Raw genomic sequence first — 72,089 nt, 5'->3', positions numbered from 1 at the left:
TGACTTCGTGTGCAGTTAAAGGGTGATGATGGCATCAACACCCAACATCATCCATCGGTGTGTGCAGTCCAAGGGCGATGATAGCGTGCGGCATACGACGTCGTCCAACTGTATGTGCTGCCTAGGTGCTATGATGGCATGTCACACACGATGTTGCTCGACTGCGTATTCTGTCAATAGGCAATGATAACATGCGATGCCCGACGTCGTCCGATCGTGTGTGCTATCCAAGGGCGATGATGGCATGCCACGCCTAATGTAGTCCAACTCTGTGTACTGCCTAAGGGAGATGATGGCATGTTATGCCCAACGTCGTCCGACTCTGTGTGCTGCCCAAGGGTTACGATGGCAAGCAACAACTGACATCGTCCACTGTGTGTGCTGCCCAAGGGCCACATGGACATGAAACACCTGATGTCGTTTGTCCGTGTGTCCTGCCAAAGAGAGATGATAACATGCCATGCTCGTCGTCATGTGACCATGTATGCTTTCAAAGGGCGATGATGGCATGTCAAGCCCAACGTCGTCCGACCATGTTTTCTGCCCAAGTGCAGTGATGGCATGCTTTTACCAACAATGTTCGATCGTATGTGCTGTCCAAGGGCGATGATGGCATGCCATGCTTGACGTCATCCGACTGTTTGTTCTACTGAAGGAACATGCAGGCATTCAACGCTCGACGTTATTCGACCATTTGTGCTGTCCAAGAGAGATAATTTCATGCCATGTTTGATGTCATTCGTTCATTTGTATTTTCCAAAAGTGATGATGGCATGCATTGCCCGACCTCCTTCGACCATGTGTGCTGTCCAAGGGTGAGATGGAATGCTACGCCTGACATAGTTTGACCGTGGGTGCTACCCAAGGGAAATGATGGCATATAACTCTCAATGTCGTCCGACCGTGTGTGCTTCACAAAGGCTATAATGGCATGACATTCTCGAAATTGTCCGAGCGTGTGTGCTACCTAAGGGAGATCATGGCATTCCACTCCAAACTAGTCCTCCGTGTGCGCATTCCAAGGGCAATGTGGGAATGACACACACGATGTCGTCCGACCATGTATGTTGTCCATGAAAGATGATAACATGCCATGCCCATGTCGTCTCACCATATATACTTTACTAGGGCGATGATTTTATGTCATGACCGAAGTCGTCTGACTGTCTGTGCTATCAAAAGGCAATGATGACATGTTCAGCACCGACGTTGTCTAACTGTGTGTGCTTCCCAATAGCGATCATTGCATTCCACGCCCGACTTCATCCGATCCTATGTGCTACCCAAGGTCCATGTGGTCATGCCACACCCGACATGGTCTGATCGTATGTGCTTTCTAAGGGCAATGATAATATGCCATGGTCGATGTCGTCCGACCGTGTATGTTTTCAAATGGCGATGATGGCATGCAGTGCCCAAAATTGTCCAATTGTGTATGCGGTCCAAGGGCGATGATGTTATGTTACGCTAGACGTTGTTCGACCGTGTGTGCTGCCTAAGGGTGATGATCGCATGCAACGTCTGACGTTGTTTGACTGTGTTTGTTACTCAAGGGCCATGCGGTCATTCCACGCCCTACGTCATCCAACCGTGTGTGTTGTCCAATGTCTTTGATATCATGTCACACTTAAAATCTTCTGACCGTGTGTGCTTTCCAAGTGCAATGCGAGCATACCACTCCCTAAGTCGCCAAACCGTGTTTCTCGTCCAAGTGAAATAATAACATGCCATGCCTGACGTTGTCCGATTGTGTATGTTATCAATGGGAGATAATGGCATGCCATGCCCGAAATCATCCGACCGTGTGTGCTGTCCAAGAGTAATGATTGCACGCCATGCCTAACGTAGTACCACTTTGTGTGCTGTCCAAGGGTGATGATGGCATGTCATGTCAATCATTGTCAGACCATCTGCGCTGCCCAAGGGCGATGATGGGATGCCACACCTGATGTCGTCCACCGTGTGTGCTGCAAAGGTCCATTCAATCAGCAATGCCCAATGACGTCCGGCCGTGTGTGATGTCCAAGTGCGATGATAACATGCCACACCCCACGTTTCCTAACCGTTTCTACTCTCCAAGGGCGATGATGGCATGCCACGCTCGACATCATCTAACTGAGTGTATTGTCAAAGGTTGATGATGGCATGCCTCGCCTGACATAGTCAGAGCATGTATGTTGTCCAAGGACAATAATAAAATGCCACGCCCGATGTCATCCGACCGTGTATTCTTTAAAAGAGCGATAATGCAAGCCACGCCCAGAGTCGTCCAATGGAGATGATGGCATATCATGCTGGACATCTTCCGATTGTGTGTACTGCTCAAGAGCGATGATGGCATGCCAAACCCTACATCATCCGACCTGTGGGATGTCCAAGGTCTATGATATCATGTCACGCCCAAAATATTCTGACCGTCTGTGCTACATAACGGAAATGCGGGCATGCCACGCCCGACAGTGTGTTCCATCCAAGGGTAGTGATAACATGCCATGCCAAACAACTTCCAATCGTATATGGTATCAAAGGGCGGTGATTGCATGCCAAGATTGACATCTTCCGACCGTGTGTGCTATCAAAGAGCGATGATGGAACGTCATGCCTGACGTAGTCCTAATCTGTGTGCTACCCAAGGGCGATGATGGCGTGTCATGTTCAACGTCGTCGGACCATGTGTTTTGCTGCCCAAGGGCGATGATGGCATGTCATGTTCAACGTCGTCGGACCATAACCCACATCGTCCACCGTGTGTGCTTCTCAAGGGCCATATGAGCAGCAAAGACTGGCAGCGTCTGACCGTGTGTGAAGTCAAAGGGCAAAAATAACATGCCCATCCCCACGTTGCCTGACCATGTCTACTGTCCAAGTGCGATAATGTCATGCTACCCCCGACGTATTCTGACTGTGTGTGCTTTGGAAGGGCGATGATGCCATGCCACGCCCTATTCAAAGGAGATGATGGCATGCGACACCCAACGTCGTCTGACTGTGTGTGAAGTCCAAGGGTAATGATGGCATGCCACGCCCGACGTCGTCCATCGGTGTGTGCTGCCTAGGTGCTATGATGGCATGCCACACACGATGTCGCTCGACCATGTGTTTTGTCAATAGGAAATGATAACATGCCTTGTCCGACGTTGTTCGATCGTGTGTGCTGTCCAAGGGCGATGATGGCATACCTCGCCTGACCTAGTCCAACTCTGCGTACTGCCTAAGGGCGATGATGGAATGTTATGCCCAACGTCGTCCAACTCTATGCGCTGCCCAAGGTAATGATGGCATGCGACAGCTTACATCATCCACTGTGTGTGCTGACTAAGGGCCACACGGGTATGAAACACCTGATGTCGTTCGACCGTGTGTGCCGCCCAAGAGCGATGATAACATGCCACGCTTGACGTCATGTGACCATGTATGCTTTCATAGGGCGATGATGGCATGCCAAGCCCAACGTCGTCTGACCATGTGTTCTGCCCTAGTGCGATGATGGCATGCTTTGACCAACATAGTTTGATCGTATGTGCTGTCCAAGGGAGATGATGCCATGCCACCCACGACGTCATCCGACCATGTGTTCTACCCAAGGAACATGATGGCATACATCGCTCGACGTTATTCGACCATGTGTGCTGTCTAAGAGAGATGATGTCATGCCACGTCTGATGTCGTTCGTTCATTTGTGTTGTCCAAAAGAGATGATGGTATTGAAAACGCCCGACGTCATCCGACCGTGTGTGTTGTCCAAGTAAGAGATGGCATGCGAAGCCTGACGTAGTTTGACCGTGTTTGCTGCCCAAGGGAAATGATAGCATCTAACGCTCGACATCGTCCGACCGTGTATGCTTCACAAGGGCAATTATGGAATGCAATTCTCGACGTTGTCCGAGCGTGTGTGCTACCTAAGGGCGATCATGGCATTCCACTCCCGATGTAGTCCATCGTGTGTGCATTCCAAGGGCAATGTGGGCATGCCACACACCACGTTGTCCGACTGTGTATGTTGTCCAAGAAAGATGATAACATGCCAAGCCCATGTCGTCTAACCATCTATAGTTTACTAGGGAGATGATTGTATGTCATGCTCGAAGTCGTCTAACTGTGTGTGCTCTCAAAGGGCGACGATGACATGCCATACTTGACGTCGTCAATCTTAGTGTTTTGTCCAAGGGCGTTGATTGTATGCCACGCCCGACGTAGTTCGTCCATATGTGCTATCCAAAGGCATTGATAGTATGCCACGCCCAACCTCATCTGACCGTGTGTGCTAGCTACCCAAGGGAAATGTGGCATGCTATGCCTGACGTAGTCTGATCCTATATGCTTTCCAAGAACGATGATGTGATGCCATACCCGAAGTCGTCTAACTCTTTGTGCTGCCCAAGGACGATCACAGAATTTCACGCCCGACGTCGTTTGATCGTGTGTGTCATCCAAGGTCAATGAGTGCATGCCACGCCCGACGTCGTGCGACCGTTTGTGTTGCGGAAGGGCCATGTGGGAATGTCACGCTTGACATCGTTTAACTATTTGTACTTACCAAGTGCGATGATAATGTGAACGCGAAACGGCGTCCAACCATGTATGCTTTCAAAGGGCAATAATGTCATGCCACGGTAAACGTCGTCTGACCATGTGTGTTTCCCATGGACAATGCTGGCATACAACGCCCGACGCCGTCTAACTGTGTGTGTTGTATAAGGGCGATGATGACATTCCACACCGACGTTGTTCGAATGTATGTGTTTCTCAAAAACCAAGCGGGCATGCCACGACCGTGTGTGAATTGCAAGGCGATGATGGCATTCCACAATGAAGTCGTCCGACCGGGTATGCTGTCCAAGGGAGATGATGGCATGCCATGCCTAAAGTTTTCCGACCGTGTGTACTGCCCAATGGCGATGATGGCACGCCATGCTCGACGTCATCCGACTGTGTGTTGTCCAAGAGAAGGGCGGGCATGACACGCCTGACATGGTCCGATTGTGTGTGCTGTCGAAGGGCGATGATAACATGGCACACTTGACGTCGTGTGACCATGATTTCTTTAAAAGGGCGATGATGGAATTCCAAGTCGTTCGACCATTTGTTCTGCCCAAGTGCAATGATGGCATGCTTTGCCTAACGTAATTCGAACATGTGTTCAGTCCAAGGGAGATGATGGCATGCCACGCTCGATCTCGTCTGACCGTGTGTTCTACCCAAGGACTATGCTGGCATACAACGCTCGACATTGTTCTACCATGTGTGCTTTCTAAGATAGATGATGTCATGCCACATCCGATGTCGTTTGTTCATGTGTGTTGTCAAAAGGAGATGATGGCATGCAACGCCCGACGTCATCTGACTATATGTGTTGTCCAAGGGAGAGATGGCATGCCACACCTGACGTAGTCTGACCGTGTGTGCTTCCCAAGGGAAATGATGGCATGCAATGCCCTATGTCGTCCGACTGTGTGTGCTGCACTAGGGAGATGATGGCATGCCACGCCCGACATCGTCCGACCATGTGTTTATTCCACGGGCGATGATTATATGCCACACCTAACGTCATCCGACCGTGTATGTTTTCCAAGTACAATGATTTCACGCCATGCCCTATGTCATCCGACTGTATGTTCTTTCTAAGAGACATGCAAGCATGCCACACTGACGTCGTCCGACTATGTGTTATGACCAGGGGCGACGATGACATACCACGCCCGACATCATTCAAACGTGTGTGCTGTATAAGGGAGATGATGGCATGTCATGCTCGACGTTGTCCGACCGTGTTAACTGCCTAAGAGCGATGATGGCATGCCACGCCCAACGTAGTCTGATAGTGTGTTTTGTTTGATGTGAGGCCAAAATACACATTTTTATCATTATTTACCTCACATTTATTATATATATGTCTATTTTGAGAAAATATTTTATGGATTGTGCTAAATTGTGTATTTTATTTATCGGATTAAATTGGTGGAAAAATTAAGAAACTTGAAGCTAAAACAAATTAAAAATGGCTGGTTGAAGAAGGAAATCAAGCAGACAACTTAATGGATTAAAGTGAATAAAATAATATATTTATACATAAGTGCATATTGCTTATGCAAATTGCAAAACAATTTGAAAATGTTGTAGCCTGCCACATGGCATTCCCTCTATGCACTGGCAAATCCATTCACGCGGCACTACACGCGGAAAAAAAGGAAAAAAACTCCCAAATTCTTTTTGGTTTTTGATTCCCAATTTGATTGAACTCAATTATTTTATTTAGGATTTTCTACATCTACAAATAAAGCATGAAAAATTATTATTTAGGAAGCCATGAAAAAAGATACAAGACATAATATAAATTTTTTCTAGCTTTGGTTATTTGTATGAGCCATCATGGAGGCCAGAGAGTTGTGATTTATTATTTCTTCTCCTTTATTATTTATTTGTATTCGTGATTAATAAAAATATAATTTAGCTATTTTTCTTAACTTTTTATGATTAACTCAATTGGTGTGAAGTGGTAATTTTTTTATAGATTGAAAATGATGCTTAATATGAGGTAAAGGTAAGGTTTTGTAAATTATACACATGTAGCCGAAAAAAATGCAAGGTGAAATTCTCTAGATGTCGCACCAAGGATATAGAGATACATAACTTATAATTTTGCTTGCATAAGACTAGAGAAGAATTGCTATTACTAGGATTACCCCGTTATGATCTTATAGGGAACACATTGCTCGTTATTTTTATTAACTTGGATATTAATAAATACTTTGTAAAAAGCAATTTTTTTCTATTTAAAATTGCCCATTTTTATTTAACGACTATCAAATTAAATATTTGCTATAGATAAAATTCTTCCATATTATCCGTGGGATCGACCTCGACTCGTAGTTTGGTAAATGTATTCCATATGATCATTAATGTCAAAAATTATATTTGAACATTATCATTGTCCAAGTAAGATGATAGCATGCGACACTCGACGTCATCCGACCGTGTGTGTTGCCCAAGGGCTTTAATGGCATATGATGCCCAATGTTGTCCGACCATGTGTACTATCAAAGGGCGATGATGGCATGCCACAACCTATGTCATCCGACCGTGTGTGCTGCCCAAGGGACATGCAAGAATGCCAGGCCCGATGTTTTCCGATTCTGTGTGCTACCCACGGGAAATGAAAACATGTCATGCCCGATGTCGTTCGACTGTGTATGCTTTCAAGGGAAATGATGGCATGCGACGCTTGATGTCATCCGACCGTGAGTGCTGCCCGAGGAATATGCGCGTATGCCACACATGAAGTATTTTGACCATGTATGTTGCCCTAGGGCTATGATGTCATTTCATGCCCGACGTCATCCTATACTGTGTGCTGCCCAAGTGCGATGATTACATGTCGCGCCCGACTTTGTTCGACCATGTGTGTTTTTGCAAGGGTAATGCGAGCATGCAATACCCGACTTCTTCCAACCGTGTGTGCTGTCCAAGGGCGATGATATCATGTCACATTCGACGTTGTCTGACCGTGTGTCCTACCAAAGGGTTATGCAAGCATGCTACGCCCGACGTCATCTAATTATCTGTTCTCATCAATGGAGATGATAACATGCCACTCCCGACGTAGTACGACTGTCTATGATGTCCTAGAGCGATGATGGCAGACCACTCCCAACGTCGTTCGACCATGTGTGTTGTCCAAGGGAGATTATGACATGACACGCCTAATGTAGTCCGCCTTGTGTTCTGTCCAAGGGCCATGCTGGCATGCCACACTCGACGTAGTCCGACTCTATACACTGCCCAAGGGCGATGATTGAATGCCACGCCTTAAATCATTCGACTATGCGTGCAGCCCAACGTCAATGTGGGAATGCCACGCCCGATGTAGTCTGATCGTTGTGCTACACAAGGGAAATAATGGCATGTCATGCCTAACTTCATCCAATCTTGTGTGTTGCCCAAGCGCTATAATGACATGCTACGCCCGACATCGTGCGACCGTGTGCATTGCTCAAAGGACAGGGCGATGACAACATGGCACACCCGACGTAGTCTGAACGTGTATGTTGTCCAAGGGTGATGTTGTCATTCCATATTAGACATCATCTGACCGTGTGTGCTGCCTAAGCGAGATGATGGCTTGCCACGAAGGCGTCGTCAGATCGTTAAGGCTACCCAAGGGCCACGCAGGCATGCCACTCCCGACATCATCCGACCATCTATTCTTTCAAACAACGGTGATATTGTGCAACGCCACACGCCTTGTGACCATGTTTTTGTCAAAGTGAGATGATGACATGCCACGCCCGATGTCATCCGACCGTGTGTGCTTTCAAAGGGCGATGATGGCTTGCCACGCCCGATGTCGTCTGACTGCCAGTGCCACCCAAGGGCGATGGTGGAATGCGATGCTCGGTGTCGTCTGACCGTGTGTATAGCCCAAGGACCACGAGGACATGCAAAGCCCGATGTCATCCGACTATGTGTTCTGCCCAAGAGAGATTATGGCATATAACGCCAAATGTCCTCCAACTGTTTTTGCTGCCCATGCCTATGCGGGCATGCCACACCTGACATCGTCCGACAATGTGTGCAGTCCAAGGTCAATAATGGCATGCCATGGCCGATGTTGTCCTACTGTTTGTGCTACCGTAAGGCGATGATGGCATTCCATGACAGACGTAGTCCAATCGTGTCCGTTTTCCAAGGGATATGATGGCATTCGACGATCGACGTCGTCTGACGTTGATTACTTCCCCAGGACCATGAGGTCATGGCACGCTGGACATCATCATACCATATGTGAAGTTTAAGGGCGTTGATGACATGTCATGCCTAATATTATTTGTATTTCTATGCTGTCTAAGGGTGATGATATCCCATGACCGATGTCATCCAAACCTGTGTGACTTCAAAGGGAGATAATGGCTTAGCACGCTCTACGTCAATCAACCGTGTTCGCTACCCAAGGGACATGGTGACATGACACATCCCACAAAGTCCAATTGTGTGTGTTGTCAAAGGGCGATGATGGCATGCAATGCACTTCGTCGTCAAACCATGTGTGCGGCCTAAGGGCGATGATGGAATGCTACGCTCGACAATCTCCATGTGTGTGTGCTGTCCAAAGGCAATGATGGCAGTCCATGCCAAACGTCATTTGACCGTTTGTTTTGCTCAAGGGCCATGGGGGCATGCCACACATGAATTATTCTGATAGCGTGTGTTCCACGCGCAATGTCATCCGACCATGTGTGCTGTCCAAGGTAGATGATTGCATGCCATGCCGATGTCGTTCGATCTTGTGTGATGCCCAAGGGCCATGCGTACATGCCACACCCGACATCGTCTGATCATTTGTTCTGTCTAAGGGAGATGATAACATACCACACCTGATGTCGTCTAACCGTGTATGATGTCCAATGAAGATGATGGTATGACACGCCCAACATTGTCCGACCTGTGTTTGCTGCAAAGGACGATGATGACATGTTATGACCGACGTAGTCTAACCGTGTGTGCTTCCCAATGGCGGTGATTGCATTCCACGTCCGACTCCATCGGAACGTATGTTCTTTCCAAGAGCCATGCGGGCATGCCACACCCGACATGGTCTGATCGTATGTGTTGTCTAAGGTCAATGATAACACGCAATGCCCGATGTCGTTCAACCGTGTATGTTTTTAAATGGCGATGATGCCATGCCACGCCCAAAGTCATCCAATCGTGTATGCTATCCTAGGGAGATGATGTTATGTTAAGCTAGACGTCGTTCGACTGTGTGTGCTGCCTTAGGGCGATGATTGCATGAAACGCCCGATGTTGTCCGAATATGTGTGTTACTCAAGGACCATACGGTCATGCCAGGCCTTATGTCATCAGACCGTGTGTGCAGTCTAAGGGCTATGATATCATGTAACGCCCGAAATATTCCGACAGTGTGTGCTGCTCAAGGGCAATGTGGGCATGCCACTCCCTACATCGCCTGACCTTGTGTTCTGTCCAAGGGAAATGATGACATGCCCAAAATTATCAGATCGTGTGTGTCGTCCGAGAGTGATGATGGCACGCCATGCCTAACGTTATACCACTTTGTGTGTTGTCCAACGGTGATGATGGCATGTCATGTCAAACATTACCGGACTGTGTGCGCTGGCCAAGGGCGAGGATGGCAAGCCACACCTGATGTGGTCCACCGTGTGTGCTGCCCAAGGCCCATACGATCAACAATGCCCGATGTCATCCTATCATGTGTGCTGTCCAGGGGCGATGATAAAATCCCACGCCTCGCCTGACCATTTCTACTCTCCAAGGGCGATGATGGCATGCCACGCCCGACATCATCTAACTAAGTGTACTGTTAAAGGTTGAGGATGGAATGCCTCGCCCGACATTGTCCGACCGTGTATGTTTTCAAAGGCCAATGATAAAATGCCACACCCGATTTCATCCGACCGTGTATGCTCTAAAAGGGAGATGATGCATGCCACACCTAAAGTCGTCAAATCGTGTATGGTGTCCAATGGCGATGATGGCATGTCATGATGTACTTCGTCTGACTGTGTGTGATTCCCAAGGGCGATGATGGCATGCCAAGCCCTACATCAACAGACCGTGAAGGATGTCCAAGGTCTATGATATCATGTCACGCCCGAAATCATTTGACCGTGTTTGCTACCTAAGGGAAATGCGGGCATGACATGTCCGACGTCGCCCGACTGTGTGTTCTATCCAATGGGAGATGAAGGCATGCCATGCCCGACATCTTTCGACCGTGTGTGTTGTCCAAGAGAGATGATGGCATGCCATGGCTGACATAGTCCCAATTTGTGTGCTTCTCAAGGGCAATGATGGCATGTCATGTCCAAAGTTGTTCGACCATGTATGCTCTCCATGGGCGATGATGGCATGCCACAACCGACATCATCCACCGAGTGTGCTTCCCAAGGCCCATACAAGCAGCAATGCCCGACGTCGTCTGACCATGTGTGAGGTCCAAGGGCAAAAATAACATGCTAGACCCCACGTTGCCTAACCATGTCTACTGTCACAGTGCGATAATGGCATGCTACCTCTTACGTAGTCCGGCTGTGAGTGTGCTTCTGAAGGGTGATTATGGCATACCACACCCTATCCAAAGGAGATAATTTCATGCGATTCCAAACATCTTCTGAGTGTGTGAGTAGTACAAGGGTAATGATGGCATGCCACACCCGACGTAGTCCGCTCGTGTGTGTTTTCCAAAGGCGATGATGGCATGCGACATACGTCGTCGTCCAACTGTATGTGCTGCCCAGGTGCTATGATGGCATGCCACACACGACGTCGCTCAACCATCTATGCATTCCAAGGGTGATGATGTCATGCAACGACCAATGTCTTCCCATCGTGTGTGCTGTCCAAGGGAGATGATGGAATTCCAGGCATGACATTGTCCGACCGTGTGTGCTGCCTAAGGGAAATGATGACATGCCACGCTCGACGTCCATCGGCCATGTGTTCTACAAAAGGGGGATGATGACATGTCATGGCCGACGTTGTCTGACCGTGTATGTTGTCCTTCGGAGATTATGGCATGCCACGCTCGATGAGTACGCCCTGTGTGTTAATTAAGGTCTATGGGAGCATGGCACGCCTGACGTAGTCTGGCTGTGTCTGCTGCCCAAGGGTGATGAAGGCATGTCATGCCCGATGTCGTCCAACAGTGTGTGCTGCCCAGGGGTGATGAAGGCATGTCACGCCCGACGTTGTTTGATCGTGTATGCTGCCCAAAGGCTATGACGGTATGTCGCGCCAGACGTAGTGCGACCGTGTGTGTTGCCTAAGGCCCATGCAAGCATGACACGCCTAATGTTTCCCGACTCTGTGTTATATGCATGGGCGATGATAATATGCCATGCTCGACGTCGTCTGACCGTGTATGGTGTCAAAGGGAGATGATGGCATTCCACGCTCGATGTCGTCGGATCGTGTATGCTGTGAAAAGGAGATAAAGGCATTCCATGCCGATGTTGTTCGATTGTTTGTGTTTCCCAAGGTCTATGAGCGCATGCCACACCCAAAATCATCTGATCGTGTGTTTTTTCTAATGGCGATGATAACATACCACATCGAATGTCATTCGACCATGAATGTTGTCCAACGGAGATGACGTCATGCCACGCCCAATGTTGTCTGAGTGTGTTTGCTTCCCAAGGGTGAAGATGACATGTTAGGACTGACGTTGTCCGACCGTGTGTGCTTCCCTATGGCATTGATTGCATTCGACACCCGCCTTCATATTTTCGTATGTGCTACCCAAGGGCCATGCGGGCATGCCTCACCAAACGTGGTCAAATCGTATGTTCTATACAAGGGAAATTATAAGATGCCACACATGACCTTCTTCGACCGTGTATGCTTTCAAAGGGCATAGATAACGCCCAAAGTCATCCGGTCGTGTGTTCTGTCCAAGGGAGATGATGGCATGTCACACTCGGCATCGTCCCACCGTCTATGTTGCCCAAGATCTATGGTTGCATATAAATCCCGACAATGTTCATATGTGTGTGTTACCTAAGGGCCATAGACCATGTGTTCTAAGGGCAATGATAATATGCCATGCCCGAAATCATTCGACCGTGTATGGTTGCAAAGGGAGATAATGGCATTCCATGCCTGACATCGTTCGACCGTGTGTTCTGTCCAAGATCAATGATGGAATGCCACGCCTGACGTAGTCTCAATCTGTGTGCTGCCCAAGGGAGATGATGGCATGTCATGTCCGACATCGTCCAACCATATGTGCTGCCCAGGGGCAATGATGGCATGCCACACCCGACATCGTCCACCGAGTGTTCTTCCCAAGGTCCGTACGAGAAGTAATGCCCGACGTTGTCTAACCGTGTGTGATGTCCTAGGGTGAAAATAACATCCCAAGCCCCACATCGCCTGACCATGTCTACTGTCCTAATGCGATAATGGCATGCTAACCTCGACGTAATCCAATTGTGTGTGCTTCCGAAGGGTGATAAAAGCATTCCACACCCTATACAAAGGCGCTGATTGAATTCTACGCCCAACGTCGTCCGACCGTGTGTGCAGTCCAAGGGTGATGATGGCATCCCACGCCCTACGTCGTCCGTCGGTGTATGCTGTCCAAGGGCGATGATGGCATGCGACATACGACGTTGTCCAATTGTATGTGCTGCCCAGGTGCTATAATGGCATGCCACACAGGACGTCGCTCGAGTGCGTGTTTTGTCAACTGGCAGTGATAACATGCCATGCCCGATATCGTCTGATCATGTGTGCTGTCCAAGGGCGATGATATCATGTGACACCTAGCATGGTTTGAATGTGTGTTCTTCCCAATAACCATTCGGGCATGCCACACCCAACGTCATCCTACCGTGTGTTCTGCTCAAAGGAGATGATAACATCCCATGCGTGACATCGTCTGACCATGTATGGTATCCAAGGGCGATGATGGAATGCCATGTCTGACGTCGTCTGACCGTGTATAGTGTCTTGGGGAGATTATGCCATGCCATGCCCGATGTAATTCGCCCTGTGTTCTGTCCAATGGCCTTGCGGGCATAATACGCCTGACGTAGTCCGGTCGTGTGTGCTTTTCAATGGTAATTACGACATGTCATGCCCAACGTTGTCTGACCTTGTGTGCTACCCAAGGGCGATGATTGCATGCCACGTCCGATGTCATCTGACTGTGTGTTCTACCCAAGGTCCATGTGTGAATCCAAATTCCGATGTATTCCGATCGTGTGTGCGGCCCATGGGCAGTGATTACACGTCACGCCCGACGTTGTTTGATCATGTATTGTTTCCAATGGCTGTGATGGAATGTCGCGCCCAATGTAGTGCGACCGTGTGTGTTGCCTAAGGCCCATGCAGGCATGCCACGCTTGATGTTGTCCGACCGTGTATGGTGTAAAAGGGTGATGATGGAATTCCACACTCGATGTCATCCGATTGTGTGTGCTTTCCAAGGGCGATGATGGCATGCCACGCCGATGTCGTTCGACCTTCTGTGATGGCCAATGTCCATGGGGACATGTCACGCTCAACATCGTCCGACCGTTCGTTCTATATAAGGGCGATGATAACATACCACTCCGGATGTCATCTGACCGTGTATGCTGTCCAATGTAGATAATATAATGGTATACCACGCCAAACATTATCGGACTGTGTTTGCTGCCCAAGGGCGATGATGAAATGTGATGCTCGACATTATCTAACCGTGTGTGCTTCCCGATGGCGATGATTGCATTCCATGCCCGACTTCATCCGAACGTATGGGCTGCCCAAGGGCCATGTGGGCATTCCACACCCAACATGGTCTGATCGTATATGCTGTCTAAGGTCAATGATAACATGCCATGCCCGATGTTGTTCGACCGTATATGTTTTCAAATGGAGATGATAGCATGCCACACCCAAAGTCGTCCAATCGTGTATGTTGCCCAAGGGCGATAATGTTATGTTACGCTAGACGTCGTTCGACCGTGTGTGCTATCTAAGGGCGATGATGGAATGCAACGCCCTACGTTGTCCGACTGTGTGTGTTACTCAAGGGCCATGCGGTCATGCCACGGTCTACGTCATCCGACCGTGTGTGCTGTCAAAGGTCTATGATATCATGTCACGCCTGAAATCTTCCGACCGCGTGTGCTGCCCAAGGGCAATGCAGGAATGCCACTGCCTACGTCGCCTAACCGTGTGTTCTATCAAAGGGCAATGATAACATTCCACTCTTGACATAGTCGGATCGTGTATGGTGTTAAAGGGCGATGATGGCATGCCATCCCCGAAATGATGGCATGCAATGCCCTACGTTGTCCAACTGTGTGTGTTACTCAAGGGCCATGCGGTCATGCCACGGTCTACGTCATCCGACTGTGTGTGCTGTCCAAGGGCTATGATATCATGTCACCCTCGAAATCTTCGACCGCCTGTGCTGCCCAAGGGCAATGCTGGAATGCCACTGCCTACGTCGCCTAACCGTGTGTTCTGTCAAAGGGCAATGATAACATTCCACTCTTGACATAGTCGGATCGTGTATGGTGTTAAAGGGCGATGATGGCATGCCATCCCCGAAATCTTCCGACCGTATGGGCTATCCAATAGTAATGATGGCACACCACACCTAACGTAATACCATTTTGTGTGCTTTCCAAGGGTAATGATGGCATGTTATGTCAAACGTTGTTGGACCGTTTGCGCTACTCAAGGGTGATGATGGCATGCCACACCTGATGTCGTCCACCATGTGTGCTGCCCAAGGGCCATACAATTATCAATGCCCGATGTCGTCTGACCGTGTAGGATGTCCAAGGGCGATGATAAAATTCCATGCCCCACATCACCAGACCGTTTCTACTCTCCAAGGGCGATGATGGCCCGACATTATCTAACCAAGTGTACTGTCAAAGGTTGATGATGGCATGCCTCGCCCGACATAGTCCGACCGTGTATGTTTTCCAAGGACAATAATAAAATGCCACATCCGATGTCGTCAAACCTTGAATGCTTTCGAAGGGCGATAATGCATGCCCCACTCAAATTCCTCCAATCATTTATGGTGTCCAATGGCGATGATGGCATGTCATGCTGGACTTCGTCCGACTGTGTGTGCTTCTCAAGTGCGATGATTGCATGCCACGCCCACATCATCCGACCGTGTGGGATGTCCAAGTTCTATGATATCATGTCATGCCCGAAATCTTTTTATCGTGTGTGCTACCTAAGGGAAATACGGGCATGCCACGCCCGATGTAGCCCAACCGTCTATTCTATCCAATGGCAGTGATAACATGCCACGCTAAACAACTTTCAACCGTGTAGGTATCAAAGTCGATGATGGCATGCCATGCCCAACGTTCTCCAACTATATGTGCTGCCCAGGTGCAATGATGGTGTGCCACACACAACGTTGCTCAACCGCGTGTTGTGTCTATGGGCAATAATAATATGCCATGCCGGACATCGATCGATTGTGTGTGCTGCCTAAGGGCAATAATATCATGTCACGCCCGACATCATTTGAATATGTGTGCTTTCCAAGGGCCACTCGGTCATGCCACCCCGAACGTCGTGCTACCTTGTGTTGTGCTCAAGGGCGATGATGGCATGCCACGCCTGACGTAGTCCAAATCTGTGTGCTGCCCAAGGGCGATGATGGCATGTCATGCCCAACGTCGTCCAAGTTTGTGCACTGCCCAAGGGTGATGATGACATGCCACATCCAACATCGTCCACTGTGTGTGCTGCCCAAGAGCCACAAGGATATTAAACACCTGACGTCGTCCGACTGTGTGTGCTGCCCAAGGGCGATGATAACATGGCATGCCCGACGTCATGTTACCATGTATACTTTCACAAGGCGATGATGGCATGCCAAGCCCAACATCGTCCGACCATGTATTCTGCCCCATTGCGATGATGGCAAGCTTTGCCCAAAGTAGTTCGATCGTGTGTGCTGTCCAATGGCGATGATGGCATGACATACTCGATGTCATCCGACCGTGTCTTCTACCCAAGGAACATGCTGGCAAGCAACGCTCGACGTTGTTCGACCATGACTGTTGTCCAAGAGCGATGAGGTCATGCCACGTTCGATGTCATTCCTTCGTGTGTGTTGTCCAAAGGCAATGATGGCATGCAACGCCCGACGTCGTCAGACCGTGTGTGCTGTCTAAGGGAGAGATGTCATGCCCCCCCTCTAACGTAGTTTGACCGTGTGTTCTGCAGAAGAGAAATGATGGCATCTAATGCCCGATGGTTTTCGACCGTGTGTGCTGCAAAAGGAAGCTGATGGCATACCATTAACCACGTTGTTCGAGTATGTGTGTTACTTAAGGGCGATGATGGCATTCCACGCCTGACGTCGTCCACCTTGTGTGCTTTCCAAGAGCAATGCGGGCATGCCACAGACAATGTCATCCGATCGTGTATGCTATCCAAGGTAGATGATGACATTCCATGCCCATGTCGTGTGACCGTCTATACTGTATCAGGGCGATGATTGTATGTAATGCCCGAAGTCGTCTAACTGTGTGTGCTCTCAAAGGGCGATGATGACATGCCATACTTGACGTTGTCATTCTTTGTGTTTTGTCCATGGGCGATGATTGTATCCCACACCCAACGTAGTTCGTCCATATGTGCTGTCCAAAGGCATTGATAGTATGACACGCCCAACATCATCTGACCGTGTGTGCTGCCCAAGGGCCATGTGGCATGCTATGCCCGACATTGTCTGACCGTATGTGCTGCCCAAAAACGATGATGACATGTCATAAACGACGTCGTCTGACTCTGTGTGCTGCCCAAGGACGATCACGGAATGTCAGCCCGACGTCGTCTGATCGTGTGTGTCGTCCAAGGGCTATGATGGCATGTCACGCGCGACGTCGTGCGACCGTTTGTGTTGCCCAAGGGCCATGAGTGAATGTCACGCTTGATGTCATCCGACCATGTGTACTGACCAAGGGCAATGATAATGTGGCACGCCCCACGGCATCCGACCATATATGCTTTCCAAGGGCAATAATGTCATGCCACGAGCAACGTCGTCTTACCATGAATGTTTCCCAAGGACGATGTTAACATGCAACGCCCGACGTCATCTAACTGTGTGTGCCGTACAAGGGAGATAATGGCATTCCACACCGAAGTCGTCCGACCTCGTATGCTGTCCAAGGGACATGATAGCGTGCCATGCCCAAAGTTGTTCGACCGTATATGTTGTCCAATTGCGATGATGGCATGCCACACCCGATGTCAACCGACTGTGTGTGCTATCCAAGAGACAAGCGGGCATGACACGCCCGACATGGTCTGATTGTGTGTGCTATCCAACCATGTGTTCTGCCCAAGTGCAATGATGGCATGCTTTGCCCAACGTAGTTTTATTGTGTGTGCTGTCCAAGGGCAATGATGTCATGCCACGCTCGACGTCGTCTGACCGTGTGTTCTACCCAAGGACTATGCTAGCATGCAACGCTCGACATTGTTCTATCATGTGTGCTTTCCAAGAGAATTGATTTCATGCCACATCCGTTGTTGTTCGTTCGTGTGTGTTGTCCAAAGACAATGTTGGCATGCAACGCCCGACATCGTTCGATTGTGTGTGTTGTCCAAGGGAGTTATTTCATGCCACACCCGTCGTAGTCTGACCGTTCGTGATGCCCAAGGAAAATGATGGCATCTAATGCCCTATGTCATCTGACCGTGTGTGTTGCACAAGGGCGATAATATCAAGCCACTTCCGACATCGACCGACCATGTGTTTATTCCTAGGGCGATGATAACATGCCACACCTAAAATCATCCGACCGTGAAATGCTTTCCACGTACAATGATTGCATGCCACGCCCTATGTCATCCGACCGTATGTGCTGCCTAAGGGACATGTAGGCATGCCACACTGACGTCGTCCGACTATTTGTTTTGACCAAGGGCAACGATGGAATACCACACCCGACATCATTCGACCGTGTGTGCTGTCCAAGGGAGATGAGGGCATGCCATGCTCGACGTTGTCCGAATGTGTTTGCTGCCCAATGGTGATGATGGTATGTCGCGCCCGACGTAGTCTGGTCGTGTATATTGTTGATGTAAGGCCAAAATACACATTTTTTATGATTATTTACCACACATTTATTATTTATATATGTCTATTTTGAGCATAAATTTTATGGATTGTGATAAATTTTGTATTTTATTTGTAGAATAAAATTGGTGGGAAAATGAAGAAACTTGAAGCTAAAACAAATTAAAAATGGATGGTTGAAGAAGCAAATTAAGCAGACAACTTAATGGATTAAAGTGAATAAAATAATATATTAATATATAAGTGCATATTGCTGATGCAAATTGCAAAAAAATTTGAAAATTTTGTAGCCTGCCACGTGGCATTCATTCAATGCACTGTCCAATCCATTAACGCAGCACGACACGCAGAAAAAAAGGAAAAAAGGCTCTGAAATACTTTTTGGTTTTGGATTTCCAATTTGTTTGGACTCATTATTTTATTTAGGATTTTCTACGTCTATAAATAACCCCAATCCCCAAAAAAATTAATTTTGTTTTTTAAAAATACTATCAAATTCAAATTTTTATTTTTTCACTCCTATCCCCTCCCCTACCCCTCCCCCCGCCCCCACCCCACCCCCCATCATCACCCAACAAAATAATAATTTTGATTTTGAAAAATATTTTCAATGTCATAAATTATTTTTTACTCTAGTAAAAATAAAAAATGTCTCTCAAAAACATTTTTCATTCATAAATCAAAAACTAAAAATCATTTCTAGAAAATATTTCCTACTCACCAACCAAACATAAGAAAATAAGTCCAAAATCTATTTGTTTTCCAAGAAAACATTTTCTAGGAAAGCATTTTCCTCCATACCAAACACACCCTTCATCTTCTCTTTTTTTCAATTGATTCATGACCATGGTTCTTATTTCTTCGATCATTTTGATGATTGGTTTGCCTCTAGCTTCTACAATCCATTTGTTCACCGATTCTGTGAAATTGTTCATCACATCATAGTTCTTGCACACAGTGTCAAAATAGGCTCTACACCAAGCATTGAGAGGATATTTAAGTAAATCAGCAGCTGCTGTTTTATCTAAAGAACCATTCATATTGAGTATGTCTCTAAAATCTTCCTCATATGTGGTCCATGAACACCCCCAAAATACTTTCTTGCGGTTCCTCTAACTTTTATGATTTACACCAATTTCCTTCAACATGTTTCGCGCAAAATCTGTGATGTGATTCAGGCAGCATGTCCTCCATTTCTTTAAGTAATCCCTACATGATGAAAATTAACAAAAAGAATAAAAACCTTCCTAGTGCTTTCATTTTACTTGCGACTAGAATTGTATATAAGAACTGCATAATTCTTCAATTTCAAGTTTTGTACAAAAGCAAAATTAAAAAATTGCACAATGATTGAAGCTTCAAAAATTAACTAAAAATTTTAATATAAAAAAGAATTAACTGGAAAAAAAGAAATAAATATGTTACCTTCTGCATGTCTGAAGTAAATGTTATTCCTTCGCCCGCCTCCTTGAGATCCAATGACCTTTTAAGATGGCCTAAGAACCAATTTCATGTTCTTTTTGTTTCTTTGTCAACAACTGCCCAAGATATAAGGTAACTATGGCACTGACAATGTTGACCAATAACAGTGAACAATTGACCCTTGGCTTTCCCTTTAAAAAGGTCCCATCCAAGCCAATAAAGGGTTAACCCATTATTAAAACCCATTTTAAGTGCATGAAAGCAAATGAACATCCTCAAAAATCTTGTTTGCCATTGGAGAGTGCATCCTTTGATAGATTTATAATCACATCACTTCATGGATTACTATATCTTAGCTCATATGCATAAGCCTCAAGTCTATTGTAATCATCTATAAAGTTCCCTTCAAGTTTTTCTTAAATCAATCGCTTTGCTCGCTTGTACTTATCATGACTAACATTGATATCAAATCTTTCTTTTAAATCATCCCTAATATCCTTTGTTGAAATATGTGCGTCCATTACCAGTCAATGGACCAGGTCCCTTGACACAGCAAAAACAGTGCAGAAGATTAAACAATACGAAGAACACAACACAAGCAGTTTACGTGGAAACCTCCTCGCTGAAGGGAGTAAAACCACGACCTGTTGCACACGATTTACAACCGTCTTCACTAATCTTCTCAAGCAAAAGTGAAACCCAGTTACAATCAATGTGAGAAAAATTTATTAATCTCACGATCAAGTAATCTACCTATTACTTGAAGAGCCTAAGCGGATACCACACCGCCCACTAAACCACCTAACTCTAGATGACTTAGAATTTGACTAAGCAACAAAACAATGTTACCCACAAAATCAGTTAACCTTAACTGATTTAGACTTTTACAAACCCAAAACAAATATCTGAATCCTTTATAGATTAGGAACAGATTTACAATGTAAGTACATAGACACAAAAGCTCTAAATACAACAAAGATTCTTATTTACTCTATCAGGTCCTTCTGTTTTGTTGAGCAATGTTCTTCCTTGAATATGACTTTATGTTCAAGCTTGTGAATTTTCAGAGAAAATCCAAATCCTTGTTATTGGAACTGCTGACAATAAGATGAATGATAAACTCAGTGTGAGGTATATTTGTGTGCTATCTTAAAAAGGGGAAAATGTTATATTTAAGGTGTTTTGATGATCCTCACAAATGCGGGGACCTGGTTCCTGGCAGAGTGCTCTCGTTTAGATACAAATGGGGTACAATCATAAAAGCTGTCACGTCACGTGGTAGGTGAAAAGTGTAGTATCCTACACCAATAAGAAGAGCGGACGAGATTGTATGTTTCAGTATCTCACAAATGGAGGGACGTGGTACCAGGCAGAGTTTCCTCCATCACATACATAATTGGTTAGAGCTGTAAAGCTGTCACGTTAGAGGTTGGTAAGGCGTCAGTGTACTACACCAATCAGAATGGAGGAGGGTGTTTGTCCAACGGATAATAACTCTTTATGTTTGATACTTTTAGCATGACAAACACCATATTATATTCATTCATCCAAAGAAGTAAGTCATCCAGTAAGCCTTTTCAAGAACTCATATAGAAGTTTGCAAGGGACTTGGTTCCCCGAAGCAAGGGACCTGGTACCCGCAAGACTACGATGTGAAAAGGACGAAAAGACAGTTGTCATCTCTGATGCGGTAGGTGCACAACTTTTCAGCAGACCTTCAGCCGATGGAATGACTTCAACGAATTTGTGAGAATTTATATTATCTCTTTCCAACAAACACAAATTCAAGACTTGGCAAATTAAACTTGGATTTTCTCTTAAAATTCACAAGCTTGAACATAAGGCCATCTTCAAGGAAGAACATTGCTCAACTCAACAGAAGGACTTGATAGAGTAAAGAAGAATCTTTGTTGTATTTAGAGCTTTTGTGTCTATGTACTTACATTGTAAATATGTTCCTAATCTATGAAGGATTCAGATATTTGTTTTGGGTTTGTAAAAATCTAAACCAGTTAAGGTTAACTGATTTAGTGGGCAACATTGTTTTGTTGCTTAGTCAAATTCTAAGTCATCTAGAGTTAGGTGGTTTAGTGGGCGGTGTGGTATCCGCTTAGGCTCTTCAAGTAATAGGTAGATTACTTTATCGTGAGATTAATAACTTTTTCTCACATTGATTGTAACCGGGTTTCACTTTTGCTTGAGAAGATTAGTGAAGACAGTTGTAAATCCTGTGCAATAGGTCGTGGTTTTACTCCCTTGAGCAAGGAGGTTTCCACGTAAACTGCTTGTGTTGTGTTCTTCATATTGTTAATCTTCTGCACTGTTTTTGCTGTGTCAAGGTACCTGGTCCATTGACTGGTAGTGGACGCACATATTTCAACAAGTGGTATCAGAGCAGGTACTCTCTATCTGGTAAACACCAAGAGAGAAGTTCCTGCGAGAAATGGCGTCACTACTGGATAAGCAATGCAATCAGTCTCCCGCAAGACCTCCTCTGTTTGATAGTAAGCTATATAAATATTGGAAGATACGGATGAGAGACTATCTCATGGCTGAGGACAGTGAAGTATGGGATGTCATATGTAAAGGTCCTTATGTGCCATCTATGGAGGTTAAAGATGGAGAGGTCACAAGAGTCATTCCCAAAACTAGAAAACAATATAACGACTTTGACAGACTATTAGTCCAGAAAAGCCATAAAGCAAGGAAGCTATTGATGTGTGGCCTTAGTATAAATGAATACGATCTCATTTCGTCTTGTGAATCTGCCAAGAAAATTTGGGATCTGTTAAAAACAACTTATGAGGGAACTGAGGAAATAAGGAAATCTAAGCTAGATCTCTTTTCTACGCAGTTTGAAGATTTCACCATGAATGAAGGTGAACTCATTCATGAAGTGCACACCAGATTCTCCAACATCACAGATGAGCTCATGTTCCTTGAAGAACTTGTTCCTATTGTCAAGACTGCAGATGGTAAAGACAAAGAAGGGGACCAGGTCTGTCCCAAGATAAGCAGAAGAGAAGTCTTCTTCGGGGCAGTAAAAAGAGAAATGGCTGCATGGGAAAAATCCTCAAGTGATTCAGATGATTCTGAAAACACAGATAATGGTTTTATGGCAAAGTCAGACAAGGAAGATACTGATGAAAAGGTAACTCTATCTTATTTCAAGCAAAACTTGAATACCTTTTCTACTAGCAAGTTGAGAAAGCTAGCAATTGTATTACTTGATTTGATAAGTGAGCTGACAAGTGAGAAGGATCCCATAAGCAAAAGTCTAGATATCTCTCAAGATGGAAAAATTGCATTAGTTGCCCAAATATCAGATATTAAAAGTCAAATTCTTGTTCTAGAAGCTGAAAATCTAGAATTGAAGAAAAGGATGAAAGGGTTAACTAATAAAACTTTTAAAGGAAAGAATGAGGCAAGCAGATTGCAGCTGGAGCTTGAAAATAAGCTGCACACTGCTGAAATGAAGACCAAAATTGCATTAGAAAGAAATCTTAAGTTAGAGAGGGACCTGGTCCGTGTAAAAGAGGAATTGGAAAAATCTCTCAAATGGACCAATTCCTCTAAGATTCTTACAAATCTGATCGGTCAAGACAACAACAGTAGAAGAGGGTTAGGCTGTGACAAGATAAAATCCTCCTACAATCCTCGAAGAAAAAGTGTTCCTGATGCTGACAATCTGTTGTCTGAGAATTGTTGTCAAAATGGAAATCATAAGAAAGATTGTCCAATTTTGGAAAAATTTGAAGGAGGTTCGTCAAATTATTCCAAACAGTTGAAAAGAGCTAAAGAAAGGCATGTGAAGTTTGTCCGATCTGAAAATAATCAAGAAAAGAAAGAAAGGGGACCTGGTCTTCATGCGAAATTTGTCAGATCCGACAGTAATGTGGAAACGGAGCATAAGGGACCTGGTCCTCGCTATCGTTTTAGCAAGAAAACTTTGCCCCCTTGGACAGGAAGGTTTCTTGTTAAGTCTTTTGACAGTTATTGGGAACTCTTTATGAAGTGGGTTCCTAAGTCTAACAAGTAATTCTGGTGCAGATGATAGCTGATGCTCAAAACACATGACTGAGAAGGTTACAAAACTTCCTCTCTCTCAAGACACTTCAAGGTGGAGGTGTCTCTTTTGGCGAATGGAAAGAAACACTACATTCTTGGTGTAGATTTATGATGAATGAAATGAAGCTAAGCTCTTATCAGATAACTATTTTGTCACAAACTTGCTCTCTCGAGCGATGATTTTTGATAGAAAAGAGATGCAAAAACATGTATATTACTGATCTGTTTATTGCTCATTGTGATAGTCTCACTGAACTTAATTCTCAAGGTATGAATGCTGAGGTATGATTAAGGAGACGTGCTCATGAGTGTTGCTTTGCTGCACAAACCTGTGTCAGAGGACCTGGTCCAGTCTGCATAAAATAATATTTGCAAATAACAAAGGTTGTGATGATAATGTAAAGGAGAAGCAGATCAGACCTCCTTCAGGTGAAATATGCAGACTTTGAATCTTTCAAAAAACTTTCGACTGAAGTGATAAATGGTATATGTTTGTGACCAAAATGATGATAATGAGAAGTTTGATCTCAACATTGATAAAAGAATAATTGTGGTACTCTCTTCCTCCAGCAAGGCTTATCAGGGGTATACTAAAAATGGTCATGTGTTTATTGATGAGTCTAGAAGATTTTAGAAGTTGCAAGGAAAGAAGCTTTTGAGATAGAAGAGTTGCTTCAAAATCAGAGAGTTGGTTGAAATAGTGAGTTTGCTGAAGAACATCCTCTTTGTGAATCCAACAATCTCAAAGAAGATGATGCAGATGATGAACCTGATGAGGGACCTGGTTTTCTAGACAGTGCTGAACAAAGATGATGCAGTTCAAACTGATAATGTGAATTTTGAAGGTGAGAATCAAGAAGCAAACTCTGATAGTCGGTTCCCCAACAAGCAGACCAGTTTTCCAAGTTGCTCCTCAACAATGTCTTCAAGAGAGGTAAATTTGTGAAAAACTCTTCTCTTTGAATTCAATATGCAAGGAACAACTGATCATTCAGGTACATATTGATGATGTCATCTTTGAGGCAATCTTTGAGGTGTTGTGTGAAGAGAAGCTTTGTTAAAAGGCAAGATTCAATTGATCTTTCATCAACTGAGGCAATAAATGTAGCAAGTGCAGCTTGATAGGTTCAAATCTTGTGGATCAAGAAACATCTTGAAGCTCATAAAAATCTGGCTGAATTAATCAAGATGGTGATGGAAATGCTAAAACCTTCTTGAATGGATACTACCTGAAGCAATCAACTCTTCTAATGGCTATGAAAAGGGAGCAGGTATCCTTGCTTTTCGGTTATGTATGTTTTAGCATATTCAGTATCATACCTTTTGTAGGTATATACACATGAAAAAGGGGATGAAGAAAAAGGTAGGTGAGGATAGATCTAGGCAATGACATTCAAACTACAGAGAGGGACCTGGTCCTTTCTCGAAGGTTAGCAATCTTAACATTGCAGTTTGAATTATGCATGAGAACCATTGAAATTGCCACATGTCTGTCCTTCAGGAATCTGACAGTTGTCTCATTTTTTGAGTGCCAAAATGATACCTTATTTCTCTTTCTTTTATATATTCCATATTTCTTTCTAGTTCCCTAGAAAAATTGAGTTGCCTTCGAAATATTAAGGTGCTTCAAAATTTTCTTTTTCTCTTCTTTTCAAACACACTTCAAATTGTTAACCCCTTTATTCTTGCTGGAGAATTCTCTGATGAAAATGTTTCAACTATGAAGACGGATCTGGTCCTCCATGAAAAATGAAGAAGTGAAAAAGATGATGCTCAAAAAGGGGGAAGTTGATATTCTAAGAAATCAAAGTTTTCTGAGGAGGAAGGTGTAAAAATTAAATAAAAAAAATTCCAAAAAAGGGAAAATCTTCTTGGTTCCTCAATTGTTGATCCATTCATAGCGGAGGCCTTGAGTTGTTTGTGTTACCAATCTTTCTGTTATGAGAAACTCAGGCTGGTGTTGGAAGCTATGGCAGTTGCTCGTGTTAACTGGAATACTTAAATGGGTTGTCTAAAAGTCTAGTTTCTGAAACAATACTATCAGATGGACCAGGTGCCAACAAAAAAATAATAATAATTAAAAAAAATAAAAATTGGCAGCCCTGAAGATTAAACATACAGGTTGGGCTGCACAACATGCTGAACGTTAAGAGAAGATTCTGAAAATCTCATGCTAAGGGATATGCTCTACTAATACTATTCTTTCAATCTCTAGTCTCTGAATCATCCCTTCTCTTCCTACCTCTCTATGTCAGTCCTCATTTATCTCTTGGGCATTGTTCTGGTTTTCATCTGTAATCATACATGCAATGCTTTGATGACTGATCTTTTGTTTATGGATGTTAAATGTCTTGTTTCTACTGACTTGTCTCATTACTTTATGCCTTTTTGCTCATGCTCTGTGTTGTCCAAGTGGCCATGAATTTGCAAGAACTATATTTCTGTCAACTTGGTTTACTGCTTTAACCCTTTTTTATGATGTCAAAAGTGGAAAAGTTGTTAAGGTAAGGTATGAGATCAATAGTGTTATAACTGCTTGAAGAAGACATGGTCACATCGATAGGATGAATCAATGGTAGCTACTTGAAGAGATATGGTCATGCTGACAGGGGGAATAAATGCTTGCTACCTGAGGAGGACCAGGTCCTGTCGATAGGCGGAAGAAGATGTTTGTCATCATCAAAAAGGGGGGAGAATGATATGTTGATGTTTTGATGATTTCACAAACTTTAGGTATGATTAAACTCCAGTTACCCCAAGAATTCTTTTTGATAGGGGGAACTGATGAATAAGTATGTCATCATCAAAAAGGAGGAAAATGCTATGTTGATATTTTGATGAGTTGACAAACTTTGAGATGATGAACTCAAGTTACCCTAAGAGTCCTTTTTGATAGGGGGAACTGGTGAATAAGTATGTTATCATCAGAAAGAGGGAAAATGTTAGTTCGAAGCTGAGTTAAGATGATAGCTCGAACTTTATATGAAGTTTTGATGATTTAACAAACTTATCGATCTAACAAGGAACCAAATCCTTGTTATTGGAACTGCTGACAATAAGATGAATGATAAACTCAGTGTGAGATATATTTGTGTGCTATCATCAAAAAAGGGAAAAATGTTATATTCTAGGTGTTTTGATGATCCTCACAAATGTACCTCACACTGAGTTTATCATTCATCTTATTGTCAGCAGTTCCAATAACAAGGATTTGGTTCCTTGTTAGATCGATAAGTTTGTTAAATCATCAAAACTTCATATCAAGTTCGAGCTATCATCTTAACTCAGCTTCGAACTAACATTTTCCCCCTTTTTGATGATAACATACTTATTCACCAGTTCCCCCTATCAAAAAGAATTCTTAGGGTAATTTGAGTTCATCATCTCAAAGTTTGTCAGCTCATCAAAATATCAACATAGCATTTTCCTCCTTTTTGATGATGACATACTTATTCATCAGTTTTCCCTATCAAAAAGAATTCTTGGGGTAACTTGAGTTTAATCATACCTAAAGTTTGTCAAATCATCAAAACATCAACATATCATCCTTGATCCTGTACGTGGGGTCATTTTGCAATTTAGACTTGAAATAATATGCTATTGTAAGATGATCAACCCTTTCATAGTCAAACGCTTCATAACAATCATGTGTATTTTTCAGGCTTTTTACTCTAACCCCGGCATGTCTTTATCCCCAGAAATTAGTAATGAAAAACAAATCTTGCGACACACTCATACCTCAACCTTGATGGATCACTTTTCAACTGCTTCAAGTTTCTTTTGTTTACAAGAGCATACAAGTTAATGCATAGTCTAGCTTCGGGTATATCCTTGGAGCTCATACCTATGCATAAGTCCTTGTAATCTAGCAGCGTTTGATCAATGATTCTTATTTTTTAAAAGGCAATCCTATTCAAGTCATCAGAATCATACTCTACCTCAACATGATTATCATCACTCTCATTATCACTCTCACAGTCAGTTCCGATTTCAATTGTTGCAACATATGACTCAGAATGTTCCTCACCTTCATCTACTTCATATATGTTAAGTACCTTAAATTCTCCAGACAGTAAGGGGTCGTTTTGTAGATAGTATTAGGGAAAATAGTCCAAGTATTAAGTGTGGTATTATTTAATTCTATGTTTGGTAGGAATTTTGGATCAATCCATGGATTAGTTATACACCCTACATGGTATTAGAGGGTGTATAACTAATACCTTCCATTTGGTGGTATTAATTTAATACTATGGGACTATTCTAGATAAAGACAAAAATACCCCCTCAAATCCTTTTAATCATTTTGTTTATTTTCTTGATTTTATAATTTATATTTATACTAATAAATTTGTTTAAATAAATTAATATGCAAATTTTATTATTTTGATATAACTTTTTATTTCTAAAACATGAGTTATTTAATCTACTTATTATTAATATAAAATATGATAACCCGACTAATATGCTAATGTTGATGTATGAATTTAAGAACAATTAATAAGTCAAATATTGTCTCTTAACGGAAGTTCCTTAAACATTACACAAGTAGTCTAAAACAAGAGCATATACATATAAATAAAACATCTCGATCATAAAAATAGTTAAATTAATTTTGCTATATCTATTGTTTATTTTTATTTTATTATATGATAAAGAGTTTCTAAAAAGATTTATTGATACAAAACAAAGTTCAATAAATTTTTCCTATATTAGTTGTGTGACATTTTGAGATATTAACTCCTATTTATAGATGACAATTATTTACACTCAAATAATTTAAGTGAGAACGTAGTAAATATGATAATAGAGTTTATTCTCCAATCTAGTTAAAAATGCTATGAAAAAATAATATTATCCGTCAATTATTTACCTTGACCAATTACATGAAATACAACAATCCCATTACAACTCAAGGGTATAATTGGAAAGAACTTTTTTTCTAGAGCTTTAAACCACACACAAAACTAGTTAAAAAACAATGAACCAAACACTTGATAATAATAATTCCTGCATTACCAATCCCTGTATTACTAATCCCTGCATTTTTTATCTTTGTACCAAACGACCCCTAAGTACAATAACTCTCTTATACCATTATCACCTTTTATTTCATAATAGTTACCAGAGGGAACTGTACAATAAGTTGTTGAACATCTAAATATTCAAACCTACTAGTGTACTCATTTACTATATCAATAAAAGAAAGGAGGTCAAGATCATACTCTGCCCAAGTATCGATTAATTTCTTTAAATGCATGACATTTGATGTTTTAATCCATTCTCCACCATAATTGAGGATTATGTCCACCATGGTAATCTTTAATATACTTCAAAAAAAAGACATGTAATTAGTAACAGTGAACCAATATATTAATTTTAGTATTATGTATAAGTAAAAAGATTGTGTATTGTGTATAGTGATTATCTGTGTTGCTTGCACTATTCAAAAATATTATCGGATATGCATCGCATTCTTCAAAAGTAGTGCACTATAGAAGGATCTGACATGGATGTGGTAACATATTTAGAGAGCCTTTGCAACTTAGGTGATCATCATCTATAGATTTATATCAGGCTCAACAAGCTTTTGGCTTTCGCAGAAAGGTTTTTCATCTAATTAAGATCTGAGAAGAATCATCCATGTATATAGCATAAGTGAAGTTTCATCGGTGTATATAAGATTTGATCACTATAGTTGTTCGCTACTGAAGAATGATGTTCAAATTGTAATTGTCTTCTTGTGGTATTGTAGATGGCTAATAAAGAATTTGAAAGGAAGACTGGAGCAAAGCATTCACAATGGAGTAAACATAAGCATAATTGTGTATTGTTTTATCTTCTTCTCTTCCTTTCTCCCCATCCGATTACTATCAGAAATGGAGGTTGGCCATTACCAAAATTTCCCCTGGCCCTTTCTTATGTATTTGGAAAATTCTTTTTTTCCTTCACAAGTATAGTGATGATCAACAAATGAGATCATTCATTAGCTTGGAAGTACTTACTGTGAACTAGCTAACACACACTTCATTTTTTTAAAAAAAAATAGCTGCATTCCAGAAGCAAGTTAGAAAAAAGTATTGTATATTATTCTAAGGACTAATCTCTCTCATATCTTTAAGTCTCTTTTACATTGTAATTAGTTATCTAGTATTGTTGCTCTAACTAGATAAAAAGTGAAGTTGGAAAAATGGTAAAATATAAATTGAAAAAAGATGTGTCATCACTGATCTTTATTTGCGCTAGTTATTAATTGTTTTATAGTTAGTAAATTACTTCCACGCCATAGAAAGCTGACATTCAATCAAGAAATAATTACTTCGGACAATTACAGAGTCTTTAGCTATAGTTGTTATACTTTTAAATTATATTTTATTGTTATAAGCTAATCTCTGGGTGATCGTGACTGTTGAGATGGTAGTAAAATTACTTTCAGATGGTAATTTTGATTGTATTTTAAAGTAATAATCTATTGATCATAGGTGTATGTAAATATAATGTAGTATTTGTCTTAACTGTAGATAAACTTCATATATAAATGTTTCTTTGAAAGATTCTTAGGTTTGAGTTTAAAACATGGGAACTTAATTACGTGACCACATTAACACATTCAAGGACCATAAACCTTGAATAGGGAAATGTCTCACTAACATTATAATATTCTCATTGTTTCATTCAATTAAGGGACAAAAAAATTATATTCAAAACAAATGGATACCCCATATACAGCCAACAATTTCGTTTAAATTTATATTCAATGAGATTTAAATTAGTAAACATCAAATCATAAATCACAAAGGAAAAAATTAACTATTATCGAAAATCTGAAATTGACAAACGTAATTTCTACCATAAAGTGAAAAGATAGGATACAAGATATTAAAATGAAATAACGAACTCTACAGTAATCGACGAATCCTAATTGCAATAAAAGAAGATATATACCAATTTTGAGATTTTTGTGCAGATTTTGAAAAATATGAAGAAACAAATACCATACAAAAAGGGTAATGAGACTATTTAAGGATAGAAATTTTACCTATTATTGGATCTTCTCTCTCAATCAAGACATGGATGCCTCATCTTACTATACAAATGTTTCATCTACAAGATGATGGGTAGAAAACTAGGGATATTAGGGCTGACAATTTTCACATAAGTTGAGTCAGATTTTATTAAATGGGTCGGATATAATATTAAATTGAAAGTAATATTTAATTATAATAAAAGTATATCCACATGGAGCCATGTAGGCGCCACGTGGACTAAAAAAATGGTGACATGATAAGTTAACTATATAAGAGCAAATATGTAACCAAAGTTGGATGGTAAGGGCAAACATATCAAAAAAATATAACAAAGGGTAAATATGACCCTTTTCTAAGAGTAAGTACAAGGGCAAATATAACCCTTTTCCGTTTACACAATTATTTTCACCTTTCAAATACTCCGTATAACCCCCTACTCTCTAACTATTATTTTAACTCTAAGGTTACACAAAATACACTTTGGTCCACTTTTTATATTATAAATATCATTTTATCCTTCACTATTTCTCCAAAATTATATACTCTTATCTATATTCAATATTCTCTCATTCTTGAATACTGATTCCACTTAATTCTCATAATATTTATATTTAAATTAATATCATAATGTTTATAATTCAATTTATTTATATTTTATATTGTTTTCATCAAGTATTCAAGTTACAAATTACAACTTACAACAATATTCAAAAAAGTTAGATTAGCGGAATGCAACTTCTTGACGGACGAGCTTCAATATGAGTTTCGAGAAAAGCATGAAAAACAGACTAACCTAACTCAATGAAGGTGACTACCAGCACTGAGTCAGACACACATGTAGACGGTTGAGTAGTGGGTTGATTTGATGAGAAAAGCAGTATACCTCTGATTGAACAAATATCTCGTTCTCAATTGCTACTATAGGAAAGCGGTACGGATAGAAAATCACAAGTTCTAAAAAAACAGCTTATAAAGTGTTCTGTTGTATTTGGACCGTCGGCTTATATCTTAGACTTAGTTGAAAAGCCCTCCTATCTCTAAAGGCAAGGTTTTCACCAACACTTGAGCTAGTAGCCACTTTCTTAGATGCGGCTTTCATCTAGCTTGTATAAGTCTTTGTAAGCATTGGAACAAGCTTCAAGTATTTGTTATAAACGTTTACTAAAAATGATATTAAACTATCTTTCATATTGATCAAATGTTAGTTAGGTTTAGGAATGATAATGGGGAGAGTGAGCTTCTATGTAGGTGGATTCTAACAAATATTTTAAAATCTTAATGCAAGTTTTCGGGTATTTCATTTTTACTGTACAAATTTGAACTCTTCGGGAAGATTCGATTTTTTTTCTGAAAATTTATTACATATATTCTCCTCTTCATAAATATGGTTATATACAATATGCCCTCCAGTAGACTTACACTTTGTTTGGATCATTATTACCCACTGTTTTATAATGTATTATGTTGTATTGTACTCTATTGCATGGTAGATACAATGTTTAGCCAGAGTGTATTGATTGTTGTTGTTTAATAATATTTTAATTATTTGGTTTGATTGTATCGTACTGTATTATAATTTATAAATTACTAAAATATCCTTAATTATTCTAGGATTAGAGGTTTGACTAGATTTAAATTATTAAGGTAAAGGGTAAAATAGAATTTTGAAATAAATTGGTTGTTCCATAAAATAGGGGTTTTCATTGTTACATAACAAAAAAATTTAACAATAAGTACAATATATTTTAAGTAACAATCAAAACAAATATTGTAGGTATAGCAACGATACAATACAATACAATGGATAACAATGATCCAAACATAGTGTTAAAGAACTCATTTGATATGAGTGAATTAAGAAAAGGTAAGTAATTTAGATTATAAAAAAAATAATTAAAAAATGGGATATAAGTTTTTAAAATTTAATTAATACAATAGACTCACGTTACAATTTTAATGTATACCATAAAAATGTTTCCTTTCTAAGTAGTTACTTATTTGGAGCGGGATGAGTTGAATATTTTACGAATTTAACCGCACCCACCGTAGTGTCATCCTTGAAAGTATTTAAATAACGTTTGGTACAAGATTTGTGTACCTTTTATTGTTGCAACGGAATGAAAATTCACGAACTGAATAATTTGCTCCAAATACTTATTTGAATTACTAGGAAACAAAGATAGTTTCACAAACTAAGTGTTTTATTTTGTCTTTAATCTAAATCTTCCGAGTTTTTGTTGTTCTATTTGTTTTTTTCTCTTTCTGAAGCTTTGAAAAAAGAAAAGAAAAAATTAATTTTAAAAGGTGTGATTATTAATGTCCCCTTTTTAAAACCAATACTTATCTTTTTCTCCTTTTTTTTTTCAGAATAGAAATTCTTGGGTTGGTTAGGGTCGGGTCGATCCACATAAGAGACCCAAACCCAAAACTTTCATCTCCCACTTCGCACATGGTTGACAAGACCCAAGACAACATAACAATAGTTAAACACAGTATTCATACAACAAATAGTTTGTGCGACCTGTGAGCATCACGTGCTTACCTTTATGTTTTTACAAACCCTACGTAGGAATTCGATCACATGTGGAAAGAATTCATTATTATTAAAAAGGGCATCATTACTCACAATACCCCATACTTTATTCACTACATCAATAGTTACTTATTCGATCTGTCATCCTCTTAAAGAGTGTAACTCGAGTTCATGGTTAACTTTATGCACACAATTACACTCAATGCCAATATTGTTAGTGCAATAGCCGGCTTGTGTATATAAGTTTATTATTCATTTAATGTCTTTCCTTTCTACTTGAATCTATCTTCTCCTGTTCAACTACTTTCCTAGACATGCACTGCATTGCCGAATCATTCATGCTTATTAGTAACATGCTTAAGTAGCAACATCGATTGAAACTTCAAGAAACATCAAAAGGTTAAAAGGGTATTCATTGAAAAGTCATTTTAACTTTTCTGGGTCTCATACAATGAAGAAGCAGGGAATATTTTCTCATTGACCCGTTGATCACTAGACATACGTGGTATGAAACACATGCTACGATTTTTTCACCTTATACCGGTATATGTGTTTCATCATCCGGATTATCCAACATCGTACAGATCTTAGTCTAAATATCTCAAGATGTTTAACCCTAGTTTCTCTTTTAGAGTACTCTTTAAACTCATTTTCTCAGATAAACATTTATTTAGCTCATAAAACAAGTCTTAATACGGTGGTGAAACTCAACTATTCACGTTTCTCAATGTAAGAGGTGATTGCTCGTGTGAGAGAGTCAATCCTGCAACTTGTTCGACACACTTTAATTCTAAAAAAAATATAACATGCATACTAAATTTGAACATAAATTCAATTGTTTTATATATAGGTAGAGAATATTATAACAATCAATTCATTCTCACAATAATGAAATATCATCATACTTTACGTAAACCTAGAGCCTTAACATGCTTTTCAAACAAGTCTCTAGACATGGCGTTTGTAAATGAATCTGCTATCATTGCACGTGTTGGATTGTATTGCAAAATTATTTATCTATTTGTCACTACGTCTCTCACAAAGTTATATTTGATGGCAATGTGTTTGATTTTGCTATGATACTTAGGATCCTTTGTGTATGTGATAACCGCTTGACTATCACAACATAGAATCATGTAACCCTTAGAATTCTTTGAAATACTCAAATTCTCAAAGAATCTCTTTAACCAAATAGCTTCTTGTACTGCAGAGGCACAAGACACAAATTCAGATTCCATAGTTGAAAGAGCTATGCAAGTTTGCTTCTTAAGTTTCCATGAAATTTAACCACCATTTAGTAAGAAAGCATAACCAGATGTTGATTTTCTATCCCTGTCACCATCCCAATCAACATCGATATAACCTCTTATAAGTAAATCATATCCATTATAACACAGTGTATAATCTGTAGTTACCTTCAACTATCTGAATAATCTTTTTACTGCTTTCCAATGATCTCTTCCAGGATTGAATTGATACCTGCTAACTAGACTTACGACATAACAAATGTCTGGGCGAGTACACATCATAGCATACATCAAACTCCGGACAACACTAGAATAAGGAACTCGAGACATGTCTTCCTTTTCTTTTTCATTCTTTGGACACATTTAAAGTCTTAAAGTTTCACCCATTTCTACTGGAGTGTCCATGGATTTGCAACTATATATTTGGAAAACGTTCCAATATTTTCTTTATATAAGTTTGTTGAGATAAAGTTACAAATTTCTTGGAATGGTCTCTTTGGATCTTAACACCCAATATACAGTCTGCTTCACCCATATCTTTCATATCAAATGATTTTTAAAGCCATGATTTCACAGTTTTAACATACTCCAAATTATTTCCAGCTAATAAACTATCATCTACATAAAGAGAGAATTACAAATTTTCTGTTGGACTTTTTAACATAGATGCAATGGTCTTCATCGATCATGGTGAAATCAAATGACATCACCTCCTTATAAAATCTCAGATACCATTGCATTGACGATTGCTTTAGGCCATAAATTGATCTTTTCAATTCACAAACTTTCTTTTCTTTACCTTTAACAATGAAACCAACAGGTTGTTTCATGTAGATTTCTTCGTTCAATTCTCCATAAAGAAAAGCGTTCTTCACATCCGTTTGGTATAAATCTAGATCTAAACGTACAATTATAGCTAAAAGTAATCATGTAACAACCTGAAAATGACTATGCTAAGTAATGCTTAAACATACCTAGAATGTCTAGATTAGATCGGGTTCACACTGATTGATGCATGTACAACTAGACCTCCGAACCTATGCAAAATACAAGCTAACCAACTTGGTTAGTCAGTGGAGCTAGGCAGGGTTGGGTCCAGCCATGTAGAGCATCTGAATATAAAGATTCACTCGGATGAGTATTAATAGGACTTGAAAAGGGTTAATCTTAAGTTTGGAGGGTCTGGGGGTAAAATGGTCTTTTCCAGGCTAAGGGTAGTATTGTAATTACCCTAAGTAATTAATTAATATGTTTAAGGGGCAATTCGAGTAGAGGTGGCCGAATTTTACCCTTTTAGCGAAATCTAGCTCAACCCAGTTTCGAACCTTGGTGGACGCAATGATCTAATTGATTAAATTGTATTTAGTGAAATAATTAAATTAGTTAATATTTAATTTTCTGATTTATGAAAACAGAAAAAAATCATATTTTTTATCAATTAAGGATAAATCCTAATTTGACTAAGTCTTCACCTAATCTCTTAATCATAAGCTAACAATATCACATGTTTCTCTATACTCCTCTCCCACTTTCACGCTTAACTTTCTGTAAAACAAAAGAACAGAACAAAAATATAACAAAGTTCATCCACATTCAAGAACTTGATCGCTCAAACTCCAAAGCAAAATAAGTTTAAAAACAAAATGTAAAAATCAAGTTCTCGACGGATTGTACTTGTGATTTCGGTGGTGAGACTTTTGCTTAGTGGGGGTTTTGGCAGCACGTTAGAACCTCATTGAACGACTTCATGTATGGGTTTTCTTGTATCTTGGTCCCTTTCCCAAGAGACTCCTAAGGTTCAGTATATTCACAATCAAAAACTAAGGTTATCCTTGTTGCATGCCCCCGTCATTAGTCCTCTGAAAGATTCAAAGTATGCATTGGTATGACTTTTGGTATATGATTTTAGGGCTGGTTGTGATTACGTGTTTGAACGTGTACTTGGAAATTATGTGATAAATGAAAGATGTGTTTCGAAAAAGTGAATTACGTTAACTCGTTTGTGCATGTGTGTGTCGTGAGTTAGCTATGGTTTGAAGCCTGAATTTTACATGTTAAAATGTTGTATTTATGTGTATGAATATGTTAAAAGTGTGATGTTAATATAATTATAATGTTTCTGAATAAATGTAACACGAAATACTCCAACATTAACAAAAAAATGAGAGAAAGATGAATTGGAAGATGACCAAATTTCTAGCTTGCTGAAAATGTTGATCTCAGGTTGTGTATTGGAGATGGAGCTATATCTTGAAAAAAATATTCAAATGTGAGGTCATTGGGGATTGAACTTAAGAACTCACCAAATGCAAATTACATAAAAATTTTAAAAGAAAAACGAAAAGAAAAATAAATGAGCTAAGTGGGGATTGAACCCACAACCTCTTGAATAGATGAGAGAATTAGGAGAAAAATAAAAGTGAAAAATAAGATGAGGTGAGTGGGGATTGAACCCACAACCTCTTGGATATGTGAGAAAGTATAGAGAAAAACTAAGAGAAATAAAATGAAGTTGTGGGGGATCGATCCCACAACCTCTTGATCTTAAACGGAAAAGAGTGACGGGAAAAGAAAGAAAAATATATGAGCTGATGGGGATCGACCGAGGTTCCCTGAAATTTGCAAAATACAATTTTCAAGTTTAATATCAGATTAAGTGTTGCTCAAGGGATTCAAAAGCAGGTTCGCTTGCCTAATTTCGTATTGACACATAAGTTGTACGTGAATAAATGATTAAATGAATGTTGCCTTTAAGGATCGAAACTGAGATCTTGGCGTACTTCCAAGATGCATAAGTCTTGTACCACATAACTTGGGGTAAGTATGGATCACTTAGACGAAATACGAATGAAGCCTCATGGCTTGTGTATGTGGACTCATAAGTGCAGCATACATTTATAAAGTAAGTGAATCTAAGATGTTATGTGATGAATAATGTGACCCCAGAAGGATTAATTAAGAGTGTGAAGCACACTAAAAGGCCAAGTGCATTGACGTATGATGAAATGAACATTCACGTAAAAAGGGGAGAGTAATTATGAAGGGAAAATGTGCTAAGGCTAATGACTGTCGTGACAATATGATAAGAGGCTAATGTGAAATATGAGAGCAATCTCAAATGATCCTGAATAAATGTTACCAAAACGTACTCACATATGAGACTATAAAGTTAATCAAGAGACGAGTCTTTATGAACACTCTAATAAAAGTGTTGAAGTTAATATATACTTAATACTAATGATGAGATTATAAATCATCTAATGAGCTATGATGTCCTCATAGTAGAAGCCAAATTTTATTATGTATGAGATAAATGTAATAGAACTATATATTGAGAACGGATAGGCTAGCTATGAGTGACGATTCCTTCTTTCGGGAAGGAAGAGGTTCCTGTAATTCTCATGAGATGATACTGTCTGTCCCGACGGGTATGGGTCTCCTTATATCTCCTAGCCTTTGAACCTTTGCAGCCAACAAAGGGACTTAGAAAGGTTCAACTCCCTATATACGCTAGCATGTTTTGGTTTCACTTTGACGGGTGATTCCATCTCTTTTCAGTGTGGCGTAGACACTGGATTTCATGATGCTCACATGATCTATCTCGGTTAAGGTTAAAGTTTCCAAAGAAAGAATGAGGTCAGCCTCATGTAATGCACACAATGAAATGAACAGTACCAAAGGTGTTTGGGTAGGACAATCAAGAGGTGAACTAGACTTATGTAATAACACAAGGTCATTCTTATTACACAGTGAATCCAATGAGAGTCTTAAACTACATCCTAGGTATAGTTTGTGTTTACACTAGCCTATGGATGAAATGGAATGATGTGAAATACGTCTGAATGAATGGAGCAGACTCTGTGTTTGCTAAAGAAGGCTCCCTAGTTGAGGTCTCATATGTTGAGCCCTCATTTTGGGATGTCCTAATGTTAAGTCCATGGTTCTAGGGTCTCATTGCATATGAACTAATGAAATAAAATATGGTATGTGCAATATGCAATATGTTATGTGCTACATGCAATATGTTATGTTCTGTGTGCAATATGATACATATGATGATGCATGTTACTCTTGTGACATGACTTTCCTAATCCAATATTCGCAAGTCCACTGACTTGACTTTCCATAACTCATATTTTTAGGAGAGAGCTATTCTAAATCATGCATGTCCGTGGTGTGTGCTTGCATAGACCCATACTTAGTACAAGTGTGTACTAATTCCATACATTTATCTACTTTTAGGTGTAGGTGCAGCTGGACGTTAGAGCTTACGAGTCGACGCAGAAGTTATCCGGACATGGAATTTTCATTCGAATTTGGTAAACCCTCATGCTTTCGAGGATGCTTACTAATTTATTCTAGCGTAGTTGTAGGCGTGAGATAGTTGAGTATGTTCCACTAGAATTTCTTTCGTATTTATTTTCAAACATGTTATTGGTGCCATTTTGGCAAGTTTATATTAATAACTATATCTTTTATTTGATTATCTTGATTTAGATGGTTGTTGTAAACACTTATGAGCTTACATAGATAGTATTATGCGAGATCAACGTTTTCCAATATAATGTTGAAGTAAACAAAAGTTCAAATTTTCCGCTAAAGTTAGCCTATATGAAGTAACGGCGACGTATGTAGGCTTGCCTGCGACCTTTAAAAGGTCAACGACGTCGGTCTCGTCTTGGGTCTAGATTCCTATCTTGACAAACATGGTATCATATCATTATGTTAAATTCGAAGGACAATAAGTTCACATCAGCCACATCGAGTAGCTTTAAAGTTATGGTAGTGATGTGCACCACTATCATGAATTAGAGACTGCATGATGCGTAGGAAAATTTCCCTTCTTCTGATCTTATCATGCTTTCCTTAGTGTCTGGTTTCTTAGTGTTATGAGTGTATGTAACATCAATCCTTATTTTTTGTTCCAGAAAATGAACACAATGGGTAATGTTGGTCGGGGAAGAGTAGGAGGAGATTTTGGGGACAACAAAGTTCCACCCGAGGCTCTAGCAGCAGGAGTGGCCCTGCCAGTTAACCCAACTAGGTTGACTGATGCTGAGGTGCGGACAACTTTGGCATAGATTTCTCAAGCCATAACTATGCAGGCTCAGGCTTTGAAGTCCCAGGACAATAGACAGGAGGTTCAGCGGGAGAAACCACCAGCCCACAATATGGCGAACAGGTTGCGAGATTTTACGAGGATAAATCCTCCAATCTTTATAGGATCTAAGAATGCAAAGGACCCTCAGGAGTTCGTGAAAGAGATCCAGAAGATTTTGGTGGCGATGGGGGCCATGGAGATTGAGAAAGTTGAGTTGTCCTTGTATCAGCTGAAGGATGTTGCACAGGCTTGGTGCAAGATGTGGCAGGATACCAGGGCGTTGTGCGGAGGTCCGATCACATGCGAGCTGTTTAAGAAATCTTTTTTGGAGAGGTTCTTCCCCAGAGAGATGAGAAAAGCTAAGTTTGAAAAGTTCATCAACCTTAAGCAGGGCTCGATGATTGTCAGGGAGTATTCCCTGAAATTGGTTAAATGTCCAGAAATACCACTTCTCTTGTGTCGAACAGCAAGGATGATATGAGCAGGTTCCTTACAGGGTTCTCAGAGGAATTGGAGGAGAAATGTCGGGCTGTGATGCTCCATGATAGAATGGACTTTTCAAGGCTTATGGTACATGTCCAGAAGGTTGAAGACAGCCGAAAGAAATGAGAGTTTATGAGATTAGGAGGCCTAATCCTTCTGACCATACAGGTTCCAGCATAGGTTGTTGCAGGAGCACTTTTGGAGTTCGTGATCAGCCCAGATTTAAGAAGGGGCATCAGAGTGCAGGGAACTCTAACTCTCAGAGGAGTGTAACACCTAAAACATGCAGACCCGAGCCAAAGAAGGTCAATGGAGGTGATGTGCAGCGTTCTAGAATGGAATGTGGCAACTCTGGTCGTATTCAAAGTGAAGAGTGCATACTAGGCACAAATGCCTGCTTCGGTTGCGGAAAGAGCGCACATGGTCAGGAATTTCCCACATGATAGGGGTCAGGCTGAAGGTAATGCTTATCCTAGGCCTAATCCCCAGAATGCTACTGCAGCCCATCCTCCTAAGAGGAAGAGATTCTACGCCTTGAAGGGCGGAGGGGAGCAGGAGAAGTCTACTGATGTGGTCACAAGTATGATTTACATTTTCTCAACCTCTGTTTATGCTTTACTTGATCCATGCTCTACGCTTTCTTTTGTTACTCCCTTGCTTGCTCTTACTTTTGAAACACTATCTGAGGTTTTGCATGATCCTATTGTAGTTAGTACTCCCTTGAAAGAAAATGTGAAAGCTGATAGTGTGCATAAAGACTGCCCTATAGTAGTATGTGGTAAGACTATGTGTGCTGACCTTGTTCAATTACCCATGAATGACTTCAATATTATACTTGGTATGGAATGGCTCTATAAATGTTATGCCTTCATGGATTGTCGTAGTAGGGTTGTGAGATTCCGTTTCCCTAATGAACTAGAGCTGGTCTTGAAGGGGTATAATTCGAGTCGTTCAAGTCTCTTGATTTCAAACCTAAAATCTAATAAAATGGTGCCCAAGGAATTTTTATGTTATCTTGTGAGTGTCAATGATATAGATCATGACATTTCTTCCGTAGACATTGTGCCTGTAGTGAATGAGTTCCAAGATGTTTTCCCCAATGATTTGACTTGAATCCCTCCCCCTCGAGAGATTGATTTTTGTATCGACCTAGATCCCAATACCAAACCAATTTCAATTCCTCCCTACATAATGGCTCCAGCTGAACTCAAAGAGTTGAAGCTGCAGTTAAAAGATCTCATTGATAAGGGATTTATCCAGCCGAGCATAACCCCTAGGGGTGATCTAATGTTGTTTGTGAAAAACAAAGATGGAATCCTTAGGATGTGTATCGATTATCGGTAGCTCAACAAAGTCAATATAAAGAACATGTATCCACTTCCTATTATAGATGATTTATTTGATCAGCTTCAGGGGTCTAGCTTCTTCTCAAATATTGATCTTTCTTCCGAGTATCATCAGCTTAGGGTTAGGGATGAAGATATCCCAATGATAGTCATTTGTACCCGTTGTGGTCATTATGAGTTCGTAGTCATGTCATTTGGTTTCACAAATGAACCAACTCTATTTATGGACCTCATGAACCGAGTATTCCATGAATACCTTGATTCTTTCGTCATAGTATTCATTGATGACATCCTCATGTATTCTAAGACCAAGAAAGAGCATAAACAACATTTGATACTAACTGTGCAAGTACTTAGACAGCATCAGTTGTATGCCAAATTCAGCAAGTGTGAAATTTAGCTTAGATAAGTGACCTTCATGAGTCATGTTGTGTCCGATCAGGGTGTGGAGGTAGACATAAGAAGACTGAGGCTGTTAAGAACTAGACAAGACCCTTACTCCCACCGATATCCGTAGCTTTCTAAGATTGATTGGTTACTACCACAGGTTCGTAGAGGGTTTTTCTTCCATTGCTTCCCCATCGACTGCTTTAACTAAGAAGAATCAAAGTTTGAACGGACGAAGACTTGTGAGAGGAGTTTCCAAGAGCTCAAAGATATACTCACTTCAGCCCTAGTTCTTACGTTAACTAAATGTTGTGAGAATTACAATGTTTATTGTGACGCATCTAGGGTTGGTTTGGGTTGTGTTCTTATGCAGGGTGGTAAGGTGATAGCGTATGCGTCCAAATAGCTCAAGGTTCATGAGGAGAATTATCCCACTCATGACCTGGAGTTGGCAGTTATTGTGTTTGCGTTGAAGGTATGGAGGCATTACTTGTAAGGAATGCACGTGGATATGTTCATATACCAAAAGAGTCTCCAGTACGGGTTCACACAGAGGGAGTTGAGTCTATGTCAGTGGAGATGGTTGGATCTATTGAAGGACTATGACACAAGTGTCTACTACCATCCAGGGAAGGCAAATGTTGTAGCTGATGCTTTGAGAATGTTGAGTATGGGGAGTACAACCCACGTCGATAATGGGAAGAAGGAGTTGGTGAATGATGTACATAGACTGGCCAGACTTGATGTGCGGTTGATGGTTTCTTCTAGTGGCAGTTCATCCCAGTATTGAATCATCCTTTGTAGCTGAAGTCAAGAAGGGTCAGCATCTTTATCCACTGTTGATGGAGTTGAGTATGTCGTCACTTTGCTTTCGAAGGTGACGACATACATAGGTACCAGGACAGGCTGCGTGTACCAAACCTGGATGATTTGCAAACCAAGATTGTTGCAGGGGCCTATTATTCTAGGTATTCGATACATCCGGGTTCCACCAAAATGTATTATGACCTCAAGCAGATCTATTGGTGGGATGGCATAAAGAAGGACATTGCTGAGTATGTGGCCAAGTGTCCTAATTGCCAGCAAATTAAGGAGGAGCACCTTAAGCCTGGTGGTCTCAATCAGATGATTGAGGTTCCGACTTGGAAGTGGAGGCTTTTAACATGGACTTTGTTGTTGGTCTTCCGAGGACTAGGAGACAACATGACTCTATATGGGTTATTGTGGACAGGATGACTAAGTCTGCCCACTTTATCCTTGTGAAGTCTACTTACAGGGCCGAGGATTATGCGAGACTCTACATTTATGAGATAGTGAGGTGTCATAGGGTTACTTTGTCTATCATTTCAGGTAGATGAGCTCAGTTTACTTTGCATTTCTGGATATCATTCCAGAAGAGCTTATGCACGCAGGTAAAGCTCAGTAGTGGCTTCCATCCTCAGACAGATGGGCAGGTAGAGCGCACCATTCAGACATTGGAAGACATGTTGAGGACGTGTGTGATTGACTTCAGAGGTAGTGGGGATGACCATCTGCATTGATAGAGTTCTCATATAATAACAACTATCTCTCCAGTATTTTGATGGCACGGTTTGAGGCACTGTATGGTAGGAGGTGTAGGTCTCCGGTTGGGCAATTTGAGGTTGGAGAGTCATTCATTTTGGGTCCGAATATCATTCATGAAGCCTTAGTGAAGGTCAGGGTGATTAAGGATAGGTTGGCTACTGCTTATAATCGGCAGAAGTCTTATGCAGATAATAGGTAGTGGCCCTTAGAGTTTGATGTTGGTGACCAAGTATACTTGGAGATATCACCCATTTAATAGATGATGAGGTTTGGCAGGAAGGGGAAGTTGAGTCCGAGGTACGTCATGCCATACGAGATTCTAGAGCATGTGGGTGAGGCGTCCTATGAGGTGGCATTGCCTACGGAGCTAGCTCCTATTCATCCAGTCTTTCATGTCTCTATTTTAAAGAAGTGACTTGGTGATCCAACATCGATTCTACATTTTAAAGGCTTAGGGGTTGATGAAAACTTGTCCGATGAGGAGGTTCCTGTTGAGAATTTAGACCGGTAGGTAAAGCTGCTGAGAAAAAAGGAGGTTGCCATAGTAAAGGTATTGTGTAGGAGCCATATTGTTGAGGGTGCTACATGGGAGGACGAAGCCAATATGAGGTCCCTCTATCCTCATCTTTTCAGCTGTTGAGGTTAGACTCCTTACTCTTAAGTTTAAGTTTCCTTGTCTCCTCTATATCTGTTTATATTGCTTGACTATGTAAAGTACTTATGTTATGATATGACTGCCATTGTACGAGATATTTAGAAGTGTCATTTGGGGATGAATGTTCCTAAGGAGGGGATAATGTAACAACCTAAACATGACTATGCTAAGTCACGCTTAAGCGTACCAAAATGTCTAGATTAGACTGGGTTCACACTGATTGATGCGCGTTTAACTAGACCTCCGGACCTATGCAACATCCAAGACAACCAACTTGGTGATTTAGTTGAGCTAGGCAAGGTTGGGTCCAACCATGTAGGGCACCCGAATATGAAGATTCACCCGGATGAGTCTTAACCGGACTTGAAAAGGGGTAACTTAAGTTTGGAGGGTCTAGGGGTAAAATAGTCTTTTCCAAACAAATGGTAGTATTGTAATTACCCTAATTAATTAATTAATTAATATTGTTTAAGGGGCAATTCGGGTAGAGGTGGCCAAATTTGACCCTTTAAGTGAAATCTAGCTCCACCCAGGCTCGAGCCTTGGTGGAAGCACTAATTTAATTGATTAAATTGTATTTAGTGAATTAATTAAATTAATTAATATTTATTTCTGATTTAAGAAAAAGGAAAAAATCATGTTTTTTAATAATTAATGATAAATCCTAATTTGACTAAGTCTCCCCCTAATCTCCTAATCCTAAGCTAACACTATCACACGTTTCACTCTACTCCTCTCCCACTTTCATGTTCAACTTTATGTAAAAATAGAACAGAACAAAAATATACCAAAGTTCATCCACATTTATGAACTTGATCGCTCAAACTCAAAAGCAAAATAAGTTTAAAAACAAAAAGTAAAAATCAAGTTCTCGACGGATTGTGCTTGGGATTTCGAGGGTGAGACGTTGGATTAGGGGGGTTTTTGCATCACGTTAGAACCTCATTGAACGACTTCAGGTATGGTTTTCTTATATCTTGGTTCCATTCCCAAGAGACCCCTTAGGTTCAGTCTATTCACAATCGAAAACTAAGCTTGTCCCCGTTGCATGCCCCTATCATTTAGATCCTCTAAAAGATTCTAAGTATGTGTTGGTATGACTTTTGGTAAATGATTTTAGGGCTCATTGTGATTACGTGTTTGAATGTGTATTTGGAAATTATGTGAGAAATGAAAGATGTCTTTCGAAAAAGTGAATTACATTAACTTGTTTGTGCATGTGTGTGCCGTGAGTTAGCCATGGTTTGATGCCTGAATGTTTCATGTTAAAATGTTGTATTTTATGTGTATGAATATGTTAAATGTGTGATATTCATATAAGTCTAATGTTGTTGAATAAATGTCACATGAAATACTCCAAGAATTAACAAAAAAAATGAGAGAAAGATGAATTGGAATATAACAATATTTCCAGCTTGCTGGAAATGTTCATCTCGGGTTGTGTATTGGAGACGGAGCTATATTTAAAAAAAAATAATGTGAGGTCATTGGGGATTGAACCAAGACATCACCAAATGCAAATTACATAAAAATTTCATAAGAATAATGAAAGGAAAAATGAATGAGTTGGGTGGGGATTGAACCCACTACCTCTTGAATAGATGAGAGAATAGGAAAAAAATGAAACAAAAAAAAATAAGGTGAGTGGGGACTTAACCCACAACCTCTTAGATAGGTGAGAAAGTTAAGAGAAAAACTAAGAGAAATAAAATGAAGTTGTGGAGGATCGATCCCACAAATTCTTGGCCTTAAACGGAAAAAGAGAGAATGGAAAAGAAAGAAAAATATATGAAGGTTATGGGGATCGACCTAGGGTCCCCCAAATCTGAAAAATACAATTTTCAATTTTAATATAAGATTAAGTGTTGCTCAAGGGTTTCGAAATCAGGTTCCCTTGCCTAATTCCGTATTTACACATAAGTCGTACGTGAATAAATGAATAATTGAATGTTGTCTTTAAGGATCGAAACTGAGATCTTGGCATACTTACAAGATGCATAAGTCTTGTACCACATAACCTTCGGTAAGTATGAATCGGTTAGACGAAATACGAATGAAGCCTTATGGCTTGTGTGTGTGGACTCATAAGTGCAGCATACATTTATAAAGTAAGTGAACCTAAGATGCTATGTGATGAATGATGTGACCCCAAAAGGATTAAGTAAGAGTGTGAAAGACACTAAAAGGCCAAGTGCATTGGCATATGATGAAATGAACATTCATGTACAAAGGGGAGAATAATTATGAAGGGAAAATGTGCTACGGCTAATGAATGTGGTGACAATATGATAAGATGCTAATGTTAAAAATGTGAGCATACTCAAATGAGCGTAAGTAAATGTTACCAAAATATATACACCTACGAAAGTGTAAAGTCAATGAAGAGATCAGTCTCTATGAACACTCTAATGAAAGTATTGAAGTTAATATATACTTAATATCATCTAATGAGTTATGATGTCTTCATGCTCGAAGCCAACTTCTATGATGTATCAGATGATTGTAATGGAACTTTATACTAAGCACCGATAGGCTAGCTATGAGTGGCGATTCCTTCTTTCGGGAAGGCAGAAGTTTGTGTAATTCTCATGAGATGAGACTGTCTGTCTAGACGGGTATGGGTCTCCTTATATCTCCTAATCTTTGAATATATGCAGCCAACATAGGGATCTAGAAGGGTTCAACACCCTATATAGTCTAGCATGTTTTGATTTCACTTTGGCCGGTGATTCCACCTCTTTTACATATCGGGTAGACACTGGATTTAATGATGCTCGCATGATCTATGTTGGTTAGGGTTAAAGTTCCCAAAGAAAGAATTAGGCTAGCCTCATGTAATGAACACAATGAAATGAACGATACCAAAGGTTTTGGGTAGGATAATCAAGAGGTGAACTAGACTTATGTAATGACACAAGGTCATTCTTAGTCATTACACAGTGAACTTAATGAGAGTCTTAAACTACATCCGAGGTATACCTGGTGTTTACACTAGCCTATGAATGAAATAAAATGAAGTTCGTGTGAATGAATGAAGTAGACTCTCTGTTTGCTAGAGAAGGCTCACTAGTTGAGGTCCCATATGTTGAGACCTCATTTTGGGAAGTTGTAATGTTAAGTCCATGGTTCCAGGATCTCATGTCATATGAACGAATGAAATTAAATATGATATGTGCTATATGCAATATGTTATGTTCTATATGCAATATGTTATGTGCTCTGTTCAATATGATACGTATGATTATGCATGTTACTCTCATGGTATGACTTTACTAATTTGAGTTTGGCAAGTCCACTGACTTGACTTTCAACAACTCATGTCATTAGGAGAGAGCTATGCTAAATCACGCATGTCCGTGGTGTGTGCTTGCATAGACCATACTTAGTACAAGTGTGTACTAATTCCATACATTTATCTACTTTTAAGTTGAGGTGCAGCTGGACGTTAGAGCTTATGAGTCGCCATAGAAATTATCTGGACATGGAGCTTTCATTCGGATTTTGTAGGCCCTCATGGTTTCGAGGATGCTTACTGATTTATTCTAGCGTAGACGTAGGAATTAGCTAGTGGAGTATGTTCCACTAGCGTTTCTTTCATATTTACTTTCAAACGTTATATTGGTGCCATTTTCGCAACTCTATATTTATGACTCTATCTTTCATTTGATTATTTTGATTTAGATGGTTATTTAAACGCTAAAAATGAGTTTATGTAGATAGTATTATGCAAGATCAATTTTTTCCAATATAATGTTTAAGTAAACAAAAGTTCAAATTTTTCGCTAAAATTAACATAGATGAAGTAACGACGACGTATGTAGGTTTATCTGCGATCTCTGAGAGTTTAACGACATCGGTCTCGTCTGGGGTATAGATTCTGGTCGTAAAAAATTGTATGGATGTAAACTTCACAGCTGGTGAAAAAGTTTCCTCATTGTTTATTCCAACGTCTTGAGTAAAATCTTTTGCAACCAATCGTGCTTTATGTCTTTCTATTGACCAATCTGATTTACGTTTAACTTTAGGAATTCATTTATTCCCAATAGTTTTATGTTCCTTTGGAAGGTCAACTAGATCCAGACTTTGTTGGTTTTCATGGACTCTTATTCTTCTTTCATCGCTTTTTTAACCATTCTTCCCTTTCAGGTCTTGATGAGGCCTCAGTTACAGAATTAGGTTAATCCAATTCTATGGGAGATACCAGGGAAACATAATCCTCAATCTCATAAGATAGTTTAGGTACACTTTTTCTTGTACTCTTACATATTTAATGTTCAAATTCCTCTATAGGATTTTGATATTCATAACTCCCACTCGGACCAGAAATCATTTCTTGATCCATTGAATTATCAAGTATGTTTGACAACATTACATGATATTCTGAAATTTATATTTCGTACAGTGTCTCAGCTTTACCTATTTCACCTTTTTTGGGAAAATCATTTTTAAAAAAATATGACATCTCGTGATACAATTTCAGTAATACTTCCATCCTCTAGTTCATCGATGAACACATATCCTTTAGAGCGTTCAAAGTACCTTATAAAGATACATTTCTTTCCTTCTGGACTTAGTTTACCAAACTCACTGAAATGACCTTTAATATATGTCCCATAATGCCATGGTCGTAGATCATTCAGGTTTGTTTTATGACCAGTCTAAAATTCATAAGGAGTGGAAGACACTGGCTTAGAAGGCACTTTGTTCAATATGTAAGCCGCAGTAAATAAAGCATCTCCCCAAAAAGATATAGACAAATTTGTCTGCGCCATCATTGATCTTGTCATGTCTAATAATGTTTTGTTCCTTCTTTCATGTACACCATTTTTTTGAGGTGTATAAGGACTAGTTATTTGTCTGATAATACCTTTTTCTGTACATAATTCTTCAAATTATGTTGACAAATATTCGCTTCCTCGATCGTTTCTTAAAGCTTTTATGCTTTTATCTAATTGATTTTCAACTTCATTTTGATATCTTTTAAAGAACGCAAGTGCTTCAGATTTATGAGAAATCAAATAGACATAACCAAAATACGTGAAATCATCAATAAATGTAATGAAATATGTAGCACCAGACCTTGCCCATACATTCATTGGACCACAAATATCAGAATAAATTAATTGAAGTGGGAACTCTGCTCTCTAAGCCTTTCGAAATTGTCTACGTGTAATCTTTGGCATTTTAATTTTGTGAAAGAACATAAATGCCCTTCTTTTGGCAAACTATTCATTCGATCTTGCCCGATGTGACCTAATCTACCATGCCATTTAATGACATCAACATCATTGTTACTTGAATAACATGTTATTAGACAATGATCAACATCATAGTCATATGTTAAAGGATTACAATCTAATACGATAAAACGGTCATAACAAAGTCCAAAACCATATAAAACATTATCTAGAGTTATTGTAACACCATTACGACTAAAAAAAATCAAAACCAACGTCTAAAAGAACAGACACATTCACTAAGTTTCGTCAAATCTTTGGAGTATATAGGACGTCATGCAACATCAAGGAACGACCACCACGCAAGTCCACTTTGCAAGTTCCTATACCTTTGACTTCACGCCTAGCATTATTTCCTACATAAATCCATTGTGATTTAGATGAAACTCAACAAAACTCCACAAACACATCCCTATCTCGATTTACATAGTCGGTGTATCCTGAGTCTATAATCTACATTGGATAAGATTTAGTTAGTAAAGAAGATCTAGAAATATATGTAGCATTTAGAGATGCGTTATTTAGAAATGCTACCGTTTTGGGATTAGTGCGTTCACAAGTGAAATGCCCCAACATTTGGCAATTGTAGCACTTCATTTTGCTCTTGTCTCTCTTCTTGAAAATACGTTTTCCTTTCTTGGAATTTGGTTGCTTATTTTTCTTATAGAGTCCTTCCCCAGTCTCTCTATCTTTCCCATTTCTTTTCCAGTTTTTCTTGCACTTGAAACCTCAAGATTTTGTACCACTTGACTCTACCCAAAGCATTAGAAGCAGCCTTAGCAGCACCAAGGCGGTCATCTTCAAGTTCAACATGACATGCAAAATCGAAAAAAGTGTTGATTATATCATTTAAGGTCAAGTTAACTGATATACCGTGGTTTCACGTTATTCTTAATACATTTTCCTTAAGTTTAGTGTGTTCAAAAGCCTTTTTGTGCTAATTTTTATATAAGCTTCTATTTATTTACATGAAATCTGTCTAAAAGATGAATGCGGAGGTTTTTGAGCAAGAACTACAGAAAAGTACCACCTACGGAGTTTGTGACGGGCCGTAGGTGGCATAGTGGTGCAGCTGCTGAAGGAATACGGGGAAGTCTGACCAAGTGTGGGGTTACAGAAAGCATGACCGACCGTCGTATCCATGATGGTACGTCTTGCTGGTTCGTCATGAAGATAAGAGAAGTAGTCCAGTACCCAAATTCCAAGAGTTCAAATGTTTTGAAACAGAGACCCTTGACGGAACGTTGTTCCTGTGAAGATCCGTCATACCTACCGTCGAGGGTAATGAAGAGAGCAGAAGAAGAAATTGCACAAGTATGGGATGACGGAGTCCATGATGGTCCGTCGTGACCACGACGATCTGTCGCAAGTTCCGTCGATCCAACCTTATTTTGATAGATTTCCAGCAAATAGAGTCCTTATTTAATTAGATTTTTTTTTATAAATTGTTCGAAAAACCTCATTTTTGAGGTTAGACTCTTGATTTTTTTTAGACTCTTTGTGAGATTCTGGATTATTTTGAGATTCTTGAATATTTTGAGACTTTTGTAATTGATTGTTGGTGACTTTTGCTGATTAATCAAGTGAACTTTGGGATTTTTCTCTTTCTCATTGTAGTAAGTGCATGAATTCTTAAATCATATATTTTAATATTGTTATTATGACTATGGGTAACTAAACTCCATAACTAGGGTTGTGGGAACTAGAGGCGAATAATGATGTAAAACCTAACTAAAATAACAATTCTAGACTAGTGTCTTGCATGTATTGATAATTCTTTCTCTTAGAAGTCTATTTAATGGATGACCAACGTTAGAACTCGCCTTAATGCTTCTTTCCGGACCAAGGAGGTAGATTATAGGAAAAGAATTATCCACATAGATTTAGTGTATACTATCTAATAGGCTAGTATTGATTGGTACAAGGTAATAACTTAGTCAAATATCGAATACAATGCTTAATATGAGGTAAAAATAAGGGTTAATATAGCAACACATGTAGCTGAACCAAGGTGCGGAGTGAAATTTTCTAGATGCCGGACCAAAGATTTAGAAATACATAACTTATTACTTTGCATGCAAGATACTAGGAAAGAATTGTTATAGTTAGAATTATCAAGTTAATGAACCTGTGGGGAACACGCAAACCCTAGTTACTTTTATTAATTGATTAAACTCCAACATTTGAAGCTGTTAGTTGTATCTTTCAATTTCGCTAGTTATTTTCATTTATTTAGAAATAGAAAACCCTCCTTTTATTATTTTTGCTTTCCAAGGAAGTAATTGACTGAACAATAATAATAATAGATTGAAGTTAAGTCTAAACTATTTTCCTCGTGGGAACGATCCCAACCTCACTAATTGGGTTATTTACTTGACACGATCACTTCACTTCTTATTTGAGAAGTAAGTTTGAGCGTATCATTAACCTTCAAATGTTACCAATTATTAGGTAGAGACCGATTTACTACCTGAACTTGTTGCTCATCTGAAAGAACATGGTCAGTACTCTTGAGTTGAGCTATTATGTTTGACATCACCCTAAGGTGTTGTTTGATATTTTGGTCATGACGCTTTTTGTAAGTGTCAAATTTGATAGTCAATTGTCGGAGGCGGGTAACAGACGTACCCCCATACGTTCCTCGTAGATGTTACCAAAAAGCATGATCAATAGGGTATTTTTGACATTCATGTATGAGGTTATCAACTACAAAACTAACTATTATTCCACGCGCAGTAGAGTTAGCCTTCTTCCAGGCTTTGTAAGCTTCAAGATCCCTTCTGTGTTGTGCAATATTACCCTCTTCTAGTTCATTCAAAACATGTTTTGTACTTTCTAAAACATTTTTCTCTTCCAGTACATACCATATTTTACGACTCCAGATGTCGTAATTATCACCGTTAAGTTTCTCACCTTTGTATTAAGTCAGCAATAATAATTTTTGATGCCATGTCTGTTATTGACATATAATTAGACAAGAATTTTAATCAATTATGCATGCGACATACACATTAAAGAAAATTAATTCTCACAAATGTTTTATATTTAATGTAAAATCGAAAAGATACGTATGCATCCATTCATCATCTACTAATTAAATATTTAATCAAAATTCAAATCTAATTTCATACGGTGTATAACTAATATATTATAGACTTTGATAACAAGGATTTTTAAGTTTAATAAAATAATTTGAGATTAGTACAAGCTACATAATTCATATCTTGAAAAAAATGAGCAACTAAAGATTACAAGTAATTCAAAGATTGAAATCCTCCTACAAGTCTTCAAGACAACTAATGTAAATCCTAAAAGGTTGACTTGCCATATATCATGATAAAAATCAGTCAATATACTATCCCAAGGTCCACAGAGAGCATCTCTTAAATAAGTTAAAGATCTCCAATTTGAAATTTCCTTATAATCAACCAGTTCAGCCCATTTTATTTAAAAAAGTAAAATATAACCACGTGCCGACAAATTAGGGGACATCTTTAATGACTTGAAATCTTTAAATTTTCTCTCCTTTTCCCTTCGAATGGCCCTTAGGTTCCTTGAAAGATTTTATGTAACTCTTAGAACACCAATCTTTATGTACCCTCGAAAATATGACTTACAGCGACTTACTCTTTTACCTTATCCCTTTGCTCGACTTTGAGAACTCCTATTTGGAGTAGTTTGAGCATGTTTCTGTTCAGCCATATCTTAAAGGGGAACTAAATAAAATATGGTCAATACCATTTAATGAGACAACATATGTCGTAAATTTTCGTGAAAGACAAGGAAATATTCAAGGAACGTAAGGATTAAACTAATTTAAAATTATAATCTAGTCAAAGAACAAGTGATCACTATTCTTTATTAAATAAAGAATATTACTCATGGCCCATTAAAAAATAATAAATGAAACACAATCTTATTTGATCACTTGAGAAAACCTATGTTAAATTAAATACTAAAATGAATACTTTGTTAACAAAAAAATACTACAAAATCATTGTCTTTTTTCTTAAAAATAATAATAGTTTATTATTCCAAAGAAAATGGTAAGTATTTTGCTAAACAAAATTTCTCCATCTCATTTTAATTGTTCTTTTTAATTCTTAACAGAAAAGAACAAAAGAAATCCACTTTTTTCTTTTATTTATTTATTTGAATAGTGGGACAATCTCTTTTTTTTCTTTTCATTCCGAAAAAGACAAAAAAATTAAAAGGAGAGAAAAAAATCTTACACGTTCCAATTTTTTTTTTAAAAAAAATGTGTGTGGGATCATTTATTTTTCCTTTTCTTTTCAATTTTCAATAAAAAGAGTATGATTGTTCCTTAAACTCTTTTTTTTTAAAAAAAAATTAACATAGAAACAATGACTTTTTCAATTCATTATCCAACTCAAACACTTTTTCTTTCAACCTTTTATTTAGATTAAAAACTTTTTTAAAAAATAAACATGTCAAAGACGCTTCACGCTTCATTCATAATAGAGAAAAAATATTCTATATTTTCCTTCATCCATGACAATAGAAAAAAAATTATTCTCTATCCTAAAAAACAAAAAAGACTGAGCATATTTGATTGTTTCCCCAATAAAATATAAAAGACCTCTCATCGTCAGAATACCATGTTGAAGAATTGAAGGTATGTTCTTAGATTTACAATCAAATCGAATTTTCTTTTAACTTAAGAATTAAATTTCACCATAGTTCTAAAGAAAATATATATTGATCTTCATATAAATATTCTTGACACAAGATATATGTATAGATATATTTTATAACACACAATCAGTACATATTTCAACTACAATATCATGGAGCATTTAACCTTGACTCTGATACCAGTGAAATTATTTAAATAACGTTTGGTACAAGATTTTTGTACCTTTGATTGTTGTAGCGGAATGAAAATCACGAACTGAATGATTTGCTCCAAATCCTTCTTTGAGTCACTAGGAAACAAAGATAGTTTCATAAACTAAATGTTTTGTTGTTTCTTTAATCTAAATCATCAGAGTTTTTGTTGTTATTTTTATTTATTTTTCTTTCTGAATGTTTAATAAAAGAAAAGAAAAAATTATTTTAAAAAGGTGTGATTATTAACGTTTTTTCTCCTTTGTTATTTTTATTTCATAAAAGAAATTCTTGGGTTGGTTCGGGTGGGGTCGATCCACATGGGTGACCCAAACACAAATCTTACAATCCCTAGTTAGATACCTTATGCGAAGAGTTGTAAGATGGATAAAGGCCCAAGACATTTTAACTTTATATTTGAGGAGAATTGTAATTATTTAAGTGTATTTGAAAATACTTGTGAGAGTGTATTAATTCTTTCTATTTGATAATCTATTTATCTTTTCAACTTATAAGTGTAGAATTTTCTCTGAATTTTTATTTTGTATTTGAGAGGAATGAAAAAAGAAAGGTTGGTATGTGATAACGAAGCAAATGCATTTTAGTGTAATGACTTGATTGTTACTTTGATTGAGTTGGTGTTTGAGCACTTGCAAAGAAAGTTAAATTTTTGGCAAATGTTGGAGATTCATATGTTTTGGATTGGTTGTTGATACAAAACAAAGTCGTATACTTATGCATCCACTGGACTTTTAAAACTGTGTCCCTTAATTATATTTTTGATGTTCTGAATTATTTGAGTATAAACAATTTTTTATATTTGGAGGATTGATAACTTTGACATGAATATTTAACTTTTTTGTTTATTTGTTCAATAAAAGGTCATTTAGTATAATTTATTCTATTTTATAGGTTTATGTGATTTAGAAGTGATCAAAAAAGAAATCTAATGAAACAAGTCAAAATGGAGCTCAAATGAATAGTTTATGACCTAATTACTTGTATCCCTTCAATTTTCATTATTGCAAATCATATCATACATTGTACTTCGGACACATGCATTTATTGTGGTTAGACATATGTATTTGAGATATATGTTAGGTAGATACATATTATTTAGTTAATCTAATTAAAGGATATAACTTAATGATATTATTTAAGATGAAAATCACTTGTAATAACTTTTGAGAATATCAAATATCATATCACCTAAAATAAACAAAACAATCAAAATCCTTCCATTTTTTTTGGCGATTCAACAAAGTTTGCAAGTTTGCGTTACTTTTTATTCTTGATTGTACGACCTCACCTACATATAGCTGGAGTGTTTAAATAAATGTATCTTTGATACATATTAGTCAAATACATATAATTAAATACACTTAAATAAGAAATCTAGCTGAAATAAATGAATTAAGGGTGAAATCACACATAAAACAATTTTAGAGTATCTAGTGGTATTACAATTCCAAAATGTTTTTTCAAAACATTCAAAATCCTTCCAATTTTTTAGAGGATCAACAAACTTTAAAGTCCACCGAAATTCTTCTTAAATACTTTTGAGGCTTTTTGGTTCAACAATGGTGAATATCATTCTGTTGTTAAGATCGTGTATCTGAGATTTAGTGGATGCGTATACATATTTGTAGACACATAAATTGTAATTGGATCAAATTCATACAAAATTTGAATTAAATCCATGTTCGTTTGGACTGAATGATGAATTTGGGCTTTACATATAAATGATTCCATTTTATTAAAGTTCAAAAGTCTATTTCACGTTGAAGCCCAAACTCATGCCTCATGTCATAGTGACTAGGCATCCGAAACCAACAAGTTGACGTCACGTGTACGAATGAGGTGTTAGTCTCAGTCAAGTGCAAGAATCAATTACAGCATGTCAAGTGTCAAAATGACATCCTTTGGCCAATCATATGCAACCTTGTCCACCCCCTACAACTACAAATAGGGGATGAACATAACATTCTAGGCATAAATAGAAAACTCTTCAACAAGCATTCAGCAAATTCGAGAAAGCTACAACATCAACATCAATAGTTTTTCGTAGGAGTGATCAACGGAGTTCTTCTCGGAGATCAACTTACACGACGAAGCGCTTTCCGACGTCCCGGAGATCGATAACATCTCAAGGAGTCTACATCATCCAACAATTCAGAAAATACGCTACTAAAGGCCCTTGAATCACGGAGAAACATATGAGAGAGAATCAAGAGAAAAACAGAATGGTACTCACAACGATTCATCAATAAAATCACATTTTTCCTTTTATTTAGTTTGCTTGTAGTTAACTTTCCACGCTTATGAAAATTTGTTGCGAACAATGTTCAGACACCCCGTAATACAACTCAGATCTTAATTAAAATTGCTACTTATTGGATACACATGATTTTGATATTGAATCTTCTATTTTTGTAAAAACTCTATACAAGAATAAATTAACATTGCTACTTATTTGGTATACATGTATTTAATAATAAATCTTATGTCAAATAAAACTAGATACAAGAAATGTAAAATGACATTATCACATACATGTCATTATATCGGATATAAAACAAGATGCAGAACTTTTGAGGTTGAGATACATAACATTAGTTTTAGATACATATAGAAGAAACCATGTTTGATCTTTCTATCTCTGTCGCCACCTACGACGAAAATTATTAATTAATAGAAATACAACACACCACCATGAATTTATCAAAAATGAACTTGAAAAATCTATAAAATGCATGTCTTCAATGTTAAAGATTTGCGGAGTTGATGAACATGAACTGTTTGGCTAATCCATTGATTAACATGGAAAGCTTTCTTTGTAACAATTACTTTGATTTGATCTTGTTAGGAAGGAACAACATATATATATATATATATATATATATATATATATATATATATATATATATATATATATATATACATATATTGACACCTCTCTTCGATCAGTATTCTTATTATTATTTCTTTACATTTTAAAATTCATAAATTATTAATTAAATACATTTAAAGTATCTGAAAAATCATACCATGGAATATGGATAACTAACAGTAACGCCAATGATAAAAATCTATATATATATATATATGTATATAAATGTGAATCCAAAACCGCTGATGTGGCAGCCCCGAATGGCCACCATTTGAAAATCCTTATTTTATCTTTTTAAGTAATTAAATAAAATTCTGTGTTTTTATTATTTTATCTTTTTCATTAAATAAATAAAAGTAACCCCTCATTTAAAAGATTACACTAAAAATTCATAATTAATTAATCAGCCCACAACCACTCAAATTCAGCCCATTTGAAATGGTTCAAATCCAGTCCACTAACATATTCTTAATTATCCAATTTAATACTAGCAGAAGGCAAACGGCAGCAATATCATCTACTAGCAAATTACTTTCACAGTTCCACCCAACCTACATCAGAAAATATATTTGATAAAAATGAAGGGTGAAAGATTTTCCGGAACGCTTTCAAGCTTTGATGATGTACATATGTTGGCTCATCGCTTGAAAACTGTGGATAATGGTAATGTGAGTGAAGATGGTGAAATCGATGAGAGCATAAATGGGAAGGATGAGGTAAAACCACAGAGCAATCATTCAGTTGTCAAACCCATGGAAAATGACTCCGATTTTGTTGAAGATGCAATTGTAGTTACTGATCAGAATGTTTTAGTATGCTTTCAGTTCTGATTATTCTTTTCTGGACTATTTTTCCTTGAGCTGAGGATCTAAGGAAATAGCCTCTCTACCTCTAAGCTAGGGAAAAGGTATGTGTATACTCTACTCTCTCCAAACCCCACTTTGTAGGACTTCATTGAATATGTTGTTTTTGTAGTGAAGCTCTTATGTAGTAGATAGTTCAATTTCAGTACATCTTGAATATAGTGTAAAATACATATTTTTCAAAATCTATCTTTATATACAGATTGGGATAGCTTTTGAACCTTAAATCTATTTCAAGAATATGTATCGTTTAGGTGGAAGGCAGTAGGCACGACAAATATTGCTTATTACGAATTATAGATTTTTATGCAGGAAATGATGAAGCGGATTCTTATTGCTATGACGAGCTATTGATTTCGAGCTGAACTTTAAGAATAAAGTACAGCTTGGAGTTTCAATCTGTGTGTCAAATTGATAAAAGGAAATGGATTTTGGTAGTGGTTTTGGTGGCTTTGACTCATTTATTTTGTCAGACCTAGATGCTTCCGTATGGAAATTCTCTTCATTCTCTGTTATCCGAGATTAATATTCAGCTACCCTAAAAGGTAAGTAAGTCGAGTAAAGAACCTTCTGTTGTTAAATCAGCTAAGGTTGGTGAAAGATTTTTCGGAACACTTTCAAGCTTTGATTATAACTTCACTTCTTTTTATTAAATTTTGATAAATCAGATGACTTTTTCACTTTTACATTCTGATCAGTGAGTAGCGAATTCTCTTGTATGACGGAAGTTAGGCAAATCTCCTTGGAAATAAGTTCAAGTTAATGTGTGTCATACAATTTCTTCTTCTTAAGAATGTCATTTATGGTGCTGTTTCAGCTTAAACAACTCTATGTAATTTGGATTTGTTTCTCTGTATTGAAAGTATCATGTGTTATTTGATAGGTCTTGCAAGAAGTATTGAGGTGTTATTCCATCCCAGAAAATGTGTTTGGTAGAGTTTGCATCATTATAGACAAGGTCAGTTTGATAATGTAATTTTGTTCTTATTTTGATATATAGTATTCCTAAAAGGCAAAAGCAGAACACACTGTTTACGTGATTGGATCTGTTCGTTTTCACCTGGATAACTGTTTCTTTGGCACTAAGTGTGAGATGGTTATGGATTACACAGGCTGACAGGCACTACTAAATCTCATGGCTACATAAATATTTGTATATAATTTTAAATAATATTATTTCAGGTCGAGGTGGGGAAGCAGGGGTGTGGTGATGAGGGCTATGGGGAACAGTAAGGACACAATCAATGTAAAATGTCACTAGAAAAATTTGTTTTCCTTACTTTAACCGCGATCAAAGTCATTTTAGTTATTTGTAACGAAAATGCATATCATATTATTTCACCAAATCAAACATGAGAAAATTAAAAACATTCCTCAGAAGATAAAAGTTCATGATATATTGTGGAAAGCTATTGACTTACTAATTGTTGATAATGCTACAGGTAAGGGAATTTTACATTGCAAAGAGAGAGGAAGATATTGGTTCCTATGCAGGTTATATAGGTAAGCTTATGTTATTTGTACTATCTTGATGTATATATATATATTTACATATGCGTTCTGTTCAAAAATACTTACAAATCTCCTTAAATAACGAAGGTTCTGTATTTATGTTTGAATGAACTTTAACATCTGCCTTTTGGGGTGTTGTGGCTGACCGTTATGGACGAAAACCAGTTATAATTTTTGGCACTTCTATAGTGTACGTATGTCTAATCTTAATAGAACGGTTTACGTTTCGATTTCATTCATTTCAATATCAATGCGTTTATATATATATTCTGGTTTGATTTGAATTCAGCTATTGACTTAGAATGTGGGTATGTAGGCTCATTGACACTTCTATGGATTCTAATGCTAAACTCTTACAAGAATAGAGTAATCCACTCAGTGTCATTACAAGATAAAAGTGATTGGTTTGTAAACTGAATTATCTCATATTGACTAGAGTATAATTTTTTTTTTGGATAATGATAAAGTTAACCAGAGCATACATTTATTTTCAAGTGAGTGTTGTAAGTTATGTCATTGAGATGCAATTGTCCGCATTTTACAATACATAAAGTCAGCTTTAGGCAAAGGATTACTCTTTGAGAATAGAAGCCATGTGCCGATACTTAGATATGCAAATATGAATTGGATATAATAACCAATACATAGACATTTGCCTCAAAATAATATTTTTAATTAGGAGGCAATTTGATGCTGAATAAATATGAAACAGAGTGTAATGTTCGTTTGAGTGTAGTAGCACAATATGGAACAATGTTTGTAGCAGCTTGTGAATTGGTTTAGACAAAATAGTTGACAAGAGATTAAGATATTTAATGAGAAATTTCTGTTCACAAGTTTTTCATTTTTTGCTAACATACTTTTCTTTAAAAAAAAATCAATTGATTTTTAAAATCTTAAACTCTCCCCTTCTTTTCCAATATTTCACAATCATATTTGTTCAATTCTTTACTTCTACTCATATTTTTTTAACCACCTTCGTCTTAATGTTTTTATAAAGCTCTTGTCACTACTAAATTTGTCGTACCTTTCTCAGGTTGAGAATTTTGTTATTTGGGCTGATAAAGCTTTCGGCTTTGGGTGTTCTTTAATGGGTTTATGTTTGGAAGAACTTTAACATCTGCCTTTTGGGGGTGTTGTGGCTGACCGTTATGGACGAAAACCAGTTATAATTTTTGGCAATTCTATAGTGTACGTATGTCTAATCTTAATAGAACTGTTTATGTTTCAATTCATTCATTTCAATATCAATGCGTTTATATATATTTTTGTGGCTTGATTTGAATTCAGGGTTGTTTTCAATACTCTTTTTGGTCTTAGTACCAACTTTTGGATGGCTGTTGTAACAATATTTCTTCTTGGTAGTTTAAATGATTTGCTTGGACCAATAAAGGTATTCTGTTAAACGATTAAATACCACGTATCCTCAGTTATTCTGTTAACATACTTACTTTCCATGTTTAGGCATATGCTGCTGAGATTTTTCGTGAAGAATATCAAGCACTAAGAATGTCAACGGTAATATATGTCTTTGCTTCTCTGTGATGTAAATGATTTCTAAGTAATTCTAACATATGACGAATATCGGGTTCTAGGATTGTTATTGGAATTTTTGTTGATATTTTTGTTATCTTTAAGATTAGTAGTGCATGGGGCATTGGTTTGATTATTGGCCCAGCTTTAGGAGGTTTTCTTGCTCAGGTAAGTTTGATATTTCTGAGAGACGAGAGTGTGATCTGTCTAGACAACTCTTTCTTTGTTTCTCGAACCACATTAATCCACTCGTCTTTCTCTGCTTTGTCCTCTGGCTTCTATTGTTTCCCATCTTTAGTCATTGAGCTGGAAGATTGGTAGATTTCATCCTTACAGCTTATGAACTGCAGGAAACATTGCATAACCATGATTCAGAAAGGCCACGTCAAGATACTTACAAGGCTCTAGAGGCTGCATCGACAACTCAAATGGCTAAAAGAAGCAGATATAAAGTAGTTTTTGTATAGCAAAACATCAGTCACCAGAATTTTACTATGCAGTACTTTGTATTCTTAACATTTAAAGCTGTCCACATCTCTGTCTTAGAGTTTCTGGCCATAAGAAGTTTGGCCTATTCTTAGCATGTTTGTGTTTTTCTGGTTAATAAAGAAAAGAGTGACGAGACATAATAATAATAATAATAGAGGGAGATGATGATAATATATCAGACACACAGAATGCATAATAATAATAGTCTATGATGTGAGTTGAGAACCATGAGTTCTCACGCTCAAGAAGCTGCAAATTAAGTTAGAATGGGACATGGGGGTATGCAGCACCTGATTACATGTAAACAGAACATCTCACAACTAAGAGTGATGTGTGGAGTTTTGGTGTTGTATTATTTGAGAAGCTTTATTCATTTATAGATGATTACAACTCCAAATCATATTGAAAATTATATAAACAATAAATCTGTTTAATCTAGCACATGGACTAATTACGACACATCAATAATGGATGAACTATAGGTGTCATCAAGTTTTCGTCGAGTGTAGCTGAATATATAACTCGCTTTAACTACCTATGAAAAGGAAAAATTAGAGCTAAAATATGACACATTTCATAGACATTCCATATCAAATTCGTAGGTGTGCATTAGCTGAAACATTACAGCTATTATCAGTTACCATCCAAATGATTTAGTATATCTATGATATTAAATGACCAGCCAAGTCCCAAATCAACCTTCCAATCTTATCCATTTAAATTTTCTCCACAAATCAATACAAATCACTCCTATTAAATGCGTAGGCAATCCTCATATCTTCCCTCTATTCATATTCAAATTCATCACACTCAAAATCTGCAACCATTCAAACAAATATTCATCATATTAAAATTCTACAACCATTTGATCATCCATTTATTTTTATCTTCAAATTGAAGAGGGTGCACATTCAAGGAAGGGGCAATATTTATTTAATTCTTTAATAATCGAGAAAACTTTACGCAGCAGCATATTCACACATTGCAATCCCATTAAATTTCTTAAAGATCATCTAGGTGAGTGTTTTGATTTACAGTAGTTTGTATACTCATTCCTACTCTACTTGAATAACATTATTTAGAACACATATTGCGTTTCAGCTAAGCTACGATTCCAGCAAGTACTCTCACATACATATCACTCGAGTATATTGTATTTCGATATAGCAAAAAATATCTACCGCTAACATATTATATTCTATCAAAACAAATATAACAGGTTCAATGGAATTGCTATCTGCTATCATTAAAAAATACAATGGATCATTGAATATTTCGATGGAAGTTAACCTCCTACAACAACTACTACCAGAATTAGTTTCCCTAGAACAGATGCTAAAACAAAAAGAAAATACAAATGCATCAACAGGCGAGTGTAGTCGAGTGAATAAGGAACCAGGCTCTCTCAAAAAAAGCAGATGGAAGTATTCCAGATTGAAGCGAAAAGTTGGCGAAGTTGACAAACTTTTCAAGCAGACATGTTCCCATTCATCAAAATGGTATGGTAATATGCATCCCCATTTATCTCTTATCTAAATGTCAAAATTTGACTGATTGTTCATATGAGAAACTGAATGAGTAAATAATTTGCTAACTATATGTTTATGTTTATATTTAATTGTTCAAATTGACAGGCCATTACACAACAACTTTGAATTTTGGCCCCCCAAAGTACACATGTCAATATTGTGGAGCTCTTTTATGGTATGAAGAACGAACAACAAAATCAAAACAAATAACAAGACCGATATTCTCATTTTGTTGTATGGGAGGAGGTTGTGTACAACTTCCTTCATTGAAGGAACCACAACCTTATCTGAAGTATCTTTTGGGTAAAGAATCAGGGCAACTAGGTATTAATTTTCGAAAAAAATATTAGAGCTTATAACTCAATGTTTGCATTTACATCCATGGGTGGACGAGTTGATGGATCTATCAATCACTCAAAGGGGCCATACGTTTTTAGGATGTGTGGTCAGAATTATCATTGTATAGGATCTTTATCGCCTTAAATTGGTAAAAGACCCCAGTTTGCTCAGCTATATATATATGCTGAAAATGAGATAAACAACAGAATGAATTGTCTGCTAGAAGGAGACATTGATCCTGAAATTTTTCAGGGCTTATCAGTAATGTTGGAGGAGCTTAATATATTGGTTAAAACATTTCGAATGGCTAGAGATTAATATAAAGAGCATCCTGAACGTGAATTTTGCCTACGTCTCCTATCTAATAGGACAACGGATGGTCGACAATATAATTTACCCAGAACTTCTGAAGTAGCTGGATTAATAGTGGGTGATCTTATGAAAGAAAACTTCCAGCGATATATTATTGTAGAGCATAGGAAAAATGGACTTCAAAGAATTTCTGATCTACACCCAAGTTTTATGTCTATGACATATCCACTAATACACCCTTATGGTGAAGATGGATATAGAGTTTGAATAAATTTGGGAGATGTCATCAACAAGAGTTACAAGCGACAAAAATTAACAACGAGAGACTTCTATTGCTTTAGAATACAACAAAGACTTAACGAGGGTAAGACTCTCTTGCTAGCCGGTAGACTATTACAACAATACATTGTTGACGATTACATGGAAATCGAGGAAGAAAGATTTCGTCATATTCGGAATAATCAACCAAAACTCAGAGCTGATCTTTACTCGTGCTTAATTGATTCCATTCTTCGTGGTGATTCAGATTGTTCTTTGGTAGGAAAAACTGTTATCTTACCTTCATCTCACACCGGAGGACCTCGCTATCGGGCACAAAATTATCAAGATGCAATGGCGATTTGCAGGTGGGCTGGATATCCAGATTTGTTCCTCACTTTAAAATGCAATCCAAAGTGGCCCGAAATAAATGAAATGCTTCGCTTAATAAAACAATCTGGTGATGACAACAGGGTGGGCATTATATGCAGAGTGTTCCAAATCAAGTTATTCCAATTAATGCAAGATCTGAAAAAGCAACAACCTTTTGGAAAAATAATTGCATGTAAGTTCAAACTTCAACATACTAACATAATACACCAGTTATTAATTCAAGCATTTACATTTTGCTAAAAAAACAAATGATTACTTTACCGTCAACCTAACAAACACATTATACCTTTAACTCTGCAGGTTTATATACAATTGTGTTTCAGAAAATAGGACTACCTCATGCACATATACTACTCTTTCTGCATCCTACATTAAAAAGTCCATCTATAGATCATATCAACACAATGATAACAACTGAAATACCCAATATGGAAGTATACCTGGATGGTTATAAAGCTGTAAAGAACTACATGATGCATGGACCTTGTGGAGACCTCAATCCAGGATGCCCATGTATGAAGCAAGGAAAATGCACCAAGCATTTTCCAAAGAAGTTCAATAATCAAACAACTTTTGATGAAGATGGGTTCCCAATTTATAGGAGAAGAAACACAGGTACTAAAGTTAATAAAAATAATGTCTTTTTAGATAACAGATATGTCGTCCCCTATAACAGGAATTTGATTGTCAAATTTGATGGACATATAAATGTCAACTTGTGCAGTTACTCATGATCAGTGAAGTACCTGTTTAAATATGTGAATAAAGGATCTGATAGAGCAACAATTGGTATAGAATGCTCAGACACTTCTACAGAACGTGATGAGATCAAAAGATATCTAGATTGTAGATACATATTAGCTACAGAAGCTTGCTGGAGGATCTTCTCATTTGAGATACATCATATACAGCCAACAGTTGAGCATTTGCCATTCCATTTAGAAGGAGAAAACACCATAGTATTCCAAGAATAAAGGTGTCCTGAAAGCATACTAAACAGACCCGACATAGTAAAAACAAAATTCACGGAATGGTTTGAGGTAAACAAAGAATATGAGGATGCGCGAGAGCTAACATATTCAGATTTTCCTACACGTTGGGTCTGGGACGCAACATTCAAAATATGGACTAGAATAAAAAGGGGGAAGTCAGTTGGTAGAATTTACTTCGCATATCCTGCAAATGGAGAACGATTTTACATGAGAATTGTACTTAATTTTGTCAAAGGAAGCACTTCTTTTGAAAGCATTAGAACAATTAATGGAGTCCGGTATGATACTTATAAGGAGGCATGCTACGCATTGGGATTATTGGAGAATGATAAAGAATGGAATGACTGCTTGGCTGAAGCTGCATGTTGGGTATCAGGAAATGAGTTGAGAAATCTGTTTGTGACGATACTAATTCACTGTCAAGTGTCTGATTCGTCCAAACTTTGGAGGACCAACTATGAAATTCTATCAGAAGATATAACATCATTACAACGAAAAAGATTTCAATTGGAAGATTTAAAGTTAAATGAAAAACAACTTGAATCATATACGTTATTTGAGATAGAAACCATACTTCTGAAGATAGGAAAAAGTTTGAAAGACATTATGGAATGCCACTTCCAGATTCTACTTTGATGAATGACACAGGGAATCGCCTAATCAATGAGGAACTAGAATATGACAAAGGTTTCTTAAAGGAAATACATTATAAATCATTCACTCTTTTTAATGATTGTCAAAAGATAGCTTATGAAGTAGTAATAAAATCAGTTGCTAATGAAGAAGGACGCTTATTTTTTATAAATGGGCATGGTGGTACCGGGTAGACATTTTTATGGAATACAATAATATCCAGGTTGAGATCACAATCAAAAATAGTTCTTCCAGTTGCTACTTTTGGAATAGCCTCTTTGTTATTACCAAATGGCAGGACAACACATTCATGATTCAATATTCCTTTGGACATTAGTGCAGAATCAACTTATGAAATAAGACAAGGAAGCCAGTTAGCCGAACTACTTTTGAAAACATCTTTAATCATTTGGGATGAAGCGCCAATGGAAAATAAATTTTGTTTTGAAGCCTTAGATAGGACCTTGAGAGATATCCTCCGATTAAAATATGAAAATAGTACAGACAAACCATTTGGAGGCCTTACAATGGTATTTGGTGGTGATTTTCATCAAATACTACCGGTGATTCCAAAAGGAACACGAGCTAATATTTTAGATGCATCACTCAACTACTCATATTTGTGGCCATTTTTTACAATTTATGAGCTGAAACAATATATGCGGCATTGTTGTGGAAGAGTATCTCATTCTGAAGCCGCTGAAGTTACTACTTTGGACAAATGGTTGTTACAAATTGGGGATGGATCCTTTTATAGTGATGTTGACAATGACCTTATTAAAGTGCCTACTGATATATGTATAATGCCATCCAATGATCCAATCGGATCAATCGTCGACGCAGTTTACCCGTCCCTCTTGCAGAAGTACAATGACCCAACATATTTGCAAGTAAGAGCAATACTTACTCCTAAGAACAAAATGGTCCATGAATTGAATGATACAATTATGAAAATGATTCAAGGTGAAGGAAGAATATATTTTAGCTCTGACAATGTGTGTGAAGCAAGTGTGAACACTAATGATGAAGATCTATTGTACCCAATGGATTTTTTAAAAAGCTTAAGATTTCCTGGAATTCCTAATTATGTAGTATAGTTAAAAGTAGGCACTCCAGTTATGCTTCTGAAGAATCTTAATCAAAGTGAAGGACTATGCAATGGAACACGATTGATTGTCACAAATCTTGGTAACTGGTCTATTAGTGCAAATAAAATCTACGGAAAAAACATTGGCTCAAAAGTAACAATACAAAGAATAATTATGTCTCCTAATGATTCAAAGTGGCATTCAAGTTAAATAGACGTCAACTTCCTGTAGCACCATGTTTCGCTATGACAATTAATAAAAGTCAAGGACAGTCTCTCAACCATGTTGGATTATATCTTCCTAAACAAGTAATCACTCATGGCCAAGTATGTGTAGCACTATCCCGAGTAACAAAAAGACAAGGATTAACTATTCTAAATGTTGACGAGGACATGGAAGATCCTATGTTCATTAAAAATATCGTTTACACAGAAGTATTTCAAAATATATGCCCTTAAAGCTGAAATAGAAATGAGGTATTTTCTTATTTCATCCCATATTTTTATTTTATTATGCAAATTCATAACTGTTCAACTAACAGTGTTCTGTTTTGGAACAAATAGGTATACTTGAAGATTAATGATCTAATTGAGCATGATTTTATCAGCGATTCTTAAAAATTTGGTCCGTCTCAGAAGTTAGAGTACTCACCTTCGCAAAAACAAGTGTTTTATTTGATTTATTTATTTTAGTTGGTAAGGTAAAAAAATATCATCGTTCAACATTAACCATTTTAACATTCCTCTGGACCTTAATGATCAATGACTTTCACAAAATGAATCAACTCACTAATGGCTTCTGATGTTTGGATGTCACCCATAGACAGGATGACACAGAAACTCTTGGGGGAACTGAGTCAATAAATTAAAGTGGTAATGATTGGTAGCAGAAATTAAAAATATGTGTCTACATCTTACTAAGATTTGTAGATCAATAGATGTGTTGAAAATGAATAGTTCAATAATTGAATGGTCAATAGGAAAAGAAGGGAATAATATGAGCATTTGAGGACGTACATGAGTTTATTCTTCCTGGCTGGTAGATCATCTTTAAATTATAATGGTAACAGGAGAATATATAGAGCTGCATATTAATAATCAGTACTGGAATGACGACATTAACGTGTTGACATGAACTGTTTGGTAAGTTCCTTCATACTTTACCCAAATATCCCTTTTGTGTATAACTTCTAATTGCGCTAACAATCGCTTATTAGTGCCTTTCGAAGTTGGCATATGGTACCACAAACAGAAAAATTTTAACTAACCCTGTGAAGAAATGACAATTTGTGAACTCTGCAGTTAAGGCAAGGAATTTCATTAGGATCTTCAAAAAGTAAGTGTCCTCTATATCAATTTCTGGTGCTTTTATTTGCTCTTGCTCAGGTCTCTCGTCTTGCTAGCACTTCAATAATAGGAGCTGAATTGATCAATTTCTGATTCTCCACTGCTTGTTGATTACCCAAAGGTAATGGCAGAGGCACGTGAGTGAAATTTTCCCTTGGATTGTTGTTAGTGGCTTTCTGTTCTATTGCACTAACAATGTTTTTCTCTTTCGGCGCCTTTGCTACTTTATCTTATATAATTTGAGCAAAATTGAAAAATAATGTGTTGGTACTTGGTACGTAATTATAAAGTTAAAGCTTGATGTTAGATGAATGAAAGCTTTATGTCCAGCTCTCTTAATTATAAAAAGGTTGTTTGCCTGAAACATGGAAGTCATTATTTTAACGAATCACAAAACTAAAACTCAACGGCTAATTCCGAAACAAACTAGATTTATGAACACAAATGAAAGTAAACTGAAGGTCGAGATGTTACTTGGAGGTGATATAGAGAGTGCCAGGGGACTCAGGAGGGCGACTGCCGAGGACTATGGCAGTTCCAGGTTGAACATGCATGAGTTCCTCGCCGTTGTCGGTGTCGAGGAATGGCTGTCCAGCTCCATCACCGGTTCTTTCAGCCACGAACTTCAAGCCTGACATATTGAAATATTATTGTTGCTAGCCAGCTCGAGCCCTGCACCCAGTTCAGCCACATCTGAGCATGATCCATATTTTCACGTACCTTCATACTTAAATCTCTATTCAGTCTTACATTTTATTGTCACAATGGAAAGCATTTGTTCTGTCAACATTGTTCCCAAATCATGAAGAATATTGATCTTTGATGTCTGCACTTTGTTTTTCTTAACAAGCATTATGATATTTACTTATTACATCATTGAAATTGACAACAACATATAAGTGCTTGTGTGCTTTTATATTTACAGAGCGCATGAAGAGGCTTCAACTTGGACATTTCCATCCCAGAAAATATGTTTGGTAGAGTTTACATCATTATAGACAAGGTAAGTTTGATAATGTAATTCAGTTCTTATTTTGATATATAGTGTTCCTAAAAGGCAAAAGCAGAACACACTGTTTACTTGATTGCATCTGTTCATTTTTTCAGCTAGATAACTGTTTCTTTTGCACTAAGTGTGAGATGGTTATGGATTACACAGGCTGACAGGCACTACTAAATCTCATGGCTACATAAACATTTTTATATAATTTTAAATAATATTATTTGAGGTGGAGGTGGGGAAGCAGGGGTGTGGTGATGAGGGCTGTGGGGAACGGTAAGGACACAATCAATGTAAAATGTCACTAGCAAAATTTGTTTTCCTTACTTTCACCGAGATCGAAGTCATTTTAGTTATTTGTAATGAAAATGCATATCAAATTATTTGACCAAATCGAACATGAGAAAATTAAAAACATTCCTCAGAAGATAAAAGTTCATGATATATTGTGGCAAGCTATTGACTTACTAACTTTTGATAGTGCTACAGGTAAGGGACTTTCACATTGCAAAGAGAGAGGAAGATATTGGTTCCTATGCAGGTTATATATGTAAGCTTATGTTGTTTGTACTATCTTGATGTATATATATATTTACATATCATTACGTAATCAGGAATTCAAATGGCTTAGTAAGTTCATATAATTGCTTTCTTGCAACTTATCACTACTGTGGAGTATGTCGCATGTCATATCAAAGTTTATGTTTGGAGCTGCAATCTTTTTCAAAAATCCTTTAGATGCTGCTACTGTATTCACAGCAATAACAGTTTTCAGAATTTTACAGGATCCTATCAGAACCTTCCCTCAATCTCTTATGACAATTTCACAAGCCATGGTATTACTAGGTAGGTTAGATGGATATATGACAAGCCGTGAATTGGATTCTGATGTTGTCGAAAGACAACAAGGCTGTAATGGCAGTATTGCAGTGGAGGTTAAAGATGGGATTTTTTCATGGGAAGAGGATGGTGAAAAAATTGTTCTGAAAGACATAAATCTTCAAGTTTGAAAGGGGGAACTTGCTGCAATTGTTGGAATGGTTGGATCAGGAAAGTCTTCTTTGTTGGCATAAATGTTTGGTGAACTTCACAAAGTATCGAGAGAGGTAAAATCACCTTTTTTTTGTACTTACCACGTTAATGTTGGTGATTTTGCTTTTGTAATTTTCTAAATCATTTCCAATTTTGTTTTATCAATCTCTTTTGCACTGGAACTTCTTAATGATTCTGCAGCAAGCAAACAAATTGAGTTCGGGCCAGTGCAGTGAGCACCTTTAGCAAAGTTTAGTGCCTTGGTTGGTTCATTAAAGGTAGAATTTTTCTGGTTTCAGTTTGTGTCATGACTGAATGTTGCATTTTTACTCTGTTTCTTTAATATGTTGTAGCCTCGCATATTTGTGCTGTTGAAACATTGTCTATTTGACGGTGATGATGAGGTTAGTCATTAGATTTTATGCCTTCGGGTATTTATTCTTTATATCTCTCTTTAGATTCTCTTTTTTGATACCAAGGAATCATTACGTCCTTAATCTCTAAACTATCATTGTGTCACTAACAATGGATGTTGGATAATGTTAGGTGCCACATAATACTTCCTTAGTAGATAGACTTTAAGGATGAAAGTTTCTTCAGTATAGGGTTGCCAATAAAATTAAATTCAGAATATGTACACATCTAAAACGTAAGCTGGAGAATTGTAGGGTCAATTAACTTGATCCAAACGTAACCTCGACATGTTGATACTAAGTATATGTACAATATATGTTAATTGTAGTTCTAGGCGCTAGTTTTAAATGTATTTCGTACTACATGATTACCATATATTTGCAGCTGCAGTACTGTCCACGCACAACACATTTTCATTTTTTTTTGCAGTAGAATTAAACTACTGCTTCCATATTCCAATTACAAATCATATTTACTCTATTACGTTATACTTTCTGAATGGTCTTCAAATGGAAAGTGGAAACACATAAATTTCCTAGAAAAGAACACAAGGTAAGTACTTTTAGGCAACAAGTTAGCGCACATCTACCATGTCAGTAATAACATTGCAAACTGTGATGCTAGAAGAAGCAGTAGATATCTATTTTCCATCAGTAATGTAAAATGAAATTGCAAAATCACCAAAACATAATCAGAAACAGGAAAAACCCAAAGAAAGCCTTAAAATATGAACAAGAGAAGCCATCAAGATTTTTACACAGAGAATGATTGTCCAATAATATATCAGAAATACTGAAGGCAGAAAGTACGTTGAAAAGATTGCACAAGGTAAAAGAAGTTATATAATCATAGTATCAATATTAAGAACATAGTTGAATTTTGTTCAACTTGGGTCTATCTTTTTGCGATATTGTTTGAAACAAGTGAGGAAAAAAAAGGAGTACATATGCAAA

The 72,089-nt window shown here is 38.1% G+C and overlaps 1 protein-coding gene and 1 pseudogene across 1 annotated transcript; both read left to right on the top strand.

Moving 5' to 3' along the window:
* Nucleotides 1–59,673: 59,673 nt before the first annotated feature.
* LOC138349026 (protein ZINC INDUCED FACILITATOR-LIKE 1-like) lies at nucleotides 59,674–61,931 on the top strand (annotated as a pseudogene).
* A 4,852-nt stretch (nucleotides 61,932–66,783) lies between these two features.
* LOC138349207 (uncharacterized) lies at nucleotides 66,784–68,783 on the top strand. Its single transcript, XM_069299538.1, has 2 exons — nucleotides 66,784–67,146; nucleotides 68,730–68,783. The coding sequence occupies exons 1-2, from the start codon at nucleotides 66,784–66,786 to the stop codon at nucleotides 68,781–68,783; spliced, it is 417 nt and encodes a 138-aa protein (XP_069155639.1).
* Nucleotides 68,784–72,089: the final 3,306 nt, after the last annotated feature.

The sequence above is a fragment of the Solanum lycopersicum genome, chromosome 6 (genome assembly GCF_036512215.1).
Source record: "Solanum lycopersicum chromosome 6, SLM_r2.1".
Classification (NCBI taxonomy): Eukaryota; Viridiplantae; Streptophyta; class Magnoliopsida; order Solanales; family Solanaceae; genus Solanum; species Solanum lycopersicum.
This window is presented reverse-complemented; position numbering and strand designations above follow the sequence as displayed.

Coding starts and splice junctions, on each gene's coding strand:
- LOC138349207 (XM_069299538.1), top strand. CDS start 66,784: ATGGTATTTGGTGGTGATTTTCATCAAATACTACCGGTGATTCCAAAA. Junction 67,147..68,729: donor ATGACCCAACATATTTGCAA/GTAAGAGCAATA, acceptor GCTCTTGCTCAG/GTCTCTCGTCTTGCTAGCAC.